The sequence below is a fragment of the Balaenoptera musculus genome, chromosome 8 (assembly GCF_009873245.2).
Source record: "Balaenoptera musculus isolate JJ_BM4_2016_0621 chromosome 8, mBalMus1.pri.v3, whole genome shotgun sequence".
Classification (NCBI taxonomy): domain Eukaryota; kingdom Metazoa; phylum Chordata; class Mammalia; order Artiodactyla; family Balaenopteridae; genus Balaenoptera; species Balaenoptera musculus.
The window spans coordinates 14,499,474-14,570,254 of NC_045792.1; the positions used below are offsets into that span (position 1 = coordinate 14,499,474).

General features: G+C 49.1%; 1 protein-coding gene across 9 annotated transcripts; it reads right to left on the bottom strand.

The window, feature by feature from the left end:
- Positions 1–727: 727 nt before the first annotated feature.
- TMPRSS4 (transmembrane serine protease 4) lies at positions 728–38,694 on the bottom strand. Of its 9 annotated transcripts, XM_036861025.1 has the most exons (13): positions 38,433–38,690; positions 22,220–22,253; positions 18,776–18,889; positions 13,673–13,822; positions 12,479–12,608; positions 9,707–9,808; positions 8,704–8,744; positions 6,339–6,498; positions 5,106–5,272; positions 4,201–4,299; positions 3,873–4,015; positions 1,720–1,869; positions 728–1,307 (listed from the first exon to the last, which is right to left on the bottom strand). In XM_036861025.1, exons 1-13 carry the CDS (start codon positions 38,433–38,435, stop codon positions 1,296–1,298), a joined length of 1,305 nt encoding a protein of 434 aa, XP_036716920.1. In that variant the 5' UTR covers positions 38,436–38,690; the 3' UTR covers positions 728–1,295. The 9 variants fall into 9 exon arrangements, 8 of the variants coding, with proteins under 8 accessions (XP_036716920.1, XP_036716923.1, XP_036716922.1 ...); XR_005020938.1 differs by lacking the exon at positions 728–1,307 and having other exon boundaries at positions 1,734–1,869; positions 3,772–4,015; positions 38,433–38,694; XM_036861026.1 differs by lacking the exon at positions 728–1,307 and having other exon boundaries at positions 1,780–1,894; positions 38,433–38,694.
- Positions 38,695–70,781: the final 32,087 nt, after the last annotated feature.

Consider the following 70,781-nt stretch of genomic DNA (forward strand, 5'->3'; position numbering starts at 1 on the left):
TTGTTTTATTTTATTTTGATTTTTTTGGCCTTTGAGGATTTCTATTATTTACTAAGAACGTAGGAAGCCATTAACAAGTATATTTTATGTAGGATTTGACCCAACTATAGCAAGAGGGTCCTCAGGATACCTGGGCCTCCATACAGCTGCCAGGGAAGTCCATGGGGCTTACTTCTTTGACCATTTTGAGTGCAGGAACTTATTCATGCTAATATCCTCAGAACCCAGCTTGGAGACCATCTCATTCCTGGCAGGTGATAAATGACTTTTTTAAAATGAATGATAAAAATGAAAAAATAAAATAAAATAAATAAAATGAATGATAAAAACCACACCCAGCGTTCTCCAGGTAGAAGTTAGGACTTAGAGGTACAATACCTCTTTCCAGCCACTTAGGGAGCCATGATTTAATGTCAGCCTTGAATGCCCAAATCCTCTCTCTCCCCAGTCCTAGGTTATCTCTGGCCTGTGGCTGCTATCAGGGCAGGAAGGAAGGGGAGGAAGACAATGGGACAAGGCCTGTGTGGAAAGCACACTCACTGACCCTGGCTTCCCCAGTTGGCTGTTCACTGTTGCCCTCACCCATCAGCTCTGGTCCCCATGTCTCCTCTTCTTCTACTTTGAGAATAATTGTCTCCCCTAGACCTTTTCCTACCCAGGCCAAAGAATAAAGATCATAGTTCAATAGTCCTAGCTCAGCTCTTTTCAACAGCCCAGTCAGCCTATGTCAAAGACTTCATGTACCAGTTTAATAAACAGTGGCCACAGAGGTAACAATAATAACAATAGTAAGGAACAGTGTTTGTGCCAACAGCAGGACAGCTCATTTTCCATTATAACTGATTTCTTGTTCAGATGGGCTTGGGGATGGGTGGGGAAGGAGAGGGTTTGCTCAGACCCTTTCGTGCCTCTCTCCAGCCCTTGGTGATCCGGGCTCTCAGAAGAGCATCTGTTTCCATTCATTAGAGTAGAAGGTTCCTTCTTGGCTTAGCAATGCCTTCTGAGACCTCAGCCTGGAAGCTGGCTTGTTCAGTGGGCTGTGTCTCTCCCACCTTGGGATGCTGGGAGCGTCAGAGGCAGCTGAGCTGGGGCTGCTGACTTCCTGGGTGCCTGTGGGCTATGGGGTCTCTTACAGGAATGGAGGTCCTTTGCTGCACCAAGATATGCTGAGGGTGTGGGCAGAGATGTGTGCCCAAGGGGGCTCTTGCTCTGTGCCTGACTTCTGGGGGATCCCCAGGTGGGCAGGGCGGGGGGGGGGGGGGAAGCAGTTGCCAGCACTGCAGGGGGCAGCAGCATCATGGATCAGACTAGAATAAAAGAGACCAACAAAGAAATCAGATGATTGGAAACTGGACAAAATGGTGGCATGCAAAATTAAATCTCCTTTTCTGAAGCTTTTTGCTCACCTCTCTACCCTCTAGATGCCTTTCCACCCACCTTCTTATCAGAATCAGTTCTCTGGAAAATGTCTGATAGTCTCATTCTGCCAGAGAACAGAGAATGGTAAAGCTGGGGGTGTTCCATACTCTTTGCATTTAATGGGAATCTCTGATCTAAGGAATTTCATAATGGTGGCATCCCAGGTTGTCACTTGCTGGGAAAGAAGATTGTTGGGGATGTAAGGGGGTATCTCAGAGGCATGAAGCCACTGAGGATGGTTTGGTACCCTCAGAGGAGAGGAAGGGAGGGAGGGCACAACAGGTAGAGCAAACACCTCACCTTCCGGACATTGTAGATCCAGCTGAGATAGGCTGTGGCCTTGGTGTACACTCCCGGGGTACTCGGCTCCCCACAGCCATCGCCCCAGCTCACGACGCCCACTACTTGCCACCGGTCAGAGAGATACATCAGAGGTCCACCGCTGTCACCCTGTGAGAGGCCAGAGCAGGGGCTGCTGGAGAGGGCAGGCAGGGCGGGGGTGGAGGGGTGGGCTTCTCCTTCCTCCCCTGTCTGCACTGGCCCATCTCTCTCCTGCTCTCCAGAGCGCTCTGCTGTTCCACCCCCACCCCTTGTGCTCATGTAGTTCTTGCAGCCTGCAATGCCCTTCCCTTTGGGGCAAAAGGGTTCTGGGGTCAAGTAAGTTGTGGGTGTGCTCTTAGCCCTCTCTCGGAGATCCACAACTTGGGCTCTAAGGGGTTCTGTGGTAAGGGAGCCTGATTATCTTTGTTGTTTTTTTTTAATTTATTTTTTAATTAATTAATTTATTTTTGGCTGCGTTGGGTCTTCGTTACTGCATGCGGGCTTTCTCTAGTTGCGGCGAGCGGGGGCTACGCTTCGTTGTGGTGCGTGGGCTTCTCATTGCAGTGGCTTCTCATTGTGGAGCACGGGCTCTAGATGCGTGGGCTTCAGTAGTTGTGGCACGTGGGCTCAGTAGTTGTGGCTCACGGGCTCCAGAGCGCAGGCTCAGTAGTTGTGGCGTATGGGCTTAGTTGCTCTGCGGCATGTGGGATCTTCCCGGACCAGGGCTCGAACCCGTGTCCCCTGCATTGGCAGGCAGATTCTTAACCACTGCGCCACCAGGGAAGCCCTGTGATTATCTTTGTTTAACCGAGTAGTTCCCAGATTTATTGAACCACTTCAGGACCTATTTCATGTCAGCCACTGTTCTAGACAATTGGGATTCAATCAATGAAAAGAAGATCCCTGCGCTAAGGGAACTTGGAATCACATGGAGAAACAGAGAGAGAGAGAGATAGAGAGGAGAGAGAAAGAGAGACAGAGAGAGACAGAGAGACAGAGAGAGAGAGGGTGAGGGGGAAACAAGCAAACAACAAAACAGACAAGGAAATGTCAGATAGTGAAAAGTGCACTTATTTGGGTGTCCTTCTTACCAGCTCTTATAGCCCCTGGGGCTTCTTGCCTCAGAACCCGATAACTCTATAGCTGAACTGCCTGTTTATTCACCACCACCCCCAACTGTGAGCTCCCTGAGGGAAGACGCTGTCCCCAAAATTCAGCATTTACCTGACATCAAGTCATCAAGAGACTAAGAGATGCCTCGCGAGTGAAGGAATTTAATGACTGAGAAGCGGGTGGGAGTAGGGTTTGGGGTTTTAATGAAAATGCTTCAGAAAATCCTCTGGGTGGGTATGTGAGAATATATTCAGGGATTGGCCAGTGGGATGGGCTGAGGGGACGGTGCACCAGGGCTCATCCAGCATGAGATGGGTTTTCTCTAATGTAGTTCAGCAGCTTGAGGACAGCTGTAGAGAAAACAGACCTGGGGTTCCTGCCCTCTAGGGGCTCATACTCTTTTAAATGATGGGAAGTAAGAGCGGGTGGGGAGGGCTTCCCTGGTGGCGCAGTGGTTAAGAATTCGCCTGCCCATTCAGGGGACACGGGTTCGAGCCCTGATTGTGGAAGATCCCTCATGCCGCAGAGCAACTAAGCCCGTGCACCACAACTACTGAGCCTGTGCTCTAGAGCCCGCGAGCCACAACTACTGAGCCCATGTGCCACAACTACTGAAGCCCGTGCGCCTAGAGCCCGTTCTCTGCAACAAGAGAAGCCACGACAATGAGAAGTCCGTGCACTGTCTCCGCAACTAGAGAAAGCCCGCGCACAGCAATGAAGACCCAACATAGCCAAAAAAAAAAAAAAAGAGCGGTTGGGGAGTGTAACATCATCTTTGCATGTGAAATATACATTTGAAATCTTTCTGCTTCTATCTATCTATCCATCCATCTATCCATCTGTCCTTATATCTTTATCTGACTATAGTCCTTCCCTCCCTCTCCTCCTTCCTCCCTTCATCACATACTGAGTGCCCACCATATGCAAGACTTCATGGGGGGCATTCATCCTCTGAGCTTTTTCTTCAGGGCAGATATCCCCTATCTCTATAATTCCCTCATGATCCTTGGAGGCCCCACCTGGCAGGTGTCCACACCGCCCTCCGGGATGCCTGCACACAGCATCTTCTCGGTGACCTCCCCCTGGTACGCATCCTCTGCATTGCACCGAGTGCTGTCAATGAGCTGGACAGATGCCTGCAGCAGTATGTCAGATATCTTCCCTGGAGGTTGAAAACACACTCACATACCCATTCTTGCCTTCAACCCCCAGCCCAGGATATTCTCTGGGTTGCCTGGTACCTTGGTGCTTGGACCTCCAGGATGGGTTTTTCTAAAGGATGGTCCTCCTTCCCATCACTTTCGGGAGGTGCTCACTTAGTCCTGTGGTTCTGAGCCTGGGACTTACCTCCGTTCTGTTCTGTAAAGCCCCATCCGCTGACCCAGAGTGGGGTGGCTGGAGCGAGTTCCTCGTCAGAGAAGGGCAGGCAGATGGGCCTGACTGTGCCTACCAGGAGCAAAGAGGAAGAGGGGACCCAAGGTTCAGGAGAGCCTGGCAGCTAAGCCCTCTGTAAGTGTTGACACCACGGTTTCTATAACATACATTTCATGGGATGTTAATAGAAGTGTCATGAAAAAAAGGTTCTGTGGTCAAATAAGTTTAGAAAATGTGATTAAACAAAATAAAACAAATTGCTTAAAAAATTAAAAAAACTTCTCATATCATTAATATACTAATGTGCTCCAGGAAGAGAGCTATAGTATAAAAATGTTTTCCAAACTTATATGAGAATGGAACCCTTTTTTACCCAAGGGACCAGTGTCCTGTGGAAGCTACCATTGGAAATGCTGATCTAAATACTACCCAATGTAAACATGAGTCATGGAACAGAGCTGTTCAAAGAATCTATGGGCTGACTTAACAGTAATGAGTCCCTGCCCCTGGAGGAGAGCAAATGGGCCCAATGACCCCTTGGCAGGGAGATTGTGCAGGCTCTTGCCATTGATCAGGGTGGAGGATGGATTAGGTCATCTTTTAGGTCCCTCACAACTCCAAGATTGGATGAATCTGTGATTCTCACTTGAGGTGCTCCACGGGGAGAAAACAGACCTCAGAAGAATCTGGCAGGGGTGGGGTCGGGTGTCAGCTGATAGCTCAAGGAGGCCTCATGGCTTCCATGATGTTAGGCCGATACATTTGCAAGAAACAATAGGCAAACTGAGGTCTTGAGAAGAGAAGTGATGTGCCCAAGGCCGCTTAGTGAATGAGCTAGTGGCGGGGTTGGACTTCTGTTCCCAGGTGGCAGCTCTCACCGGAGAATGTGAGCGGGAGCTGCAGCTTCACGAGGGCAATGTCCTGCTCTTTGGGGGACGTGATGTTGGGCTCAGTGATGAAGATCTTGGCCACAGGCAGGGAGGGGAAGTTGCCCATTTTGTCTGAGCCGGCCATCACCTTCCAGTTGGACACATCGAGACGCTTCCTGGGGACGGAGACAGTGCGGTTCAGGTCTGAGCCAAGCATGAGGAGGCTTTGCCAGAGGCTGGGTCCCCAGGGCCCTGGGGAGTGGGGTGTTGGATGCCGCTGCCTTGGGAGGTAATGATGGTGAGGGCAGGGGTGGTGGAGAAGGGGCAGTCTGAGGGATCGCATGTCAGATTCTAAAGGAGAATTTGATCCTTTTCCCTGGTGAAACCTGCCCAAAGAAACTTCTAACTGGAGGGCTGGGGAAGGGGCTGTTCCCAGTGCCTGAGCTCTGGGTCCTGACACTCTCTCCTCCAGCGCTTTTTACTGGCCGTGTTACTCATGTGGTACTTGCACTGTGGTCTGTTCCATTGTGTACTTGTCTTCCTCCCGACACCAGACACAGCTGAGTGTGCAGGAGTCATTTTCCAGGGAAAGGTTTATAGCTTTTGTCAGATTCTCCGAAAAGGTTAAAAATCACAGGCCTGCACCGTGTGCTCCTCCAAGGCAGTGATGGAGTCTGATGCATGAGGGTACATAGTACCTAGTAGGTACTCACAGGTGTTGAATGAATGAACGAATGAATGAATGAATGAAGGTGAAGAGGACCTGGAGCGGTCTTTCCCCAGAGGTATGGGCAGTCCTGTCTCTACTGGCCTGTAAGAGAATCTCTCCTGTTTTTTTTTAAGTTTCTGAATATAATGAGGGAGTGGCAGTGACTCTAGACCTGGAACCCCTTCCTGGAAGACTGGCAAAAAGGGAGAGAGTTCTCAGGACTCCAGGCAGATGAGAAGAGCTTTTGTGCAGTGAATGATATGGGGGTAGAGTGAGGACACTGGGAACCTGGTGGCTTCCCAGCTGGAAGGGAAGAGGTCAGCCTTGGTGACCAGCTCTGCTCAGACCCCCAAGGCCTAACAAAGGACATCATGTCCAGTGTCTCACAGTGGTGGCCACACCCTGGTGCATGGTCTTTAGGGGGAGGGGTGCGGTGGGGGAGGGCATCGGAAAACAAGTTGGGAGACAGGGGACCCAGGCACTCAGGCCCCTCTGTGGCTCTGACCCCCGAGGCGCCCTCGTGTGGGCCTTACCGGAAGCAGTGGGCTGCCGTGAGGATCCAGTGCGGGTCCAGGACGCTCCCTCCACAGATGTGTCGTTTGTCATACTGGATGCTGACCTGCCAAGGCCAAGAATCCACAGAGGCCATCTCCCCACCCACCACCCGAGGGACCTTCAGGCTCTCTCCGCAGGCTGGACTCAGTAGGAAGGAGGGAGAAAGCAGGAGTCAGACTCTTGCGAGTGGGGACTGCCTCCCCTTAGAGCCCCCAGTCTATCCTGAGCAGGGCCCTTAGGACTGGGACCGGGGGTTGGGTCAGGGTGGGAGGACCACGCCAATTTTGAATCATTCACAGGGAGATATTGAGTGTCCCAGACCACAGGCTTTCCCCCAGTCTCCCTCTCCTTTTTTTTTTTTTTCAGCTTTGTTTGAGTTTAGGAGTTGATATTGTGAACATGGGCGTGTCCATTGTGCTGGGCGTTCATGACCTTCAAACTAAACAGGGATGCAGAATTATGAAAGTCCTGCCCAAAGGGCTGTCCCCAGCTCCTCCCACTGAGTAACAGTAAACAGACGCCCACAGCCTGCTTTGGGATTAGAGAGTGGGAAGAAAGTTCCAGAAATGGATCTTCCCATCCTTAACTCACCTTTCTCCAAGTCCCTTCCCCCTGCTGAGAGAGTCTCCCAATTTGACATCCTGTTCCCTCTTTCACATCCCACTCTCCTGGCTCTCACATCTGACTCGCAAACTCTTAAAAAAATCTCCAGTTCCACCTCCCCGTCCTGTTCTCAGCCTCTCCAATCCTTCTGGCAGTTGCTGCCACAGTGGTGGTTCTAAGGGGGAAAGGCTACCACCCTTTCTGGGCCTATGCCTGGTAGGGGCTTTTCAAATACCATCTAATTCCAGACACTGTTTTCTACATGTCACCTCACTCCCCCACTCAAAGCCCCTCAGCACCCCCCTTTGTCTGTAGGGAAGAGTTTAAATTCCCCCTTCTGGCAGCCTTCTGCTATCCTTATATAAAGTTTCTGTCTAGCCAAATCGATCTGCTGCTAGCTCCCTAAAAAGTCTTTCTGTTTTTGCTCCAGGAAGGGCCTGTCCCTGAGATACTGTCTCCTCTCCTGTTTATCTAGATCACTGATCATTCAGCAAATTTGAATTGTGTGCCTACAGTGTCTCAAGGATGCTGGGAAGAGAGTGGTGGACAAGACAGAGAGATGGACATGGTCCCTCCCTTCCTGGAGCCTACAGTTCATTCTGTGATGTTTAGCCTGGGCACCTCCTCCAGGTCACGCAATCCCTGGGGATTTTCCTCTCTTGGCATTTCCACAGCCTGCCTGGTTGTTGGCCAGCTTTTCTTGTTGACGTGGTTCGGTTTTGTCTTCTCAATGAGACAGAAGGCTCCTCAAGGGAGGGTCTGTGGCTTAAGCCTCTTTGTGACTCCAGGGCTGTTCAGCTTAGCACATTGAATGATGTGAACATTCATTCATTCATTCATTGACCAGCCACCATGAGTCAGCCCTCACTCACCAGGTATCGTGGGGGTCACGTGATAATGACTAAGAGTCTTAGCATCCAACAAGGAAGCATGTACACTGCTAAACTGCAAAGGCAGCGAGGATGACCTTTCTCCTCTCAGGCGGCCCAGTTTCCGGCCATCCTGCCAGGCTCCGCTCGGTTCTCCCATGAGGCTGGTGGGATGAGCAGGGCCACAGTGCTTGTTTTGCCTTCTGATCTCCTCTCAGAGCTAGGGGGTCCCCCGGGATCCTCTTGGGTAGTCGGACTAAAGGGCTTCTTGGGAAGATGAACTTCAGAGAGGTCAGGTGAATTACTCAAGGTCACACTGGAAGCCAGCGGATCTGGTGCCCAGGTCTCCTGACCCTCCCCCCGCCCCACCCCAGGTGCAGCTCTCTCTGAAGCATGTCAGCTGGGACCACTGCTCAGCTTGGTACTTCCTGCACGTGGCCTTGCACCTCTCTCTTTGCTCAGCCATTAGCTCCTGAGGACAGAGGCCTGGCAGTGCTGATACATTCTAACCGTCGGACGAATCTTTGCTAAATGGGATGTGGGTAATCAGATCTTGGACAGATGAGCTGATTGTGACAAAGGAGGTTATGTGGGCCCTGGCCAGAGGTGGGAGGGGGTGGAGGCCCAGTCCTGCCCTTTCCGGCTTTCCTACTCTCTCTCGTGGGGCTGTGCGCGGACAGTAAGAGGGAGGGAGTTCTTACCGTCAACCACTTGAAGGAGCGTTACCTACAAGCCCAAGGCCAAGGGAGTAAGGTTGGGACAAAACAGAGTGACCCCTGGAGTCTGAGGGATTTAAGAATGAGGATGAAGTTCTTCTTCCCTGCTTCTTGCTGGCCCAGGACCCAAACCCTCAGAGATGGGGCGTACTCACCAATGCACTGCAGGGAAACCAGGGAGCCTGAGAGACAGGGGCTGGAAGGGAGACACAGGCGTCCTGTGGTTTCGGCTTGTCCCTTGGCTGGGAGGCAGGGACTCAGGTCTCCCAGCACTATTGACTCAAGTCCCCTCCCAGGACCCGGGAAATCTGGAACCTGTATGGTGGGGCTGTATAGACCCTGTACTTTCACTCAGTTCAGTGCGATTTAATGCAATTGGATTCTACAGCACTACTGATAAGCATCTACTGTGTGCTGGGCCCTGCCTGAGTCACAGCCCACCCCGGGCTCTTAGCAGCCTGAGATGGAAGAGAACAGAGGCTGGGGCAGTGTCTGCTGCACTGCGGGCTCTCCAAACAGAAGAGGAATGGGATTTCGATGAAATTCCAGGCAAATGATCATTCTGCTCCTATTCCTATCCTTTTCAAGATTTACTCTTTGACGAATAAGCAGCCCTCAGCAACATCCCTGAATGCTGAGAAGCCAGCATCCTCTCTGAGTCACTCTGCTGCAGGGTGACAGTTTTCCTGTCAGTGCCGGGCTCTGACTCGGGGTGGTAGGCACGGGAATGGTCCATTGACAGAGGCCGTGCAGCTTCTCCTCTGGAGAGTTGGAAATGTGGGGAGGGCTTACTCTGGCCTGGATGAGAGGCAGGAAGGACAAAGTGGCCTTTGGAATCTTGCCTCTTGGGCTTAATAGGGAACATAAGGCCATAGGAAACAAATTTGGTTTTTTATTTGACTGATGAAAGGCCACCAGCTTGTGGACAGCACACTTTGTCCAGCTGCCCCTTGTATTAAAACAAAGAGTCAATACAGAAAACCTCTCAGAAATGTGATGCTCTGGCTTTTGGTATCTGACAGCCTGCCTGGGCAGGAGTTCTTTTTGTTGTCTGGCTTAAGTTTCCCTTGCTAAGTCTGTTCAGGGCGGGCTGGCTGCAGCCCCGATGGCATCGGCCTCATGTGAGCCTTTGTGGGCCAGAGGTGTCCTCTCACTTACCCATTTGAGTTTTGCACCTGAAGCTCCTGCATGTTCTCTGTGATTTTGACAACATCCAGGTCTTGGGCTGGGCCAATCTCCACGGCTCTGAAGGTGGGTTTGCTGCTCATGTTGGGAGGGAAAGAGAGGGAGGGAGAGATGTGAGCTGGGGCAGGAGTTTAGACCAAGAGGGTAGGAGTAGTCCCCACTCCCAGGAGAGGGGGCAGCAGAGAATTCTGGGTACGGCGTGGCAGGGGAGTGGAGGTGGCTTGGTCAGTGAGGGTGGTGACTGCTTTGCTAGATGACAAGGGATGGTCCCTTGGCATCCCAGGATCCAGCCCTGGGCACAGTGCTGATGTGGACTTGTTTTCTCAGGCAGGGAAGCCTGCTCCTGAACCCAGAGCCCTGGAGAAATGTTATGGATGTCCTTTTATAACTCCCAGCTCTGTCTCTATTCCAAATGTCCCAGCAGTTTCTTCTGGTTCACAGCGAGGGGAACAAGGAGGCAAAAGAAGCAGGTTAGCTCTCCCCTCACCTTGGAGGGAACTGAATGTGGATATGTTGCTCTCCAAACAAGGCATCTGGTCTAAATTTGGTAGTGGGGTACATTTATGGTCCCTCTGGAGGTAGGACAGGCCGAGATCAGCCTTCACATGCATCCAGACAAACATTTCTCTCATTTGGACCACTCTCCCTCTTCCTCTCCTCTAATCCATGCTTGTCTTTATCAAACCTTGGGTGTCAGTCTTCCCTCCTCCAGGAAGGTTTCCCTGATTAATCCCATCTTTCTGATGGTACCTGTACTGAATCTGCCTCTTTCCCACCTCTCCTATCCTTCCCCATCCAGCCATGCTACACAGAGCTAGTATAAACTCTGTATGCAGGCTCGGGTCAACCTGAGGCACTGGCTGACTGGCACATTCTCACATTCCCAGCCAGGAATCTGGCACTTCCTGGATGACCCAGGCATGGCACCTGGAAGACTGAAGTCTAGCAACGTGGGGTTTTGTGCTGAGAGCCCTTAGGACTGAGGTTCTTGTCCTGGCCCTGACACTAGCTTGCTATGTACCCTTGGTAGGTCATATTCCCTCTCTGGGTCTCTCTAAGCCTCAGTTTTCCTCTCTATAAAATGATGGGTGGACCAGATGATCTCTAGAGTCCTTCCCACATTGAGCCATCTATAGGGTTTTGTGGTCCTGGGACAAAAAGGGCCACGTAGCCAGGGAAATCTGAGACCCAGAAGGAGAGATCATGGCGGAAATGGACATTCCCAGGAGAGTTAGCCTCTGTTCACCAGTTACATCCTGATGAATAATTCTGCCCAGCTTTGATCTTGTAGAGCTCAAGAGAGAGATGGCTTGGTGCCTTAAAGAGCTCCAGAAGGACAGAAATTGCAGGAGCCTTTTACCTTAAGAGCCCCTGGAGACACCCTGGTTTCATAATCAAGCTGCAGCCTGCTATGCTGGTACAGCTGACGCTGCAGTTGGCTGGACTGCAGTAGGGAGGAGGGGGGGCTGCAGCCAGAAGGCTGGGCTGGGGTGGCTGCTGGGGGAGGGGAAACAGCAGGGACAGGACGTGCCTTCCCAGCTCTCCTTGAAAGTGAAGGTGGTAGGGTATCCTCTTCAGTGGGTACTGGATGTTGCACCCCATGGAGGGGCAGAGAGCAGGAGAAGTCTGATAACCAGACAGCAGAAGGGGCAAATAGGTCTGATGGCTCAGTAATGGCTGCCTGCAGCACTTACTGAAAAAGGACCTTGAGGCTGCTCTAGGGATTGACGGAAGCGGGTTCTGTGATTGACTGATGGATGATGTCTGCTTAAGATTTATCATTTCTACCTAGTCTCTGCGTCCAGTTTCTCAGGATCCTGAAGTTGGGGGCTTGCCAGGAAGAGATTATCCCCTGTGCAACTGAATTCATGGGTTCTTTTCTATCCTCTCCAATTAGGCTCTGAGTGATCAACTGTCTCCCCTCCCCTCCCTTTATAAATGAAACCTCCAGAGAAGAGAGAATTACCCAACCGAGAAACAGAAATGCTTCTGATGCCCAGGAATTAGGGGGTCTTGGGCACAAATGCCAGCCCTCTCGCTCCCAGCTACTATCCAAGCAAGTTACTTACCTTCTTTGAACCTACTTCTAAAATAGATAGAATAATAACTACCTTTTTGGTTTTTGCCAAGATCAAATGAATATAAATATATAATGCTAATTACCCTTCTTATAATTATATCCTTTTTCATACAGTGAAGATTTAAAACTGCTTTTGAAATTTGCTGAGAAAGCTGAGATTGCTGATGAAGGCCCAGTGAAATCAGGTTCATTTAAACTAAATTTTAACCAATGGGACTTTGAATAAGTAAATAAGACGTTTGTATTCTGGGGCAGGGACAGCCACTTTGCCAAGCCAAGAAGGAGTGAGGATTGAGGAGTAAAGGAAAGGATTGCAAAGGAGCTTGAACTGTGTGTGTGTGTGGGGAGGGGGTGGCAGTGGGGGTGGGGGAGGGGGAGGGGTGGGGCAGATATCCTCTCTCTGGTGCCTCATAACCATCCTATGAGGTTGGTATTGCTTCCCCCAGTAACTCTTGAACATATTGAGGCTTAGAAGATTTAACTTCATGCTGCTCATAAGGGAAAGTGCTTCAAAAGCAGTTCTTTCTGACTCCAATACCTATATTTTTAAGGAAAGAGGGAGGAAGGAAGAAGGAAGGAGAGGAAAAGGGGAAAGAGGAAGGAAGAAAGAAAGGGAGAGAGGTCATGGGGTGAGGTGACAGCCTCCAGAGCCTTGGGCTGGGTACCTGTCATAGCCCATCTGCCCACAGGCTGTCTTGGCCAGAGCTTCTGTGAAGTTGTCGAAGCAGGCGGAGGCCCAGTTCTTTGTGGCCAGGTCCAGCACCTGCAGGGTGGATCGGTCCCTGGAGAGGCGGACTGGAAGGGGAGGAACCCGGGTCAGCTACGGGCAGGGACCCATTTGGCCTCTCTCCCACAGAATTCATCCTGTGACCAGCCCAAACCGGTAGCCCAAACCCTGCCAGGAACTGGGGAGCATCACAGAACACCAACCCTTTCAACCTCAAGGGAAGTTCCTCCATTTGGCTTTGCCAGATTGAGTCTCATTCTGACGGCAGCTAGGGTGACCAGATGTCCTGGGGACAATCTCCATTTTGACCTTTGCCCTGGCACAATTATTAATAGCTCTTTATACGTATAAGTTTTGATGATGTATTACATGGCTTCCCTACCCATAGTTCACACAGCTTGCCTAGCCTGGGAAAACTTCTCAAAGAGGAATGTTGCTCTTTTTCCATGTAAGGTCAGAGAGGGGAGTGCTATTGGCAGTAGGGTGGCAGGGCCCATAGGCATTTGACTTCTGATAAAAAAGAGCAAATACACAGGAAGTTACTCAGCCTTGCCCCACAAAAGCCCCCATCACCCGTATCCTGGGCTGTCTTTTCTTTTCAGAGCCCAAGTAATAGGTGGATCAAGTTGGGCTAGAACAGTCCAAGAAAGAACCTGGGTTTTTATGTTTGAAACATCTCAATATTCTTCAAAGGACCTAGCTCAGTCTTGTTCCATAATGTGTTACAACTTATTAGATAAGTGTGTAAACACTTATCTAATGAATAGAGGGATCAATAGCTGGCTAACGGCCTTAATGGTCTCTTTCTAGTCCCCTTGAAATAATAGGTTTCAGAGAAAGGAGGGAACTCCCCAAGGTCATTCCATTCAGCACCCAGGAGCAGCAGGAATGGGGCAGGATCACTTACAATTTCCTGTCCCCTCTGGCCCACATTTGTTCATCAAAATTTACTGAGTGTTTGCATGTTGAGTATTGGGGACCTAGTAGACAAGACATGATCCTGTTTTTAAGAACCTTACAACGGGGAAGGAAAGTGACTAGTCAGGTGGCAGATGCTGTGCAGTGGACCAAGGGGACCTGAGTCGACTTCCTGCCCTTCCCACTCCCCTGGCCCCACAGTCCCTGGACTCACCTGTCACTGGAGGCCCATCGGGGAATTTCTTGACGCAGTGCTGCTCATCCTCCCCTGAGGCACAGTCCTGCTGGCCATCACACACCTGCCCCCTCTGGATGAAATGGAGGGGCTGCCCGCAGAGGAAGTAATTGTCCAGAACCACCTTGACTAGAAAGCAAGGGCAGGGAGGGGCAGAGAGGGCTGATGGTCAAGCAGGCAACCCAGGGGCAGGAGAGATTGTTTCCCTGAAAACATGCTGGGCCTGGAGACAGGCAGAAGTGGGTTCCAGGCCCAGTTCTGTCACTTAGGAGCTGGTGTCCTTGGTCCTGAGCCTCAGTTTCCTCATCTGTAAAATGGAGATAATAACATCTTTCCCATCCCTAAAGATGGCTGAGGAGTCAATCAAGATCATGTGTGGGGAGCAATTTAGAAACAGTCCCCACTAGCTTCTCAACCCCAAGTGTTGGCACAGTGCCTCTGAGGATGGAGAAGACAGCGCTGGGCCTGGAGTCTGAAGACCTGAGTGCTGGCTCTGCCACCTACTGTGTGAATTTCGACCAATCGCTTCCCCTTTCTGGGCCTCACAAGGTTGCAGAGAACGTTTGATGAGCTGGTGGTTGTGAAAGTGTCTCATCACTATCAAGTGCAGTTCTAGGATTTGGTGTTTTTATCTGGGGTTGAAAGACCCATTAGGAGGTTGGTGTTTTGTTTGTTTTTGTCTTCTGCCTCCTGACTTCAAGATTCTATTGCTCCTTTGCTGTCTTAGATGATGGGAAGGAGTCTAGTGTTTTTAAGTCCTCAGAAAATGCAATATAGTTTTGGAAGTTTTAGCCACGGCAATCAGAGAAGAAAAAGAAATAAAAGGAATCCAAATCGGAAAAGAAGAAGTGAAACTGTCACTGTTTGCAGATGACATGATACTATACATAGAGAATCCTAAAGATGCTACCAAAACCTACTAGAGCTAATCAATGAATTTGGTAAAGTAGCAGGATACAAAATTAATGCACAGAAATCTCTTGCATTCCTATACACTAATGACGAAAAATCTGAAAGAGAAATTAAGGAAACACTCCCATTTACCACTGCAACAAAAAGAATAAAATATATAGGAATAAACTTACCTAAGGAGACAAAAGACCTGTATGCAGAAAACTAGAAGACACTGATAAAAGAAAGTAAAGATGATACCAACAGATGGAGAGATATACCACGTTCTTGGATTGGAAGAATCAACATTGTGAAAACGACTATACTACCCAAAGCAATCTACAGATTCAATGCAATCCCTATCAAACTGCCACTGGCTGTTTTCACAGAACTAGAACAAAAAATTTTACAATTTGTATGGAAACACAAAAGACCCCGAATAGCCAAAGCAATCTTGAGAAAGAACAATGGAGCTGGAGGAATCAGGCTCCCTGACTTCAGACTATACTACAAAGCTACAGTAATCAAGACAGTATGGTACTGGCACAGAAACAGAAATATAGATCAATGGAACAGGATAGAAAGCCCAGAGATAAACCCACGCACATATGGTTACCTTACCTTTGATAAAGGAGGCAAGAATATACAATGGAGAAGACAGCCTCTTCAATAAGCGGTGCTGGGAAAACTGGACAACTACATGTTAAAGAATGAAATTAGAACACTTCCTAACACCATACACAAAAATAAACTCAAAATGGATTAAAGACCTAAATGTAAGGCAAGACACTATCAAACTCTCAGAGGAAAACATAGGCAGAACACTCTATGACATAAATCACAGCAAGATCCTTTTTGACCCACCTCCTAGAGAAATGGAAATAAAAACAAAGATACACAAATGGGACCTAATGAAACTTAAAAGCTTTTGCACAGCAAAAGAAACCATAAACAAAACAAAAAGACAACCCTCAGAATGGGAGAAAATATTTGCAAATGAAGCAACTGACAAAGGATTAATCTCCAAAATTTACAAGCAGCTCATGCAGCTCAATAGCAAAAAAACAAACAACCCAATCCAAAAATGGGCAGAAGACCTAAATAGACATTTCTCCAAAGAGGATATACAGATTGCCAACAAACACATGAAAGGATGTTCAACATCACTCATCATTAGAGAAATGCAAATCAAAACCACAATGATGTATCACCTCACACAGGTCACAGTGGCCATCATCAAAAAATCTACAAAAAATAAATGCTGGAGAGGGTGTGGAGAAAAGGGAACCCTCTTGCACTGTTGGTGGGAATGTAAATTGATACAGCCACTATGGAGAACAGTATGGAGGTTCCTTAAAAAACTAAAAATAGAGCTACCATATGACTCAGCAATCCCACTACTGGACATATACCCTGAGAAAACCATAATTCAAAAAGAGACATGTACCACAATGTTCATTGCAGCGCTATTTACAATAGCCAGGACATGGAAGCACCCTAAGTGTCCATCGACAGAAGAATGGATAAAGAAGATGTGGCACATATATACAATGGAATATTACTCAGGCATAAAAAGAAACGAAATTGAGTTATTTGTAGTGAGGTGGATGGACCTAGAGTCTGTCATACAGAGTGAAGTAAGTCAGAAAGAGAAAAACAAATACCGTATGCTAACACATATATATGGAATCTAAAAAAAATGATTCTGATGAACCTAGAGGCAGGACAGGAATAAAGACGTAGACATAGAGAATGGATTTGAGGGCACGGGTGGGAAGGGTAAGCTGGGAGGAAGTGAGAGAGTAGCATTGACATATATACACTATCAAATGTAAAATAGGTAGCTAGTGGGAAGCAGCTGCATAGCACAGGGAGATCAGCTCGGTGCTTTGTGACCACCTAGAGGTGTGGGATAGGGAGGGTGGGAGGGAGGCACAAGAGGGAGGGGATATGGGGATATATGTATACATATAGATGATTCACTTTGTAATACAGCAGAAACTAACACACCATTGTAAAGCAATTATACTCCAATAAAGATGTTAAAAAAAAAAAGCCAAGAAAAAATTGTAAAAAAAAAAAAGTCCTCAGGGAACAGATATTTCCATACTTTCCAAACTGTCCTGGCTCCTCCTGCCTAACTGAACTCTCCCTTGGCCTGAAGCTCCCCTCTGCAGCCCAGCATCACCACCGGCTGACCCTAGGAGTGGTGGTAACAAGTCTGATGATGGCCCTGCTTATCACTGCTAAGAGCTTTCCTTGCATTGTCACCTGGAATCCTGACAACAACTTTAGGAGGCAGGTGCCATTATGAACTCCCGTTACCAATAAGGAAATGGATGTTTAGAGAGTTAGGGTTTATTTCTCAAGGCCACGTAGCAGTCAGGTGTTAGAGCCAGGATTTCGATCAGTGTCTGTCTAGTTCTAAAGCTCTTTGCTGCCTCTCCACACCTTCCCTGAAGGAGCTCAAAGTGTGATCTTATGGCCCCAATGCTCCTGGTTTGAGAAGCAAGGGAGAAAGAGCAGGTCAGTCAGATATTTCCTGGACTTTCAGAGTTTGGTTCATGGTCAGGAGCCTGGGTGAGGAGGGGTCCCTCCTGCCTCCTGGGGTGAAGCCAGGACACAGCGTCACCAGTTGAGCCCCCAGAAGCCAAAAGGTTGAGGGAGCCCAGCCCAGGATGGAAGTTCACGTTACCTCCTCTGGTTGCAGAACCTGGGGGTCCCGGGTTGGAAGCTGCACAGGGCCTTCTGGGACAGGGAGAGCCCGACTCTAAATTAAGTACTTGTACCTGCCTTGGATCACCCTGAACCTGGCCCTGTCTTCTCTCTCCGCTATGGCAGGGCACGTGCTCAGAGAAGGCAGGCTCGTCTTAATATTAGTCTGAGCCAAACTGGCCTACGACAGTAAATCCGCTGATGCCGCTGCACGCCCACCACTGCTTTGGGCCAGCCAAGGTCAAGAGGAATGATTTGGGGTTATCTTGCATCTCACGTCCTGATAGGGCGCTCAGGGATCTGGGTGGTGTTTGTGTTGTGTATCTGCATTTCCACCGCCACGAAGTAGAATTGGACCTGCCCAGTCAGGGCTTGGGGACCTGTCCTAGCCCTGTCCTCGACTGCCACACCCCCTCTCTGCCTCAGTGCCCAAGTGGAGAATGAGGCGTCGGACCGGATGATCTCTGAGCGTCCTCCAACGAGTTGAAGGCTGCTGCACCGCTGCAGCCTCCTGGAAGGCTGTCCTGGCCTGGTGAGCAAACACGTGGCCTCGGCCACATCTCTACACACTTCGTGATGACCTACACTTTTGCACAACTTAGTTTTTATCCAAGTACTTTACACACGTTACCTCATTGGGTCTCTGATATCCCTCTGAGGGAGGCAGGATGTTTTACAGCTCAGGAGACTGAGGTTAAGAGAGGTTGAGGGACTTACTCAAGGTCACATAGCAGCAAGAAGGGGCAGCGCCGGGATCCCCGACCCAGGTGTCCTGATTCCTAGTCTGGTCCCCTCAGCTCTACTTCCTGCGTGAAAGCTGCGGTCAGTAGCCTGCTGTGACTATGGGGGTGGGTGAAGATGGGGACCTAGTCACAGGATGTGCGGGCTGAAAGGGAGGGACTGTGGGAATCGGGGCTCGCTCAGTTTACTCTTCTTTGCCCCAGAGTGGCCTGCCTGGGATAACAGTGGGTCTCAGGCTCCTGCCGTGGTGAACCCAGAGCTCAAGGTGGGGAGAGGTGCTGTCTGCCTGGGCATCTTCCCTGATGCCTCCTCCCCGCCCCCCTCCTCATAAGCAGACATGCTTCCTGCTCCTCACAGCAGGGCTGCGGACCCACCCAGCTCTCTGTCTGCAGGCTTGGGGAGGAGCAGGCAGGGGGCGTGGCGGCTGTGCCGTTGCCTGAGTGGGTTTGTAACTGGTGCAAACGGTGCTTTCCCCGCAGAAGAAATCATCTGGGCTAGAATCCATCTGGGTAGATGGGGGCTGAGTTCATCTCCCGCTCACGCTGAGAGGAAGGCTCCCTTCAGAGCGGGGGTGGATGCAAAGCTCTATGCAGATCACCTGGCCTTGACCCTGCTGGGGTGGGGAGCGCTCTGATGTGAGGGCAGGGGAGGGGTGGGTGGGAGCTGCCACTTGCTGTAGGGGCGGAGGGGGGGCGGTAAGGAGGCATGGGGGCTGGGGTGAGGGCTGCCACTTACTGAGGACAGCCACGGCCGTGATGGTCAGCAGGCTCAGCAGTGCTGCGATGATGGGGATCCCCACCTTTCTGAAGGTCTCCAGGGAGGTGCGGGCTTTGCGCAGGGGGGTGACATCTGTGAGGGGGAGGGGAAGAGCCTGCAGTCAGTACTCGGAGGCCACCCCTGCCAAGGCCCACAGCTTCCCCACCCTCTGGCCCCTGGTGCGGAGCCCAGGAAAACTTTGGGGACCGTTTTGGTTGGTGCTGGGGTTACTCCTGCAGACTAGGCTTAGCTTCCTCAGCATAGGGGCCCCCCACCTCCTTTCATTTACCCAGGCTTGTCCATCTTTCACAGGTGCTCCTCTAGCCCATGGCACCTTCTCTTTGTCTTGACAACCTGTTCTAGGATGTTTCATCCCGTCCAGTCTGACCTGCATCTGTCCCAGGAGAGGCACGTACCCTTTCCCTTTACTATCATGTATCCTCTTTCCTGACTTATCTTTTGATTAAACTACAAGCTCCAGGAGGGCAGGGGCTGCCAGCACAGTATGTGCTTAGTGGAAGCTTAATAAATACTTGTGAATGAAGGTTGACCTAATGGCCTTCATCTCCAACTCAGTTCAACACACAGCCAGTCCCTAGAAAGGTCCTGTCTTTAAGGAGATTCCAATCTGGGGGAAGAGGCAAACAGGGACACAATTGCCAGTACCACCAGACACCATCAAGGCACTTAAATGGGCCTTTCTAGGTGGAGATGGGAGAGGGAGGAGTGGGTCCAGCTTGGTGAAGGCCTGGGCGTTGGGAGCTGTGAGCTGCTGGTGTGCCTGGGATGTAAGGTGGGTAAGAGCATGTTGTGGAAGCAGGGCTGTCAAAGTCAGCTTGTGGAGAGTCTTGACTATCACGCTAAGGGGTTTGGATTTTATCCTGAGGGCAGTGAGGGACCATGGAAGGCTTTTAAGCAGCAGAGAGATATGATCACACTAATATTTAGAACTATGACCCTTTCATCAGGGAGGAGATGGACTAGAACAAGAGTCTGGGGTTCGGGAGACCAGGAGGGACCTACTGATGTCTAAAACAGAGGCAATAATAACTATATTGTCCACGTCACGTGGCTATCCAAGGAGATGGAACATGGCAAGGCTTTAAAAGATTAACTTCTCACAAAGTATCAGGGATAGGCTCTTCGGTGTCCCCTCTCCTTGCAGGCAATAAGCTGGGGAGACTAGGGCAGGGGACTTCTCCAGGGAGAACTAGGGCAGGAATTATAGCAACCCTGAGAATCCCTGGAAAGCAACAGGCCAGCTCTCCTCCCCCTCATCTGCACATGGCTTTCTCCTTTACCTCCATCAAATTGTTCTTCAGATGTCACTTTCTTACTGAGGCCTTCCTTGACCTCCCTATTTAAAATTCAATCTTCCAATATTTCCTATCTTCCTTCCCTGTTTTATTTTTTCAAAGCATTTATCACCTCTAATGTACTGTATATTTTACATATTTTGTATATCATCTAGCCCCTCCCAACCCTGCCTGAAATGAAGTCTCCAGGAAGATGGGGATTTTTGTCTGTTTTGTTCACTGCTGAGTCCCTGGTGCCTAGAACAGTGCCTGGCCCCTAGTAGGAACTCAAAAAATATGTGTCAAACGAATAAACGATTTGCTCTTTGCTTGTCCTCTTCAGCACATCCCTTCTGCCTTTCTTACAGGTCTCATTTTATTCTGTCTGGAATGATGGCTAGTTATGTTTCTGTCTCTATCTCTTTCCTCAGCTGTTCAAAAGCAGAGAATGGCACCCTGCCAGAGACTGGTGCCCAATAAGTGCGGATATCATTGGATGTGTTGATAGGGAAAGCGTAGGAAACTCTATGTTTCCTCAATAGGGAGAGGTTAAACCTCAGACACAGAGCTCTGGCCCCAAGGATGTGGGTTGGTATTGCCTGTTATTATCAGGACCTGGCAACAGAGTAGGTTATTAATAATGTTGTCGGACATTGTTTTTAAAGTTCCAGCAGTGAGTGTTCAGCAGTGCCCTCTTTCCTGCGGCCATGGACATGGAGACATTCTGTTCATTCATTCATGCATGATTTCTTCATTGAGCACCTACCTCTGGGGATACAAGGTTGGCTTGTTTTCCCAGAAGTGAATGACTTATTGGGAGTCCTTTGATGAGTTCCCTTGTCCAGGGCCCAATGTCTCTGCTTCCCTGATGTTCTCACGGAGAACATCATCAGGAAGCGAAGGGTTTTCTTGGTTTATTGTCTCTAAAGTTTATGGTTTATAAAGTTAACCATCCCGCTGAGCTATGAATAGCCTCCTTGCCTTGTTCCTTCCTCCAGCCTGTCCTGCCCAATGCTGCCAGACAGACATATTGCTCTCATCCCATCACGTCTCTGCTCCAGAACCCTCAAGGGCTCCCTATGACTTCCGTATCTTGACCACCCTCTCCTCTGGGCTTTCAAAGGCAGTGTAATTCGGCTTGCCTCTCCCAGCCAAATGGACTTCCCACTGCTAGTCCTCGCCAGCCCCATTTCCACATGAGCGGTTTCACTCCCTGGTCCTTGCACAACCTGTAATCATTCTTAACCTCGGAATCTTCACTTGGCACTGATTTCTCCCACCCGAGCTCCCTTAATTGTTTTCTGGTTTGGCTGTTCCCAGGCTTACTCAGGTGGTGGAGCCCTTGTATGTCTAGTGTTCTTTGGGGACACCACGGAATATTGATAGATTAAATTCCAAAGTAGAAACTAGGCATTGTTTTACCTGCTGAATATTATATTGTTTGTGATCTTTATTAACTTGTGACCCTGAAATAAATAAGCTGTCAAAGTAAGTGGGATTGGTCATCTCCGTATGAAGCTGTCATATTAATTTGTCTTTGCTCACTCGTTTTGCTGATCCAGGTTATCAGGCATAGGTATCAATGGTTTAAAAAAATGGAACGGGAGGAAAAAAAACCCCTATATTTGGGAATACTTCATCTATTAACTTATTTTTCTCTGGTAAGTCAGGCAAACACTGCCATTTTCTATTCTACCAGTGAAAACACCTTTGTCCAGCTTGTTCCTCAGCAGCACCGTCAGACTGTAAACTCCATGAGGGCAGGGACTTTGGCTGTCGTATTTACTGCTATAGTCCTGTGTTCAGCCCAGGGCCTGGCCCGTGCAGGCACTCACAGTATTGTTGAAGGGATGAGAGAATAAGTAACTGAATGAATGAATTAGAAAATCACTGCTGTTGGCGTTTTAGGTTTGATGGTTCTATTTCCCCAGAGACCATGCCTCCTACTTCTAGAATGAATCCTGGAGATGACACTTGCTTGATACATGTTTGTTGAATGGTGGATGGTTGTCTCCTGTAGCATTTAGCACTTGGAGGTGGTGGTGAGGACCATGCAAGAGGGGTTTAGTATCTACTTGGTAACTGAGTGAAACTGAGCTAGACAAAGGAAAGCCAGACCTGAGCTTACCGAGGCTGTTCAGGGGTTGATTGCTGTCGGGATCCTGTAATTGAAGGAAAAACAGTCAGTGAGTTGAGTGAGGGAACCTCTCAGGCTGGGGCAAAGAGCCCAGGAAAGGGCTCTTATCTGCATTCCCTTCTCCCTGCTGAGTCTAAGGTGGGGGGCTCTATGATATCTAAATAATTGGTTTAAAATATAAAATTCAGTTATTCATCTAAATGACCTGGTACAACAGGTTTACTAATTGTAGCAACTAGTTAGCAATTGAAAAACAACTGGCTGATGGGCTGTTGTGTGTATTGCTGAGTTTCTTAAGATGATTCTGCTCTCCTGTCTGTTTTTGTCGATTATTTGCCTACTTTTATAGATATTGTAGTTCTGTAAAAACTTGAATGGACACTTCACCAAAGGGGATACTTCCATGGCCAGTTAAGTGCCAAAAGATGCTTGACGTCATCACTCGTCAGGCGAATGTAAATTCAAACCACAATGAGCTGTCTCTACAGAGACACCAGAATGGTTAAAATTTAAAAGCCTGACAATACTAAGTGCTGATGAGGATGTGGGGCAACTGGAAATCTCAGACACTGCTGCTAAGAGTATAAATTGGTACAAATATTTTGGAAAAAGGTTTGGCTGAATCTACTAAAGCTAAACATATGACTATCTTATGATTCTTTGTTTTTTGTTTTTTTGTTTTTTTTAATTTGGCTGCACCAGGTCTTAGTTGAGGCACGTGGGATCTTTGTTGCCACATGCAGGATCTGCGTTGCGGCATGTGGGATCCTTTAGTTGAGACATGTGGGATCTAGTTCTCTGACCAGGGATCGAACCTGGGCCCGCTGCATTGGGAGCTCGGAGTCTTAACCACTGGACCACCAGGGAAGTCCCACTATTCTATGATTCTATGACCAGGAATTAGGGCCAAGAGAAATGAGTACATTTGTCCAGCAAAATACCTGTACATGAATCTTCATACTAGCTTCATCCATAATAGCTAAAAATTGGAAAAACCCCAAAGTCAATCACTGACGGAATAAATTGTGGTGTATTCGTATAATGGAATATAATTCAACAATGGACAAGAATAAACTAGTGTTAAATGCAATGACACATGGACGAATCTCAGAGACATAATAATGAAAAAAAGAAACTAGACACAAAAGAGTATTATTTCATATATATGATTAAAAGTTAAAGTTACTCCATGGTGATAGAAGTCAGAATAGTGATTATACTGGGGGTTATTTGAAGGAGCACGATGGAGCCTTCTGGAATGTTGGAAAACTAGATCTTGATCTAGGTGTTGGTTACATGGGGGTATACGTGTGTAAAAATTCATTGAGAGGTATACTTTAGATTTGAGTACTTTACTGAACCTAGGTTATACCTAATAGAACAAACAGACAAAAACAAAAAACTACCAGGACACTAAGGTATTTCTCTGAGTGTAGTCTTAGGTCATCGTGAATACACATACACAAATGCACACAAGGCTCTGTTCTTCCACTCATTTGCACCACTACACGTGCACTGAGCACACACACAGCCACATAGGGGCCCACACAGGAGCCCGCACACAAAGGCTCTCATGCAAAGTACTTGCACCCTTTCCTGCAAGGCAAAGCTTAGGGAAGGGTGCTGCCTAAGTTCATGCTCTCCTGCCTCCCATGAACTCTCTTTCTTTCCTTTCCTCGCCTGGCGTAGGACCTGGAGTCCCTGGGCTGGGCGAGGCCTAGGTCTCTACCCAGGGACATGCCTGCCCGCTGGCTGAGGTCACGGCCGCTCCAGTGGAGGCGGAGGAGCTGCAAGCCCTTGGACATTTCCAGGTGGGAATTTTCGCAGTCCCATCTGGGAGTGAGAGGGCCTCTTCTAACCCCTGGGTGGGTGTCCGAGATTAGAAATCGTGGGGTCCCTGGGTGCTGCCTGCTCCCATGGTTGAGTGTTGCGGACATAGTCGTTGGGAGGAGGAGCTTCTTCCTTTCTTCCCAAACTGCTGGAGGGATGTGCCTGGTTTTGCCCTATGGGGGTACTAGGCCATGGGCAGCTGGGGGATGCAGCAGAGATAGCCAGGCTCTGCAGGGGCTGAGTTGGAATTCGAGCTCTGCCTCCTATTAACTGGGAGCCTTTGGGCAAGATACTTAACCTCTCTGAGCTTCAGGTTTCCCCTCCCCTCGGTAGAGTGGAGAAAATGACACCTACTTCAAAGTGCTCCTGTGAGGATGAGATGCGATATCTGGTGGAAAGTGCGTGGTTCACAGAGAGAACTCTCTTCCTGGCCCTTCCATCCTGTGCCCCCGGGCATTTGGCACAGAACTCTATTCTAGCACTCTCCCGTTGGGTGGTCTCTATTTCTTATTGCCTTTGTGCCCTCAGTGCTTTGCATCCGGCTTGTACCTAGTAAAGGCCCAGTAAATGACTGCTACACTGAACTGAACTCTGGGCTCTGCACTGTAGTTCCTTCCGGGCTGTCTCTCCTCCACCATCACCAGGGCCTGGATAGGGAACTACTTCCAGGATGAAGATGAGAACGATTCTGGCGAGTCTGTTGTGGTAGCTACAGAGCCAGGTGATAATCTTACCAACAGTAAACTGTACACAATTGGCGCATAGCAGTTTACAAAGCCCTTTGGTCTAACTCAGTCAAATACAAAGGTGAAAAGAATTGACGCTCGTCTGATAACCAGAGTGGGTAGTATTCAATAGTTAAGTATCAAACGACTATTTTTGAGTGTCTGTGTTGTACCAGGCACTGCTCTGGGAGCTGTGGATTCAAAGACAAATGAGAAATAATGACAGCAAGGATGGGAGAAGTGCCCAAACAAGACAGGTGAGGCCCTGCCCTCAAGATGCTGTATCCTGGGGTGGGGGAGTCAGGGGGAGAGTAGGAGAGGCCAGGTCGTCAACAGATAAACCCAGAGAGTGATGGGTGCTATGCAGAGAGTAACATGGGTGATAGGAGACAGCGCCTGGCTGGATACTTAAAATGGGAGGTCTAGGGAAGGGGTCAGGTTAGGGAGGGCCTCTGGCTGGAGACTTGAATGACAGGAAGTAGCCAAGCAGGCAGGAACAAGCTTGGTGTTGGAGGAACAGAATGGAGATCGGTGTGGCTATAGCAAGGGGGGATAAATAGACGGGCGGTGGGAAGATTCAGCTGTGCTTCGAAGATAAAGGCAATAGGCCTCGCCAATAGATTGGATGCTTTTGGGTTTTTAGTGAACAGGCAAGAGGGTATTTGCTGAGATGTGGAAGGCTACAGGAGGGGCAGGTTGGAGGGGTATCAAGGACGTCCAGTTAGTGGCCAGTCCCCTGTCAATTCATTCTTTCTCACGGAATCTGCCTGCACATACATGTCTGCACTGGTTGAAGTAGGTAGGGTAAGTCTCTTTGTTTATTTTTCAGCAAATACTGACTGTTTGCCTTTGATGGGTCCGGAACTGTGCTAGAAGCTGAGAGACAGAGGGAACAAAAGAGGCTTTTGGTCTGTATTTTCTGGGGCCTTGGATTCCTCATCTCTGAACTGAAGTGACCCTAGTACCCCTGGCTAATATGTTTTCAATCGCTATCAATTGAGTAGTGGTTATTAAACAGAAAAAACAATCCATACCTTTTTGAAAACAAAAGAGAATGAGGAAAAAACCCTGCAAGATAGAATGATAGAGGCTGCGATTATCTTGGTCATTACTGCACCCCTGGTGTCTCCTACAGTACCTGGCACATAGTGGGTATTTAATAAATCTTTGTTGAATGAAAAAATTAAGGAAAATATTGCAGTTTCAGGGTTCAGTCCCAGGCCAGCCTTGAAGACACTGACTGAGGTAATTCACACAATGGAATATTATGCTGCAGTCAAAACACATGAACTGTGGTGCCACAAAGTAATATGAACGGCGTGAGCAATTTCATATTAAAGGAAAAATTAAGTCCCAGAAGATTTCATCTAACACAGTATCTTTTTTATTACAAAAAAGCAAAGAAATGGTGAACATGGAATTCAGGATGATTCTAGCACCATCTCTGGCCTATTGAAGATGTACAATCAAGATTTGTTGAATTGATAAACAAAAGGGACTCGCCCACCTACCTCAGCAAGGGGATCTCCTGGTTAGATGTAGGTTATTGTTGAAGTCTAGCTTTTGTTTTGGGTGGTGGGTTTATGGAGGCTTATTACGTTGCTGAAACTGTGTAACTAGGTGGTGAGTTACAGGGAGCCCCGCATGGACCAATAGTGAAAAATGCCATGAATCAATGATTATGATTTATCCAGGGCCGTGCACCTGAGGGTCAAAGTGAAAATAAAAGAGCGGCCGCCTGGTTCTGCTGAGGGATTTGAGGCTCAAACTCCCATCCTCCTGCTGCTCTGCTCTGCCTCTTATGCTGCCTGGCTTCTTCCATTTAGTGGCCCACTCTTTGGCTTTTCTTGAAGCCTCTCTGGCAAACATCTCCAGCACAGAGATCAGAGATGAAGAGCTGCTAAAATTCTGGGAAGGGGGAGCTGCTGAAAGTCAAGGGCATCGGGGATAATGCGTAGGGAGTTGGGTGCGTTTTAGGCCTACGAGTGGCAGCTGAGCAACATCAATGCCAGTGACTTTCCTGAGCAGGATAAAGATGGGGATCCCAGCAGCTGTGTCGCCTTTCAGTCCAGAATCAATCCTGAGCTGGGGGAAGGAGGGAGGGAGGCTGAGAGATGTGGCGACCAGGTAAGGCTCTGCGATCTGACCCAGCCCCCAACACTGTGGTGGGTCCCTTCCTGATCACGGTGTGCAAGGCTGAAAGGGTCTCTGGAGTAGAGAGAAAACCAGCCAGACAGGGGAAATGTTTTGCCCTGTAGCTGATGGAGGGAAGAGGGCTGAGAGGCCACCAAAGACCGGCTGTGCCTCCTCTGCTATGCTGGAGGCGTCTCTGTTTACCCCCAACTTGAACTCAGCCCCTGGCCACAACTGCCACAGCCTAGGCCGCCCCCAGCGCACGCAGAGGCGTTCGCCTTCTCCTTTTGGTCGGGGCCACTGGCTGGGTCAGGCCCGTCTGCTCTGTTGATTCAGTTTGCGTCAGAGCCCTGACTCATGGGGCCAGCCCCACCGGGGTCCGACCCAGGGCTCATCCAGGAATGAGGCACTTTCTGTCTGTAGTCAAATGGAAGGGCAAGAATACCTGGGGCTCTGGGGCCTGAGCTGGAGGAGGTGGGAGGTGGGGTGGGTGGGTGGAAGTTAGTTGAAAAACACCCACCCATTTTCTGATTCACCCAGAGAATCTTCTTTCCCTGTTTCTCAGTTGGTCACTGGTGGCAGAAAGACATTAATCCAAGATCCAAATGTGGAGGCAGAAAAATTAATTCTGCAGTTGGCTATTGTTATATGTCTTTCGTAAATGCTGTGAGGATTAAATACTTTCACAACAACCCTGAGAAATTACCCCACTTTACACAAGAGAAAACCAAGACTCCTATAGATTGAGTGGTCTCCATGGCCCCAGAGCAAGTAAGTAACAGATCCAGCCCTTGGGGCCAGCCTTTTGGACTTGGTGGACAGTTGTTTTCATTTCCCCACTGTTTCAGGAACCTATCTGGTCGGCATCAGCTGGTACTGGGTCCTTCTGATTCTCCGCTCCCCTGCAATGAAGTCTAGTTGCATGTAATTAGCATGCAGTCAACATGCAGAAATTACCCCCGGCATCTTCCCAGCCCTTCCTCAGTCTGAAGGCAAACCCACCTCTGCCTGGTTCCTGAATCTGCTAAATCGTCCATAAACAAGGGTAAGAAGACCTTCCTCCCAGACTGTATTGAGGTAAGGGCCTACTGCAGTGCTTGGCACCTAGTAGGGACTTTATTGATATTAGTACCCCTTCTTCCCTCTCTTCCATTTGCTTTGTACCTTTCTCACCTGCTTCTCCTTCCTTTCTCTTTCCTCAGCCCCTGCTGTTTTATTATTTATTCATTTATAAATTTATTTTATTTTATTTATTTATTTTTGGCGGCTTTGAGTCTTCATTGCTCGAGCTGGGTTTCCCTAGTTGCGGCGAGCGGGGGCTACTCTTTGTTGCGGTGCGCGGGCTTCTCATTGCGGTGGCTTCTCTTGCTGTGGAGCACGGGCTCTAGGCGCGTGGGCTTCAGTAGTTGTGGCATGCGGGCTCAGTAGTTGTGGCTTGCGGGCTCTAGGGCGCAGACTCAGTAGTTGTGGCGCACGGGCTTAGTTGCTCTGCGGCATGTGGGATCTTCCCGGACCAGGGCTCGAACCCACGTCCCCTGCGTTGGCAGGTGGATTCTTAACCACTGCGCCACCAGGGAAGCCCAGCCCCTGCTGTTTTAGATCCCAAGAAACTCCTGGTTGGGTTTAGCTCAGCTGCAAATCACAGAAGAATATCTCAACTGTTTCCCTTCCAGCTCAGAGATGGTGAATCAAACGGAAGGCAGCTCTTGTTTTTAAATGGGGGTGAGGATTAAGTGTACTGCCGAGAAGACAAAGACCCAGCTGGGGGAGTATGAGCCCTCATCTTGCCCTGTCTTCTTACTTGCTGGGTGGCCTTGGGCATGCTCCTCAACCTCTCTGAACCTCAAGTTCCCTTTGGGTAATTGGGAACTCTCAGAGATGATGAAGCAGATAAGAGGTTACTAACCACACAATGAAATGGGTACCACCAGGCTAATAATGAGGCAATGAAGAGGCAAATGCTCACAGAGGCCAAAGGAACAGAAAGCCTGGCCAGCTTCGTTGTCTGCTTTCTTTGCCAAGCACCCTGCCCCTGGGGCCTTAGTTCTCTCTTCTTCTCCACAATGCTGACTCTGCATTCCTTATTCCGGAACGAAGTTGGTAGGGGCAGAGCTGGGATGATTGGGGTGTAGAAGAAGGGAGAAAAGCAGGGGCCCGCAGAAAGGGGCTTTCTGGTCCTGATCTGGCCTGTGGCAGCTTCAGGCTCCCATGGGGTCTAAAGCCCTGGCTTCCCATGGTCTCTCTGGGAAAACCTAGAGCAGGGATGCTGCTGTTGCTAGGTGATGGGATATGCAGGACCTCTGTGGCTCTGGCAGGTGGCAGCTAGGTTGCTAAGGCTGGTGACATAGCAGGGAGGAAAACCCCGGGGAGGGGGTGGGGAAAGATCTCTGGGTGAGCCAGGGGACCCAGAGGCTGCTTCCAGTCAGCTTGCAGAGTGGGGCTCAGCTATCGGCTGCCTCAGGTGCTCAGGGGCTGCTCTGAGGGACCTCACACTGTTCTGACCCGTGTACCTGCATCCCACCCCCAACCTGACGGCAAGCAGCTATGTCCTCTCCATCTGCAGGCTGATGCCTTTGCCAGGTTGGAGCAAGTACCCTCTCTCTTGGGTGCCTCAGCTATGACAGGTAAGGTGATGAGAGGGGACATGAAGTGAGGGCTGGGAGATCATGAGTCAAGAGAGGAGGGTGTGAGTTTCCTGAGACAAGCCTGGCTGTGATGCAGTAGCCCTGAGTGCATGGAAGGTTCTCAGAGATGACAAATCATGCTGGCTTTCAACGGTCTTCTGAATTGTTAGCCTGTCTCCAGGCAGATCCCCCCAGTCCGGGCCACGCACAGGTGGGTATCCAAGCCCTGGCACGAAGGGGCCTCTGGAAACATCCTCACTCAATCTGCCTTGTGCTGAGGTGTCCTATCGGCAGCACATTTTCCTTTGGACCAACCTCAGCCTCGGATGCTGAATTAGAAACCATTTTGCCTTGTTCTAAGCCAAAACAAGGCAAAATGGTTTTGCCTTGTTCTAAGCCAGATAGGTGCTGACCTGTTGGCAATTTGAGCTGAGTACCTTGGCCCTCTCCCAGCATATAATGGCTCTGGGGCAGGGCCTGGGGTGGAAGGGAGGTGTCAAGCAGCCTGCCGTTATCCTGCTGCCAGCCTGCTGTTCAGCTGCTGTCATTTAAGAGTCTGCCTTTGTATTCAGGCACAGCTCTCAACTCCAGGTAGGGCCAGGGGAGAGGGCGAGGATGTAACAATTCCTGTTCTACAAATGGGGAAACTGAGACACAGAGGCGTTGTGCTCGCTCTCCCCAGGTCACGTGGCAAGATGTTGTGAAGGGCAGGAGTGAGGTATTAGTACATGCCTGTTGGGTTGAGTCAAACTGAAGGAAGCCCTGGTTCCCCAGTGCAGAGCCCTTGCCTCGAAGTGATGCTGCTGTTACCTGCCACTCCTACAAATCCCACCTGAGGGCCATCCTTTGGTCTCAGGAGAAGCAGTCACCTGAGGGCCATCCTTTGGTCTCAGGAGAAGCAGTCACCTGAGGGCCATCCTTTGGTCTCTGCAGCCTCTCTGAGTTCTCTCAACAATTCTACTTTATTCAGTTTTCTTTCTGCCCCAGGACAGTGGGTCCATCCAGCCCACCTTCCCTTCCCCGCAGGATCTGATGGGAAGGAAGGTGCCCCCACTTCTGCACACCTGAATGCAATGACTGCACAATGGCTGAAGGGGACAGGAGAGCCAGCAGGAGTCAGGACACCTAGACTGACAGGGACCCTTAGGGGGTTTGCCTTTGGGAAGAGTGGATGGATCTTAAAGCTTGGCAGGGTTCTCTAAACCTTGCAATTTACCTGAACTAGGGAACGGCCATCTGTGATGCAGGCTGAGGCTTGTCAAAGAACCCCACAAAGTTTTCATTGCCTTTGAAAAGTCATACTCCCCTTTGCTTGTCCTGAATTGTCCTTTAAACTTTAACCGGGAGAGAAATGGTGGGGAGGAAAGAAGGACTTGGTATTATAAAGTCTGACTCTTCTGTTTATCTGTGGAGCTATTTTTTTTTTTAGCCATTATTTACCTTAGGTAAATCATTTAACATTTCCTGGACCCAGTTTCCTCCTTTGGGACTCAGGTGTGATAAAACTATGATAAAACCAGACAGCGAGAAAGGTTCTGTCAGGTGCTTTACCTGCTAGTTACGATGCACCTTTTCAAGCCCACAGGAAACCCATCTGGTCCTCTCATGATTGTACAGACTTGCTTATGGTCCCCCTCGGTTGGTGTTTGTGGTCTGAGGGGTCTCAGATCCTCTGGTCAGAGGGGGGTGTCCCTGCTTCTGTACCCCCTGACCGCTGAGTCAGGAGCACTGGCCTGAATCCAGCTCTTCCCCTTACCAGCCATGTGGTCCTGGGCATGTTACTTAATTTTTTTGAGTCTCAGTTTCCTCATCTGTAAGATGGGGAGAATATGATCTGTTTCACAGGGTTGTTGGTGAGGGTTAACTGGGATGATGCATGTGGTTCGGTGCTTTGACATGCAGAGGAGTTTAGCACATGAAAGTTCATCCCCTCCCATACCCCAGAGGCTTGGGGAGCAGGATTCCCCACAGCGCTGGAGGAGGCTCTGCAGGTGGGTCTGCACAGGGCGGGACCAGAGCATTCTCTTTTGTTCTGGTTGCTGCCAGAGAACCAGCCGCTAGTGGGCTGGTTTGGCTGCTGCAGCAAAGAGCTGCCATCTCCTGGCCAAAATCTGTAGTGATTTCCGGATCTCTGCCCATGAACTCCGAACTCGTGATCCTGTAAATAGTGCCTCAGTGCTGCTTCCGTGACTGCTCTGCATCTATTACTTTGTAGTTGTATAACCCGAAGCTCCTTTGCCACTTTCCTGCCCACTCACATAACTCTGGGAACACTTGGTGAAGTTTTTCCGTGCTGGGCTGCAAACTGCTGGGGGAGGCTGTGCTTTATACTGGATGGTGCACGAGCCTCAGGCAAGTTATTTAACCCCTGGGAGCCTCAATTCTGTGTGTGTGTGTGTGTGTGAGAGAGAGAGAGACAGAGACAGAGAGACAGAATTTCAATGTCTTCCTCTTAATGAGACCAAACTATGTACCGCCTGTAGCACATTGCCTGTTACATAGTAGGAATGCAATAAATATTAATAATAACAACAACAACAATAATCATACTTTGTCCATTCAGTAAGGCACTGTTCTGGGACTGGATATACAGCAGTGAACCAGTAGGCAAAGTCCTCGTGTCCATGGAGTACATATGGTATTATTTTTATTAATAATTAATAACAGTATCAATACAGAACCTAGCAAGTGCTTGACATAATAGATACTAAAAGATCATTAATTATTAATGAGAAAGAGCCTAGTAGAGGGCCTAGCATATGTGTAGTAGGAACCAAGCAAATGGTAGCTATTTTATGGTTTCATTAGGTCAAGGGCTCTGACTTCAGGAAAGGAATTGAAGGACTAGGGTGCCCTGGGGGAGAGTGACCAGAGCAGTTAGGGGACCCAAAGTGATGTCATGTGACAAATGTGATCTCTCCATGAACAAAGGGTAGAGGATGCAGGCCAGAGAAGTGAAGATTCAGGGTAGCACAAGTGTGGTCCTTTGAAATGTGTAGGGCCACCTCAAGGTGAAGGCAAAGAGGATGCTGAGGATGAATGGGGAAATTACAGCAAGATGGCTTTCTCTTGGCAAGGGGAGGATTGTTTTAAGCCACAGAAGGACCTTGAGTAGAAGCTGGATCGTGAAGGAAATTTCCACAGTAGACAAAGGCAAGGCCAGATAAGGGCTCTACGGCATCCTGGGGGGATTTGGTGGAGCCCCCAGAGGTTGCCGCAGTGTTGGGAGGGAGAGAGGGCAGGAGTGGCTGGGGGTCACAGTCCTTTCAAACACAGCAGCCCTGGTTTTCTCTGTTTTCCACATGGGGTTCTACATTAGATTTCAGAGGGCAAAGGGCTCTGAGGCTGAACCAAATTTTGGGGAACCACTTATCTGGACGATCTCCTTTCTTTAGGGCCTGTGATTCTGAAGAGCTTGCTGTTAACCACGGGTGAGACTAGTCCTAGGCCTGATTTACTCGTAACATTCTCTCTTTAAATCAATTTTCTATCCTTAGTGATCTCATGGTAACTTGAGTCTTTTTTTCTCCTAAGCAGCATCAGGCATGAAACTTTTTCTTGGTCTTCTTGAAAGTCTAAGTTAATTATGTCCACTGGTTTCCTGTGTCCATGTGTTTTTTTCCTCCTTAGTGACCTTTAGTAGATTAGCGAGAGATGCAGTCTCCTTGCAGAAATGACATTGTCTTTCTGCCACTTGATTGCACCAGCTGATGCAGTCTTCCCTAAATGCATACTTCATCATAAAATCTATCAGCTTCTAGATAGGAACGTGGGGTCCCCTGGTCCTTTCTAGTTTAAGTTCTCGTTCTAGTTCAAGTCCAGGTCTTATGGGTCCACATCTTAGAGGAGACAGAGGGCATGAAGGAAAAGCCGGGCACTCAATCCCCAAATCCCAGAGCCTAGAGTCCAACCCTGATTCCTGGTGGCTGAGTGACCCTTCTCAAGTCACTTGAGCTCTTTGAGTCTCAGTCCCCTCATCTGTACAAGGAGGATCACTGTATCTCAGAGAGTTGTGGGTAAGATCCAGGGAGATTCTGGATGTGACTGTGCTTCTCAAACCACAGAACGCTGTGCTTGCTGTGTTTGGGTGGAGGTGAGATATGGCTGCTGTCGTTATTATTCTCTCTAGCGCATCAGTGATCCCTCCGCACCAGGGTAGGTCCTCCCGACAGCCTGGCAGAACCCACCTCTCTGAGGATCAGAGATGTGATCATGAGTGAAGTCCCAGAGTCAGGGTGGGAATGGGATGACGGTGAAGTGGGGTGACCTCAGCTCCGTTGCCCCCTTTCTGTTTCACATCCATGGGTGAACGAGTGCCCTGCTCTGCCTGAGGTGAGGGGAAGTAGTTTCCCCTGCCTCTGTTTCGTCCATGGAGCATAGGGAACTGATGGCTTCGATTTTGGGTATTTTTCTCTGACTCTCCCAGTGTGTCTAGCCAGCGCATAGCATATGCTCAGGAAACACACGCTGAATGAATGCATGCGTATTACAAAGGAAGAAATTAAGACTGCAGGAAATGCCTAAAGCATCAGCCACGTCAGCAGGCAGAGCCCAGCCAGAGTGATATGCAGAACATTTTGTGACGGAAGGCACTGCTGCCATCCCTGGACGGGTGCCCATCCCCGAACGGGTGCCAACTCAGTCTCTCGCCCTCTTCCGCAAGTATTTCTTTCACCTGCTACCCTGTGAGAGTTTCTGGTTGCATGCGGATTATGCCAGGAAGCTGGAAGCTGCTCTGGGAGGGAGGGGTGGGGGAGAGGTGTTGCGGTTCTGAGTCTTGTTTACGAATTTCTCTGCTGCAATCCTGACAGTCAGAGCTGCAGGCTGCGAGGTGGAGTTGAGCACGGCACAGGGGGATTGCCGCCTTGGTTCTGCTCAGACTCTCTCTCTTTCCCATCACTGGGGTTTCCAGGTGGGCTCAGGCCTCACGCCAGCCCTGTCTGGGATGCAAGCAGCTTGGTAACAGCTCCAGCAGCGTCTGGTATCTTTTTCAATCTGACTTGGCTAATCTTGTTTTCAGTGTCAGATAAATCAGACCGCTCATTATAGGGGTTCCAGTCTTTGGTCATTTATTTGTCCTTCATTCACAAATGTTTATTCCCGCAGGAATATTCCGTGCCAGGCCCTGTGTTAGGTTTGGGGCTAAAAAGATGGAAAAGACACAGACCCTCCTCTAGAAGCTCATAGTCTGGTGGCAACAGGTTTATAAGAGAATGTGGCAGGTGAATGCATTTCAGGTTTGGGGGAATCACTGTCTGGGGGAATCATTGCTTGGGCATTTGAGGTGCTTTATAGAGGTAGATGTTTTCATCTGAACAAGAAGGAAGGCTGAGGGGAGGAGAGCTGCCTGGGAAATCTGAGAGGCCCGCCAAGATTTTCAGGCCTGAGAGCATTTGTCTCCTGCTGTCCTGGGTTAGTTCTGGAGCTTCGGAAAGTTTGTGCAGAGTTCCTGAGCCCTGTTTTTGGTTGCTTCCATTTTTCTTCTCTGCCCTGGACTAGTCTCTCCTCACTTCCCACATTCAGCTCCTCAGATTTTCTTAGTCTTCGTCAAGGGCACAGGCTGGGAGTGAAGGGCGTTTGCTGCAGATGACCACTGGGGTCTCAACTGCACAGAGGGGAGGTGGAGAGCGTGAGGGAGAGGCCCGGGGGCATGGACCGGGCCTGACTTCTAAACCGCTTCTCCGTGTCAGTAGCCAGGCACAGAACTCCACCCGAAGTGCAGGAGTGAAGAGCCCTGGGGGACGGAAGAGGGCCTGGGGATGTACGTCCACATTCTCAGGAGCTGGTCCCTCTGCCTGACACGGCCCATCTCCTCCCATCCCAGCTACTATGCAGCCCTCGGCCTCTGCTGACCTCCAGCAAGGCCCACGCCCTGGTCTGGCTCTGACAGCTCCCCTTGTGTTTCATCACAGCCTGTAAGTCAGTGGTTAGTGAAACAGGAGTTGGTGTGTTTGTTTGATAACCATCTACCCCTCCCCACCCTCCACTCCCTCTAGACGCTGAGTGGGCGCAGGGCCCACGTCTGCTTTCTCTCACCAGCAGGTCTAGTGTGAGCACAGAGGAGGCATGCTGCCCATTTCTTGGGATGAATGAGTGGAGCTGGACGCCTGCTGCCCTGCCTGGGAGGGGTCAAGGGTGGGCTGTGCCAGATTCTGGGGGTGGCTCAGCCCAAGGCATGAGCCCCTGGCAGCTGCTGGGACTCCACGCTGGCCCAGCCCCCCTGAGCTGCAGGGCACAGGGGGGACCCTCAACCTGAGCTCCGTGCAGAGCCTTGCGCGACCACCCCGCGGGGCCCAGACCTCAGCTGTGCCCCCTGCGCCCGTTGCTCCAGCCACAGCACCCTCCCCCTCGTCCCCCACGGCCACGCTTTCTTGCTGTTCCCATGCGCTTCCCTCTGCCTGGAGTACCCTTTCCACCTTCTCTGCCTGGAGAGAGCCTGCTCGTCCTTCAAGGTCTAGTGCAAGTACTTTCTCTTCTGGGACAACTCCCTGACAACCCCGAGAGAGAATTTACTGCCTCGTCTGCTCCAGGGGTACCTTGCACCACCTCTGTCATTGGATTTGTCAAACTCCCTTAGGATCCTTTGCTTAAGGAGCTGTCCTTCCTCTGGATTTCGAGCACCTCCAGGGCAGAACCTAGGCATTGTACCCTCTTGCCCTCCTTCCAGCCGTCTGGAGGCTGGCCAATAGCGGGGGCTGATTAAATGGTGGTTGGAAGGATGGAGCTACTTTGGGGGTCACATCAGGTAGGGAGGGGGCCTGAGAACAGGAGGGGGCCTAGCCCTTCTTTGCCTGTCTTGCCCTCTTGGGTCTTGCCCAGCTCTTCTGTCTACGAGCCAGGAAGGTGCCACCAGGGCTGAGTGGGCTCCTGGACTCGGCCTCTCTTGGAGGTGGACCCCACCCATGCTCCTGGACCCCAGCTGACCTGCCACATTCCTGAGCCCCAGCCAAGCTCAGCAACCCCCTGGGTCTGTACCAGCTGGCAAGTCAAGGAGGAGAGGGTGGGGAGGACCTGCTTCTTCCAGGGCGGCCCAAGGTTTGGGCTGACCTCAGGTGCTGAACACTCTACTCTGGTGGTTCACGGTGTGTTGGGGCCTCCGGGGCAGGAGTGAGTTAAGATCAGGATGGCTAGTCCCAGCGTCCCAGGCTTCCCTCCAGAGCTCAGCTGCGGGTATCAGATATCAAGGGACACATTCCCCTTGAGGGGAGATGGGGCTCAGACCTCTGCCCAGGGCCCTCCCCAGCTCCTGTCTCACTGGTGTACCTGGTTGAATAGGTTTGAAGGAGAACCATCATGAAGACACAGCCACCAGTGCAGGACTCTGTCTAGGGAGCGGCCCGAGGGTGTGGGAGGAAGCAGGGAGGGGAAGGAGGAGGGAGGGCTGGGAGCTACAGTTGTCTGGGCCTCATTACAGGGAAATAACAGGATTATCAGGTACGGGTGGTTTAATGGTTAGCTCAGGGCCCAGAAGCTCCCTGGGTCCCATCCTGGATCGTGGGTAAATCTGCTGCCTTGCCTCTGGGGCCCCGGGCCTGGTCCTTCCTCCCCAGCTTGCCCACTTGCCCCCATGCACTCATACAGTAGCACCCGGCTCCTTTTCTGGGCAGTGGAGGGTCAGTGCTGGCCATGCCGCCCACCTGCCATTCCCTGGAGCGGATTTTTCTTTAGTCGTAAATGCTGACATCTGTACAGGGCTCCCTGGTTTACAGAGGCTATTCACATATATCACTAGCCCATTTAATCTTTCCACTAACCCTGTGTATGTGCCTAGGGGGTCATGTGGATAATGTTTCTGTTTTACAGAGGGAGATGGTGAGTCTCAGAGTAAAGTCTGAAGACTAACAAGCTCATAAGGGAGCTGGCCATGTGACCTTTTGACTCTACGGTTAGTGCCCCAGCCATCTGCCCCCCAAATTGCCCCCTTCCATGTTGCTCCAAGTGCCACCAAGAAGCCGCTGACATTCAGGCGGGCTGGCACCGCTTCCTCTTCCCTCCTGAGAGCCCCAGCGGGATGGAGCTTCTCTGCAAACAGGCTGGGCTTCTAGGGACGGGACATAGAAGGCTGGTGCTTCAATCCTGGGGAACTGCAGAGTAAAGCAGGCGAACCCCTTCCCCTTTCTGGCCCCAGCTCCCCCAGCCCTGGGGCTAGAGCGTTGCCAGACTGTTCAGGGGAGTGTCACGGAAAGTGCTCAGGAGTCAGGAGACTGTCACCTGAGGGGCCCAGCAGGTCACCCCCTTCTCTCCTGGACCTAATGCTCCCCCTTCCCTTCCCTACCTTCCCTCCCCTTTCATCTTCACGTTGCTTGTTGGCAACTGCAGCATCTTGGCCAGCAATCAGAGAAGGAAGTTTCCTGGTTTCCACCTCCTCCCCTCCCTGTCCTCAGCCGTCCTCCCTGAAAGGTGGGATTGATTCTCTTTGCCCCCAAGACAGTGGAGAAGCTCTCGCTGTTCAGAGGAGGAGGAGAGAAAGCAGAGCCAAAAGGAGGGGCAAGTAGATCGCCATGGCACCCCAGATTGTTCTGAGGCAGTGCTCCACTGTTTTTCTTTAAAAAGAAAAGGAGTCAGTTTCCCCAGAGAGGTAGCAGAGGGCCACCATTGTGTCAAAGCAGCCCCTTGCCTTGGAAAAGTGGCTCCAGTCTCCAGCCAACAGACCAGGAGACCCTGGGCAAGAGAGTAGGCAGGATGGCCCTGGCTTGGTGCTGGTGCAACGGCTGTTGGTGAGGAGGGCAGGTGGGGACCGACACCTATAATCGCCCCTATAGTGTGGGGCGATTCAGGTGTGACTTCTTTTTTTAACCTGGAAGGTGTTGCAAAATTCTCAGCTGCCCGAAGGGCCTTTTATGGGGATACCCTCCCTCCACCAGTTTTCGGAGCAGAGGCCTTCACACTCACCATGTTGGCTCTGCGACCTTCCCGAATTCTCTACGGCCTGGAGCTGAGCGACGTCGGCAAGTCAGGAGGAGGGCCTCCTGGGATCGGGCCCTGGCTGGCCAGCAGGTCAGTGATCCCTGGCAGCATTGGCTGGAGGAGGCCTAAGTGCAGGGCAGGCTTCGGTCCCTAGCGTCCAGCATCTCTCTCCCCCTTGCGGAGCTGGCTGCGTCCCTCCCACCGCTGTCTTCCAGGAGTGATTTGGAGACTATGGGGCAGGTCAATTAAAGCAACCCTACAGTTGAAGTTGCCAAACTGGAATGATTATGCGTCTTATAATCCGACACTCGTCTTAGGGGCTGGAACAACACCTGGAGTCATGCTTGGGCCTTCGGCCTCAGAACAGGTGACACACCTAGATGTTATAAAAGCCTTCCCACCTGAATGGCTTCCACCCAACCGGGTGTTGGCTGTCCATGATGTCAGAAGGCCCTCTTTCTCTCTCTCTCTTTCTCATCTCTTCCAGTTGCAGGTGTTTTGTTTGGGGTTCTCACTGTGTGGGTGTTTTGTTTGGGGTTGTGGGGAGGTGGAGGAGTTTGGGGAGTGGGCTGACAGAATCTAGTGCTCAGTGGAACTGGATTGTTGCCATGAGTGGGGCAACAGGATTGGGAAGTCCGTGGAGAACAGGTTTCCCTACCTTTCCCTGGACCTTGGAGTGAAGCTGTCCTGCGTAGGTTCATATACGGAGTACCAGCCAACATCCCTTTTGAGCATTTCTTGCCCCTGCCTCACCAGTTATTACTATTTTGAATATCACCCAGCAGGGTCACTGCGGATTCACATCCTGCTGTATCCTGAGGTCTGGAGCCGCCCCTTGGCCAGGGGATGTGCAAGGCGACACCTTGGAACCACAGAACCACAGAACTGGAAGGGATTTGGACAACTGTCTTCTCCCATCCCTTTTGTAGGTCAGGAAGCTAAATTCCCACACAAGGGATGTCCAAGATCACACGGTAAATTAGTGTCGGTTTCTGAACAAGTCTAGATTTTCGTCCATTTCTCAGCCTTGACCCTCCCCAGAGACCAGCCCAGGTTAGACTTCTGTATTGGCCCATCCATTGATAACATGCTTGTATGTATCATCTCTTTAATTCTCACCATAACCCCATGAGGAATATTTTGCTCCCATTTGACAGTTGAGGAAATCATAGCTCGTGGAGATGAAGTGACTGGCCCCCAAATCACACTGGGTTTTTGGCAGAGCTGGGGCTTGAGCCCGGTTCAGGGCTGAATGTAACGCATGTGTCTGAAAGCCCTGGGTGATGGTCTGGGGAGATATGCCACATGCAAGAGCCCGGTGACGTCTGAACTGAAGGAGGACTATTGGCGAGATTTAACCGGTTACTGGCCTGATCTTGGCTGTTCCATCAGGTGTGGCCTTGGACTCATCTCTGAGCAGCAGAGATCTGAGCTGGTCTAGAGGGTCTCTTGGGCCCACCATCCTTCCCCACTCTAGGGTGATGGCCTTCAGAATCGGAAGTTTTGGGCCAAGTCAAGTGCCCGTGATCTCTCAGAACAGGTGACTTCAAGGGTCAGGCTGCGAAGACCGTGGCAGGCATGTCCCTCTTAAGGAGGACCCAGCAGTCGGGCAGTGGGAGGCCAGGGGGCCACCCTGAACCAGGCTTTTCCTGACCTTGCTTCCTCTATGTACCAGGCTAAACATCAGGCCCCAGGCTTGCATCTCCTTGTTGGGTGCTCAGGTGATGAACCAGGAAAGAGGTAGAGCTGCCTGGGCAAGAATGCTGCTGGGCGAGGCTTGCTGGAGGGATGATTACTCAGCCCTCCTGTCTCCAGCTCAAGTGGGTCTGGGAGCCTGAAGAGAGGCCTGGGAAGGAGACAGGTGGGCAGGACGAGGCAGAGTTGTTGTGGGGAGGAGGCTGCACGGTGTACAGGTGGAGGCACAGAGGCCTGGAGAGAGCGGAGGGCCCCTCCTCCCGGGTGCTGGGGGGACCAGCTGGCTGGACGCTCCCAGCCCCCTGCCCCCATTCAGCCAGAGGCAGCTTTAACTCCCCCTCAGCTCCTTTGTGTCCCGTCTCTGATGGCTCTTTCTCTTTTCCAACCATCTCTTTGAGTCCCCTCCTTTTTTCTCCCTCCTTTCTTTCCTCTTGCTCCTGTTTTATCTCTTTCTTTCTCCTACATTTTTTCCTCTCCCTTCTTCCTGTTGCTCTCATTTCCAGCACGTGGGTCAAGATCAGAGGCATTTTTGCCACGAAGCTAATGTAGTCTAAGCTGCAGAGCCCCTCCCTGCACGGCACCTCCAAGGCTGGGAATGGTCCCGGTGATGTGTTCACATGGTCATACTATTTTGTAAATTTTGCAGCAGATTTTTGCGGGTATGCTTTTTCTCAAAGAGGGTCCCTCAAAATGTATCCGCTTCAGGCCTCACACAACCTGGCTCTCCCTTGGTGAAGAGCATGGGCTCTGGTCGCCTGGGTCCTAATCCCAATCACTGATTGTGTGACTGTGGGCATCTTACTTAATCCTCCCAAGTTTCACATTCATCATCTGTAAAGTGGTGATAATAGGACTGACCTTATAAGGCTGTTACAGGATTAAATGAGATATCCATGTCTGGTACCTAAAGGGGATTTCCTGAATGGAGCTATTATCCCTATTCATTTCACAAAATGTGTATATTATGGAGCTCTTGCTAGAGTCAGGCACTGGGGATTAGGAGATAAAAGACACAGCCCTGCATGCACAAACCTCATAGTCTACAGGAGGGGATATGACACATCCATAAATCATTCTACGTTAATAAGATGTTCCAGTAGAGTTAAAAAGAAAACTCTTTGGGAGTTTAGAGAGTTTTTCATCTTTCACTGCCCTCTTCCCCTCCCTCCCTTCCTTCCCCCTTCCCTCATTTCACCTCCAGGACATTTTTACCTAGATATGTAATTATAGGACAGTCTATCAATTGCCAGTTTTCTCTGATTGTACATTTGATCTTCACATCAGCATCCGTCCATCTACATCTGCCTGCCCATCCATCCATCCATCCATCCATCCATCCATCCATCCATCTGCCCATCCATCTATCCATCTGCCCATCCATCCATCCATCCATCCATCCATCTGCCCATCCATCTATCTGCCCATCCATCCATCCATCCAACAAATATTTTCTACGGTGTTAAAGGCACTGTGACGTTAGACCCTGTGGTTGGAGAAGATAAAAAGTGCTCGCCCTGGAGAGCTCGGCCTGCCCACGGACTGCGCTCCCCCTATTACAGCAGGACCTTCTGAGGGCAGCAAGTCCTCTAGATCGACCTACTGAGTCAGAATCTGCATTACAAGATCCCTGGGTGATTCAAATGCACCTTTAAGTTTGTGAAGTGCTGGTCTAGATCTCTTTCTATGCTGGGGAGCGGGTAGAGGCTGTTATTTCTGGAGTGAGCTGAATTCAGAGACTGGGGCTTGACATCTATGAATCCTTTGGGTTCCTTCCAGGCAGCAGAGTCTATGATTCTTTCCTCTGAGCCCAAATAATTTGAGATAAGTTTCAGCGACAGACCCTTTTGTTCTAGCCTCTCCCAGGAAATTAAGTGAGAAAGGGTGCAGCCCGTGGGCATGTGCTGGCAACAGCTCTCGTCACCCAAGCCAAACAGCTCTGAAATGCAGCAGGTAGGGAATGCAGTGCCTGTGCTATGGGGACAGCAAGGGGCACCTCGGCTCTCTGTGAAGGATCCAAGTGTGGCTCTCTGTTGAGTCTCTTTCCGGAGAGGATTTTCACTGCTTGGCAACCCTTCTCCCAAGACATGGGTTAGGTCCCGAGGCTGTAGAACTGAGTCTTAAATATCTGCACCAAAGAAGAACTGGGGAACCTGAGAATCCCCAACCCCGGCTGGTTTCTGCTGGGTGGGGGCTGACCTTTCTCTTGCCAGGATGAACTTCCACGAGTGGGGAAACTGAGGCTGGGGGTGGGGGTGGGGCACACAGTGTGTCTGACAGAATGACAAGACACTTTTGCTTCCATAAACCACAAGAGGGAAAAATAACCAGCATGTAAATTGTGTTCCCACATGCCAGGCTTTTACACCTGTGCAAAGAAAGGACATCACCTCATTTAGTCCTTGCGGCCACCCTAGGATGTGGGTGCTACTCTTGCCTCCATTTCACAAAGGAGGAGACAGAGGCTCAGACGGGGTGGGATCCAGGTCTGCGTAACTTGGGATGCCCAGGCCTTTTCCACCGCATCATGCGTGGGTAAGCCCTGCATGGATCATGGAGAGAAACTGCAATGGCCTCTGCTGTCCTCCAGGGACCTCTGGAAAGCCACTCGGACCCCTGTAGCACCAGAGCACAGCGTGGGCCTGCCTGGACCCCAGGGGGAAGTTTCTACATTGCCAGTATAATTTGAAATCAGTCTCAGAGAAAATATTTTCATTCAGTCCTCTCCCCCGCAAATTAGGCAAACAATGAATTTCAGATTATTTCAGAGGCAGCCTCTTTCTTTTCGTCTGTCTCTAGAGGCTGCTCATAGCTTCACCCTGGAGGAGCCCAGTGGTTTAAAGGAAAAGGGAGGGCAGTGGGGCTGGGAGATGCTGCTTTTCCTCTTAACTGTGCTGTAGATTTGAGACCATGAACATATAATACTTTGATGATTTTTTTAAAGAAAGAATCTGGCTAGAAATTAAATAGTATAGATGAAAACTTTATTACATTTATTTCCTCAGGATCAGAGAATCAGTTTAAAATCCAGTCTATTATACATGGAATAAACTCCATGCACAGCTTTAAATCTTAACTATAACAGCTCTGTCACCCACCAGCTGGGTTACCTTGGGCATGTTATTTAACCTCTCTGTGTCTCACTTTCCTCATCTGTAAAATGGGTGACAGTAATATCTACCTTTAAGGGCTGTTGAGAGGATTAGGTGACTTAATATTTGTAAAGTGCTTACAATGGTGCCATAAAAATATTGTCAGTGAAGAGAAAACGATTATTATTTCAGCCACAGGTTAAATAAATCATCACCTTCAGAATGTATGTTTTGCCATGTAGTCTACATGTCACTGATTTTTTACTGCTTCATCAACAGTGCATGTTTTTTATTCAGGTTTCAACCCCATCTTTTGCCAGTTGTGTGGGTGAGGGCTGGACCCTCACTTCTTGGCCTCAGTTACCTGCGGCGTTAAAATAGCTGCCCAGTCTGGTCCACGATGTGGTTGTGAAGGTGGGAGGGGAGAACGGTCGTGTGAGGGCTTCACCAGCCGTGCAGAGCACTGTCAGTGTAAGGGACCTGTGTCCTACAGATGCGGGACTTGTGAGAATTTTGAAGGCCCTGATGTAGTCCATGCATCTGCTCCGGGAAGGGCTGGACCATCCTGCAGGTGCAGTCCCACCCGAGTTGTGCTTTGTCATTTGCTTGGCTCATTCTGCATCTCCCTACCTGGCAGGGGAGGTCCAGTGCCCACTTTTCTCCTGCTGGTACTGAGCTTTTGCAACTCTTCAGGGATGGAATTGCAAACAGATCCCTGAAGAGGTGCAAAAGCTCAGTGCCGGGTGCAAGGAGGAGCCTGGACCAGAGGAGAGGGCAAGCCGGTTAAGGGCTTAACAGGACAACACACTGATTCCCTCTGGCAGCTACTAAAGGATGCCTTTCAGAAGTCCTGAATCATAAAATGATCCAGCTTGGACTTTATACAAGAGGTACCCTGGCAAATGCTTGCTGATGAGATCAGGGCAGCGCCCAATTTATTCAGGAAGCCAATGTGCGTGGATTGGTGAAGAAACATCACACATGTCTGTGCACAGGGCTTTATAGCAACAAAGCATCTTTTCTCATTTGACCTTCAAAACAATCCTGTGCTGTTGACCAGAGAACTGAGGCTCAGAGAAGTTGAGCAGCTTGTCCAGGGTTACACAGCTGCTAAGATGTCCACCTGGAACTGACCCGTCTTAAACCCCTTCATATGGTCCTTTCTTCTAACTTTTATTGGCAACTTGGCAGTATATCCTCCTGCTGGATTGTCGATGCCTGTACTGGGTTGAATAGTGTCTCCCTGAGACAAGACTGGGACCCTTTGCTGCAGTGCTTGCACCTGGACAAACTTCTCCTTGAGCAACAGAATACAAAGAAACTATAAGGGACTAAAAATAACTGCACACGTACACAGTTGGGGCCAAAGTAGAAACAATAAGATACAAAAAGGCCACAAACCAACTGCCATTTATCAGGTACGGGGACCAAAAGCAGGGTAATACCCATCATCCCTGTACACGGCACCACCAAGGGGGTGGGCAGACCGTCTAAGGCACCCCTCTAGCCCGACCACCATGCTGATCTGCCCCTACCCTCCCCCATTTAAGAAACCACCTGCCCTCCTTGGAGAGAGGAGAGCCGAGAGCGAGGAAAGGGCAAGTGCACACTTTTACTTGTTCTTGCTTCCTCTGCTGCAGCACAGATCCCAGTAAAGCCTTGCCTGAATTCCTTGTCTGGCCTCTTATCAATTTCTACTGATTAAAGAGTCCAAGGACCCCGGTTGGTAACACCCCAGGAATTCATGTCCACCCAGATCCTCAGAATGTGACCTTATTTGGAAAGAGGGTCATTGTAGATATAATTAGTTAAGATTGGGTCATGCTGGAGTAGGATGGGCCCTTCATCCAATAGGACTGGTGAGAAGAGACCCAAAAACAAACACACACTGAGGGAAGATGATGTGTAGACACAGAGGGAAGACGGTCGTGTGAAGACAGAGGCAGAGATTTGAGTGATGCTGCCATAGGCCAAGGGTCACCTGGGGCCACCAGAAGGGGGAAGAGGCAAGGAAGGATCCTCCCCTAGAGGCTTCAGAGGAAGAATGGCCCTGCCAATACCCTGATTTCAGACCTCTGGCCTCCAGAAACATGAGACAGTAGTTTCCGTTGTTTTTGCCGCAAAGTTTATGGTACTGTTGCTGTGATACAGTGCCAAGGGCAGGGGTTGTGTCTTATTCTTCTTTGTGTTTCTGTTTCTTCTAGTCTTGCTGTGTCCTTCCCCATCCTGGATGGTTATACACACAGAGAAGCTAAGTCCTGGCGGCTCATGCCCTCTATAGACAAGGGTTTTGATCCTTGATCTGGATTATATTTATCACAGCAAATTCACCTGCTTAATCCTATTTGGCTCTGGCTTTTTTCAATGTAACTTCTACCATCTCAGCTACTCTGAGAGTGTGCCTGTCTGCATTTGTGGGTGTGATGGTGTCTGGGAGGGGAGGTAGGAGGTGATGTGGTCATCACACCTTGGGAACAGACTTTTGTCTGGCAGGCACTCACAGAATCCCTTGATCCATCTGTCTGGGGCTGAAGGTTTCAAGCCGGGTCCGAGGGCTCATGCTGGATCTTGCTCTGGGTTTTCAGGTGCAGGCTGGGCCAACACTGCCCGAGGATCTGATCTTGCTCAGGCTGCCACGAAAAGGGAAACATTGAGAAGGGAGGTGATCACCCAACCCCCTCCCCAAAAAGAGGCGTTTCCTCCACCAGAGTCATTGAGCCAGATCCTTGCAGATAGTTGAGTCATAATCTTTGCCTGTTTACTCTTTCTGTCACCGTGTCTGGACAGTCTCTTTATGCTGGGACTTCCTGCTACTTGTCCTTGTGCTGAAGTTATGTGGGGAGGGGGGGAGGGGGCGGAAGGAAGGCAGGTGAGGGGTGACTTAGAAAGAGCATGGGTTCAGTTTGAGTCCCCACGTGGTGACCTTCTAGATAAAAAAAATCATACGTATTTATTATGGGAGAGAGGCACGGAAGCTCTCTCTCCCTGGGAGAGAACTCATTTATTTTTTTATTTTTATGTTTAATTTTTTAAAAAGTTTATTTATTTATTTTTGGCTGTGTTGGGTCTGCGTTCCTGCGCACGGGCTTTCTCTGGTTTTGGCGAGCGGGGGCTACTCTTCGTTGCGGTGCGCGGGCTTCTCATTGCGGTGGCTGCTCTTGCTGTGGAGCACAGGCTCTAGGTGTGTGGGCTTCTTCAGTAGTTATGGCATGCGGGCTCAGTAGCTGTGGCTCGTGGACTCTAGAGCGCAGGCTCAGTAGTTGTGGCACATGGGCTTAGTTGCTCCACAGCATGTGAGATCTTCCTGGACCAGGGATCGAACCTGTGTCCCCTGCACTGGCAGGCGGATTCTTAGCCACTGTGCCACTGGGGAAGCCCCAAGCCCATTTATTTTTATATCTGCAGCACCAGCACAGTGCCAGGCACACAATGTGCTCAAATGTTGCTTAAGTAAATTTAGTTTAAAACATAACTGTTGCCACAGAGAAAGATACTTCTGGCAGCTGTGTGGAGGAGGGGGAGGGAGACCAGGTAAGAGGCCATTGCAATAGTTCAGGTAAAGATGGAGAAGGCCTGCATTAAGGCCTGGTCCACAGGAATGGAGAGGATGAAGGAAAGGAAGGGATATTCTTTATTAATATTCTCCTCTGTGCTGTGCCCTATGCTATGTGCTGTATGTTAGTTAAGTAATTTTGTCCTAATAACCTTGCAAACTCAGTCTCATAAATGTTCCCATTTTATGGCTGAGGGAACTGAAGTAACTGACCCAATACCACTCAACTCGTACTTGGTGGGTGGACCCAGAGTGCAAGATTGGCACAGACACTGACCTGCCAGGATTTAGAGACATTTCTGACACTCCAAAGGACTGTCTGTGGGAGGAATTGGGGATGACTCTGAGGTTTCTCTGTGGGTGATGGAGTTATGGTGGGCCATTGACAGTTGGGTTCATTGGGTTGACCCTATTGCAAGTGGGGCTGCTTTTAGATTGTTTGCGTCCAGGCTTTGCCAAATCCCGCAGACGAGCATTTATTGACAATGCTGGTGCCTCTGGCTTGACTGAGTGCTTCTGGCCACAGAGTGATGCTTAAGGAGAGGCTGCTTGGCTCCTGGAAGCCACTCTGCCTCAGTGGGGTTGCCCGATGTGGACAGTGCTGCCAGGTGGCGGAAGCTCACTTCCTCACCCCAGGGTCCCTACTTCTTCTCCTTTGAGTAGATTCATCTCCCACCTGAAAGGCCGTCAGTGAGCAGCCCTTCTGTCAACATGCACACAGTCCTGGATGCCCCTCACATCATCGCCTTCATCTTCTCCCTGCCCATTACCCAGAACCAAAGTTCTTGAACCTGGAATTCTCCGGCCCAGACTGTCCCTAGACCTCATCCCAGGCTCTGTGGGAGTCTCTCATTCATTAGCCATTTACTGAGCACCTGTAGTCTGAGGACACACGGGTGAATCAGGCACCTTACCTGCCCCCCATAGCTCTCCGACATGGTGGGGAGGGCACCGTGATCTGCCAGGGAGGCCGTGCAGAGAGTGCAAACTGAGCTGGAGGCCGGCAGCCTCCCCAGAGGAGGTAGCATTTGAGCTGAGCTTATGAGGATGAGCAGGACGTGGTCAGGTAGAAGAGTAAGGGCCACAGGGGAGGAGAGCATTCACAGCACAGAGGAGGCTGTGTGTTTGGGGAGTGGGCTATTAATTCCACAAATATTTACTGAGCACCTTGTCTATGCCAGCCTTGGGCTGGGGCTGGGAAGATACATGATACGTGACCCTGATGAAACTCACAAGACATCTTCTTTTGCAGGACCTGTGCACAAAATGAGGAATTTGGACGCAGGTCCATGTACTAGTCTTAGAAGTTCCCAAACTAGGGTTCTTAAACCCAGGGATTATGCAAGAGGATCCACTGGGATAGGAGAAAAAAATATTGAAACTTCAATATTGAAAATTATTGAAATATTTATGTGTATTTTTAAATTAAAAACAAAGAAACTTTGAGCTTTTCTAATATTTGCTGTGTGAGTTGATCCAGGTCCCCACACTTAGCCCCTATGTCACGCATGTTGTGTGTCCGAGGGAAGGGGGGATGGGGAGTTCCATGACAACGGGCAGAGGGGTCCTTCCATCTTCATTCCCTTTTGCGACACACACATGCTCATGAAGTGGATTTATGGGTGATCTCATCTAGTTTTAACTAAACTGACCCTCACACAATGGACAAGGTGCTTAGCTATTTCCTGAAAAGACACTGGAGGTTGGAGAGAAGGCCGTGGTCCAAGTACATGCAGAAGGCAAGGGATTGGCATGACTGTTGCTCCCAAACTTTTTTTTTTTTTTATGTATGATTTTTCTTATATATTTTTATTTATATATTTTTAATTAAAAAATTTTTTTAAACATCTTTATTGGAGTATAATTGCTTTACAGTGGTGTGGTAGTTTCTGCTGTATAACAAAGTGAATCAACTATACGTATACATATATCCCCATATCCCCTCCCTCTTGCATCTCCCTCCCACCCTCCCTATTCCACCTTTGTGATCTAGGTGGTCACAAAGCATGGAGCTGATCTCCCTGTGCTATGCAGCTGCTTCCCATTAGCTACCTATTTTACATTTGGTAGTGTATATATGTCCATGCCACTTTCTCCCAGCTTACCCTTCCCCCTCCCCGTGTCCTCAAGTCCATTCTCTACATCTGCGTCTTTATTCCTGTCCTGCCCCTAGGTTCTTCAGAACAATTTTTTTTTTTAGATTCCATATATATGTGTTAGTGTACGGTATTTGTTTTTCTCTTTCTGACTTACTTCACTCTGTATGACAGACTCTAGGTCTATCCACCTCACTACAAATAACTCAGTTTCGTTTCTTTTTATGCCTGAGTAATATTCCATTGTATATGTGCCACATCTTTATCCATTCATCTGTCGATGGACACTTAGGTTGCTTCCATGACCTGGCTATTGTAAGTAGTGCTGCAATGAACATTGGGGTGCATGTGTCTTTTTGAATTATGGTTTTCTCAGGGTATATGCCCAGTAGTGGGATTGCTGGGTCGTATGGTAGTTCTATTTTTAGTTTTTTAAGGAACCTCCATACTGTTCTCCATAGTAGCTGTATCAATTTACATTCCCACCAACAGTGCAAGAGGGTTCCCTTTTCTCCACACCCTCTCCAGCATTTATTGTTTGTAGATTTTTTGATGATGGCCATTGTGACCAGTGTGAGGTGATACCTCATAGTGGTTTTGATTTGCATTTCTCTAATGATTAGTGATGTTGAGCATCCTTTCATGTGTTTGTTGGCCATCTGTATATCCTCTTTGGAGAAATGTCTATTTAGGTCTTCTGCCCATTTTTGGATTGGCTTGTTTGTTTTTTTGCTATTGAGCTGCATGAGCTGCTTGTATATTTTGGAGATTAATCCTTTGTCAGTTGCTTCATTTGCAAATATTTTCTACATTCTGAGGGTTGTCTTTTTGTCTTGTTTATGGTTTCCTTTGCTGTGCAAAAGCTTTGAAGTTTCATTAGGTCCCATTTGTTTATTTTTGTTTTTATTTCCATTTCTCTAGGAGGTGGGTCAAAAAGGATCTTGCTGTGATTTATGTCATAGAGTGTTCTGCCTATGTTTTTCTCTGAGACTTCTATAGTGCCTGGCCTTACATTTAGGTCTTTAATCCATTTTGAGTTTATTTTTGTGTATGGTGTTAGGAAGTGTTCTAATTTCATTCTTTTACATGTAGTTGTCCAGTTTTCCCAGCACCACTTATTGAAGAGGCTGTCTTTTCTCCATTGTATATTCTTGCCTCCTTTATCAAAGATAAGGTGACCATATGTACATGTGTTTATCTCTCCCTCATTTTTTGGATAGGCTACTCATTACCTTCCTGTCTTGAGTTAAAAACTGTAACAATCTAATCAATATCAATGGAAGCTGATTAGAAGTATTCAAAATTACCAAGTTAATTTGAAATATAGATTCAAATTTTCTGATGTTAGTAATACTCTTTCTTTAAAGGTTGGTTGTCCTTCAGGTATTGGCTAATGATGGTAGAACATGGAAACATAATTTATACATAAATAAATATACATATGTTAGAGGTGGGTGCCAAAATTATTTTGTTATCGACAAACATCAAAGAGGCTTGGAGACCACAGCTCTAGGCACTAAGGAACCAGTAGAAGTTGTTCAAGTAGGGATGACTTTTTGCTCTTTGTTTTATTAATTTTGGAAAACTCCCCCTGGCAGCAGTGTGGAGAGATGAGGGTAGAGACACTTGTAGGGGGCTGTTGGCAGAAGTCCAGGTGGGAGGAAGTAACCAGGAGAGCAGAGAGAAATTTTACACATGGTTGGATTTGATGACTAATTAGATTTGGAGAACAAGGCAGGGGGAGGATGCAGGGAGAGTCTCAGTTCTCTGAGCGACTGGGCAAATAGTGGTACCATTTACCAAGGGGGTGAACAATTGGGAGGGGTAGGTTTGGGGAGAAAGATAAAGAGTCTGAATCTGAACAGGTTGAGTCAGACATGCCAATGAGAACCCTGGCTGGAGCTGTCCCACTTGGTCATGCTTCTGGAGGTCTGGGAGCTGCAGACACCCCTTCCCCAGGCACGGCCCTGAGTGAGTGATGGTGAGGGTAGTGGCTGAAGGACATGAAATGGGTCAATCAGGCAGTAATGGTGACTTCTGTCCAGTCTTCCTGATTTTAGCCTGGCCCCTTGGCTCCATGTCCCAGGGATCAGACCCAGACCACTCCCATATTTCACTTCTGGGAACCACTCAAAGTGTAGGTACCCTTGTCTTCTTCCTCCTCCAAGCCATCTTGGATGGTGACCAGGCTCCTAGCCACGGTACTCCAGGCCAAAGTCATTGGGAAAGGCTGGTTAGGCCGGGTGTGTCCTTGCTGTCATCTTCTGGTGCTAAGATAAGCAAAGTAAAATGCAGGGAAGGAGCTGGGTGGGGTGGGATGGAGTGTGGGTACCCTGCAGCTGCCAAGGTAGGACAGGTGTGGGACCACTGAGAAGGGCTCCACTGGGGGTCATGCTTTAGAACAGATGTATTTCATTCTCTCCTGGTCTGGTCAATTGGGATATCTGGGCTTTCCCAGTTCAGCATACTTGACAAAGATTCCGCCTAGGGCTCAACGTGGAGAAGGTTACCAGTTTTATCAGTGATGACTCTGGGGATGAGCCCCTGGAACCACCAGTCTGAACCTCTGGCAGGACCTTGGGGTCTGTGTATATGGGGGTGGGGTGGGTGTGTGGTCAGTGGAAAGTTGGTGCCTATCTTATCTCCCACTTCGGTATTTTTCTTTGGAAGGGAAAAGAAGAGAGCTATAGATAGGCAGAAAGACTGAGTAATTAAGAATAGAGTAGATTTAGAAATAAAAACAGAAAGATGGAGATGAGAGAGAGACAGGAGAGACAGAAATCAGGAAGGAGAGCAGAAAGATATATAGAAAAATACCGACTAGAAGAACAGAAAGAAGAGTGGAATTAAGACAGAGGGAAGACAGAAAGTGAGGGAGATGGGCAGGGAAACAGATGGAGGCTGAAGAAGTGGCAGAAACTCAGAGACACGGAGGAGAGAGAGGGCATGTGGAGGGAGGGATGGAGAGAGGCCTGCTTGGATGAAGCCCTTGCCCTCCTCCTTCCTTTCTTCCCTCCCCATCTGCCTGGTTCTCAATCACAAAATCAAAAGAGTCAGAGCCCCAGTGAACGGCCTGTTTCCATTCCTGACACCCAGCTGGGCTGCGGGAAGAGGTCAGAGGCTGCTGTCACCTTTGCTTCTGCTGGGAAGGGGCCCTCCAGCAGTGTCTGGAGAGGAGCCAGGCTGACCTGGGATCCTGGCCCCTGTGAACTGAAGAAGATGCCTGCTTTGATGTCTTAGCTCTGGGTGGTTCCCCAGACTTCTGCTTTTCTTTGTGATGGAACAGAATTAGAAGTCTGTGTGGTGGAATTGTTCAGAGGGGGAGACTGAGTTGTAATGAACTTGGACCCAGGTGGTGCGTGGGGTGGGAGCGCTTGGTGACAGTCACACCCCATGCGAGGTGACCGGCATTGTTACTTGTACACCAACAGCCAGGCTGTGGGCTGTGAAGGCGGGAAGCCCCTGAACGGTGAGGGCTGCTATTGTGAAGTCAACTCATAATGGGAAGAGAAACGCCATCTTGGAGGCCCAGGGAACAGAGGTGACTCTGGCTTAGTCAGTGACACTCACACGTCTAAAGAAAGAAAGTATCCACAAAAGGGGGATCCCGGGGTACAGAGGATCCAAACCAGCCCAGATCAGAGGATGGGGCCTGGGAGTGGTGGGCACTAGCAGGTTCTGCTTACCTCTTAGCCTCTGTGGAAGCTACTGGTGTTTGCGGGCCCTCCCCAGAGTGCAGTGAAATTCCCCACACCCTCCCACTTCCCTTGATCTGATTATGTGTTCATCTGATAGTTACTGATTCAGCATCCCTGGGACATTGATTCCAGGAAGAAGATAACCCAAGGTGTGGGGTCTCACCACGCTAGTCCCTGGAATAATTTGCTAATTAAAAAAAAAATCATTCATTGGCATAATAGTAGCAAGAAATGCCACTTAGTGAGTGAGCACTTATCAGGCTCTGCTGAATGCTTTATGTGGCTGTGTCATCCTATGCTGACAATAATCGTGTGAGGTGGGCATTATCTCCAACATTTTACAGGTGGGAAATCAGGCCCAGATCTGAGGTTTGCAGCCGGCTCCCAGAGACCAAAGTCTGGTCTCTTGACCTCTCCCTTCTTGGAGGAGCTGGGGATGAGGGTGATGCGGACTCAGAACCCAGGCCCTCTTCAGCCCCTTAGTCATCCGCACTGAATGGGGGCAGGGTGAGTCTGTCACGGAGATGGTGATGCAAGCAGTCCCATCTCTGGACAAGCAGATATTAGAACAAGTGACTCAGCAGAAGTGGTGCCTCTGGGAGGCTCTGCTGGCCCTGGGGGCTCCCCACCGGAGTCCCCCAAACCTTCATCCAGAACCACTGTGATGGGAGGACACAGAGCTGGAGGAGTAGCATGGAAGTGCTTCCTCTGTCGCTTCCTCTTGGATCAATAAGGGGAAATTAAAGGGTGGCCAGCGTGGATGTCTGCCTGGGAGCTGGTGTGTCTGTCCTCAGGGCTGAAAAGAGATCTGCAAGCCAGTTTGGAGCCAGATTCCAGGGGGCCTGGAGCTGGCAGGTAACCAGAGGGAGAGACGGGGGAAAGGGATCGCTAAGGGCAAAGAAAAGAGGAATCCCTCTAGACTCCAGTTCTGTAGAGGGGGCTCCAGCCAACCAGTGGCAGCTGCTTTCTCCCCACCTGGGACCCAAAGGGTGCATAGGATCCTATGCTTGGAAGGGAAAGGAGGCCAAGGACAGTCTCTCAGGGGAGCAAGGCAGCCACCTCTGGGTTTCCACCACGAATGCTTCCCAGGACTGCCTGCGCCCCCCGTCTACCCTCCTCTGCCAGCCAAGGACAGCAGATTGGTTATAGCATTGGCTGCAGCAAAACAGAGCTGCAGCAAAAGGCTGACTCATGCCTTCCAGAGCCAGAAGATCTTATCTGAGTATTTCCCAGCTCCTTCGTCAGCACTAGGAATTCATCGCAAGAGGGCTGTTGCGGCTGGAGGTGGTGAGCCAGGGTGTTTACACTCAGGAATGGCAAAGGCTGGAACTCCCACTGGTGAAGGAGGCCCTCAGCGTCCCTGCGCATCCCTGATGACCAGGGCGGAAGTGAGATGAGTTGTCTGGGCTCTGGGTGGAGGCTCCAGGCAGGCTTCCCGGGGAGGAGGCGTGAGTGTGGGTGAGATTTGGGAGAGCCCCTGGAGCGTGGGAACTGGGTCAGTGGCTGGGGGCCCTGGCTGCCTCCCAGCCGGCCCCTCCTTCTTGTCCCGCACAGGTGGGTGCAGGTTTGTCTGCCAGGGCGGTGCGGCCTCCGCCTCTCCCGACAGGCTCCAGAGCTCAGGGTGAGGAGATAAAATGCTAAGCAAATTCTTCTCGACCCACTGCCTGCAGGTTCTCAGCTTGGTTTGGCTCAGCAAGTATTCTGCTGCCATCTTCCCTGTCACAGGAGGGCTGGGAGGTCGCGATCCCCAGCAGGGCCCCGCTGCTCTGGGTGGGACCGCAGTTCTATTTGAGCTTACCCACAAGGGGTTGAGAACCTCGCCCTGTGCCCCAGATCTGGGCACTCCTAACGATGCTCCAAGGCTTCTTCTGGGCCCAGAGTGAGGCAGAGTCGGGGTTGGGGGTGGGGAGCCCAGAATGTTTTCCCAGGGGAAGCAGCAAAGGAATGGAGACGGAGTCACATCAAGAGGGCCCACCGAGGCCAGGGGATCCTGAGGGCCCCAGTGCACTCCAAAGCCTCAGGGAGGCTTCTTGGCAATGGAGCTCCCATGACATATTTTTGTATTTTTAACAACGGAGGCAAACTTCCTTTCACACGTTTTCTCATTTACACCTTAAGGCACCCAGGAGGTGGGCCTTATAAGGCTGCTCATTGTTTCAAACCGGGAAGGTGACCCCTTAGTAAGTGGCTGAGCCTAGACCCCAACGGGTCTGAGTATTCCACGCTGGGGGTGTTTCCCTTCCTCCAGCACATTTGATAGAAAACAGCACTCCCCTCCCCAGACCGAGGCCCACCGTGCACGTGTCCCAGGCTTCTTCACAGGTGACAGGGCTTCACATTCGTGTCCTCACCTCCTCAGTCCTCACATCATCTCTGGGTGACGGGACGACATTTACTTTGAAAGAGTCCCAGGGCCCTCTCAGGTTCTCACACCTTTACAGGATGGCTGGGGTCTCCCAGAGGTTTCAGTGCCCCACCCCGTGAACTGGGCAGAGGCTGAGCCCAGAACCACCAACCTGGGATGGACATCGCCGTGGAAGAGCTGCGAGGGCCCCGCCCCTCTAGATAAGGTTCCTGCCCTGTGAGAGGAGCAGGTGGAGGCCTGGGCCAGGAGAGAGGCCTCACCCCAGCTATGCCAGGGGCTCTGATGACATTTCTGCTCAACTTGTGACTTGCCCTATTTGTCCTATCTTGACATCTCTCCTGGTTCCCTTTAGTTACCAGCAAAACCTCAGAAGCACAGTGCTCTATTTTAGGGACAGGAAAGTGGGGGAGATGCTCTGAACCTGCTACCGCCTCCTTGGCAGGACCCCTCCCCCCATTTCCTCCCCAGGTCCTCAAAGTTGAGGTCATGGTCTAATAATTCCAGAGAAGTCTGGCCTGGAGGCAGGACACACTCAGCAACCCAGGCTTCGAGTGATGGGTGGACCCAGTCGGGGGCTCCACCAGCTCTCGACTCCCCTACTTGTTTCTGAATTTTCTCGTGTTCTTACAAGTGGGTTTCTGGTTTGGTCCCTATTCCAAGCCCTTGTTCCAGGATTCTGCCCTCAGGCTGCCCTGATTCCTGGCACTTGCCTCTCACCCACCTGTTGGGCATGCCATCCTGAGGTCCATCATCCCTCCTTGTACCCAGGCCATGGCTGCCTGCTGGACTCCTGCCCACAGCTGCTCCACCTGCCCAGGACCCCCTCCTTGGGTCCATTTCCAGCTCCGGTCCCTTCCCCACAAGCCTGGCCCTGGGGTGAATACTGAACCTGAGACTGGGCGGGGAGGAGAGAAACCTCAAAGGAAGGAGGGGTGGACCCAGGAAGGGGGGACAGCGGACCACCCAAGGGCTGCAGGGGGACTTAGCAGCCAAAGCGAGCCCAGGAGGGGGCCCCTCTGCTTCAGGGACACTGCCCTCCTGGCCTCCAACATAACAGCCCTTGTAACAGGGTGGCTGGCCTAGGGAGTGGGTGCCTGAGATATTTTTTTAAAACAATTATGAAACGTGTTTTAATTCGGGAGGACTAACTCCCAGCTAGGTCACAGGGTCAATAGAGTTTAATCCCCTGCCTGTGGTTACCCTACTCTTGTGGCCAGGTATCAAATTATAGGCTTAGATCAACTGAAGATGGAAATGTAATGATTTATTTTTAAGCCGTTCAGGTTTAATTCCACAAAAATTGTACCACAAAGCAGGTATTATTGGGATTACTCGAGAAAAGGAAAATAGGGGTGAGTTTGGATCTGATAAATATTTGACTCACGTTCCACAGGTGGACCCCTTCCATTGGGCCATTGGTTACCATGCATACGGCTTCCACCCTGACCTACTGTAGGCCTTGCCTTTGAGATGCGGATGATGCAGGACTCTGTGCATGGGGGCAAGTACAAGTCAGGTGTGAGCCTTTGGCCATGCTGAATGCTCATTACCTTTTCCTGTGTTGTTACTAATCATCTTAGTGATAGCATCTCCTCAGACTGCTGGGAGGGAAGGAGGTGGGGAGAGGCTGGTGCCAATCGGATCTAGTACAGTGTGTGTGTGCGCGTGCACCACACCTGGCCAGCAAAACACCAACCCTGGAGTGAGCCAACAACCACCTGCATCCTTCCTGCACCTGGGATGCTGAAAAAAGCTCCTTCAGGCTCCCGGATGTGACCACAGCAACGGCATTGGCTCCAACTCCCAGCTGAGCTCTCCCCACCCCGTGGCCACCTCTCTGTGCGTCCATGGTCAGCTCTCTCCCCGCGGTGGCTCTCCTCAAGTTCCCCATCGTGCTGCCCTCCAATACTCTCAACAAACATCCTGACTTCCTATAGCACAGAGAAGTAGAGAGCCTCAGACAGGAACCCTTCAGCTTCCTGCCTCTCCTTACTCCTTCCACAACCACAAACGCATCTCTATCCAAACCCTCCCTGCTTTCCCTTCAGCTGCAATGGAAGAATGTTCTTCATGTCCTCACAGCCTTCTGAACTCCTCTCTCTCCTCCTGAAGAAAGTGAGCATCAGTTAGCAGCTCCTTCTGTGTCTTCGCCGTCTCCCTTTCGACAGCGCGCACCTCTGTCCAAGTCTTCCTTCTTGCAAACGCATCTCCCCTGACTCGACATCCTGCTCTATGGCTCCGCTGCCAGGTCGCTTTCCCTCCCCCCACCGCTCAGCTTGGGGAGAATGGCCAACTCCTGTCACCTTCACCTCTCATGGACGTGCGGCCTTTCTCTTCTGCCCCCTTCTCCACCTGCATTTCACTCCACTGCCCACGGTGGCCTGGCCCCTGCCCGCCTCGTTCCACCAGAACTGCTTTTGCCGAGGTCCCCAATGACCTGTGTGTTGTGACCTCTGGCGATGGTGTGCGATGATCTGCACAGTCTCCTCCCTCGACTGCCCTCCTGCTGGCTGGACCTTCCCTGTCTCCTCGGCCTTGTGTGTCAGCATCCCTCAGGGCTCCCTCTGTGACCCACTCTTTTTCTTGCTTATATTCTCTCCCTGGGGATTTCATCCACTTCCAAGGTTGCTCCTATCACCTGGGTGCTGATAGCTCCCAAATTAAGCTTTCTAGTCCAGAGAACTCTCTTAAGCAATAAATCTCTATCTCCATTGCCCAGTGGGCATCTGCTCTGGAGGGTCTGAGAGTACCTGGAACCCAACCGGGCCAAACAGAATTGCCTTCTCCTATGTCCTCATTTTGCTCAGTGGTCACTGCCATCCACCCTGTTGCCTACAGCAACATCCTAAGAGTCGTCAGGCTGCCCCCTCTTCCTAGTTCACTGCACCCAGTTGATCACCAAATGCTGCTGACCCTCCCTCCCCAGTATCACCTCCCCGTCTCCCCACTGCCCCTGCCCTCGACCAGGCTCTGTTGTCTCTCTCTGGGGTGACACGGCTGCCTAAAGGGCTCCTTGGAGAATACCTCCCCACACGGTGGCTGCGGTGACCCTTCTAAGGAGCCAGCATCATCATGCCTCTCCTTGATGGAGCAGCAAGGCCCCCACGACCTGCGCTCGGCCACCACTTGACACTCAAAGCCTCTGACTGGCTACACTGAACCCTGAGTGCCCCACGGTCCCTTCTGCCTCTCAGCCCTCAGCTTAGAGCAGCTTCTTCCTTCATCACGTCCCCTGCTTGGCCCCTGACTACTAGGTCTTTCTTTACAACTCAGTGCAGATGGCACCTCGTCCAGGAACGTGTCTTGGACACCACCCAAAATCAGGGCTCTGTGCTGGGCCCCGGTGCTCTCAGAGCCTCCATGCTCACGTCCCAAAGCACTTACTCCCAGGAATAACAGCTAGTAATACTTCAACTCCTCTGTCTTCCCCACCAGAGGTCTAGGGCTGTATCTCTTATTCCCATATGCTCAGACTGTTTGTCAAAACAATGGTACATGATTACTGAATAAATAATCAAAGAGGGCTTCCTGGAAGAGGCAATTATTAAGTAGTATTTTGTAGGCAGACAGGAAATGGTGTGAAAAGGAGGCTGTGAATGAACTGTATAGAGCAGGAGTGTCTAACTCAGATCCTTCAGGAGCTAAGAGACACTGGGAGGAATGACGACAGATGATCCCCGACTTACAATGGTTCGACTTACGATGTTCCAACTTTACGGTCGTGCAAAAACGATACTCATTCAATAGAAACTTCGAATTGTGAATTTTGATCTTTTCCCGGCTAGCGATGGGCTGTACGACTATACTCTCTCGTGATGCTGGGCAGCAGTAGCTCCCACTCAGCCACGTGATCCTGAGGGTAAACAACCGGTACGCTCACAACCTTTCTGTACCCAGACAACCGGTGTGTTTTTCACATTCAGTACAGTATTCGATATATTACATGAGCTATTCAACACTTTATTTTCAACTAGGCTTTGTGTTAGATGATTCTACCCAACTGTAGGCTAATGAAAGTGTTCTGAGCACGTTTAAAGTAGGCTAGGCTAAGCTATGGTGTTTGGTAGGTTAGGTGTAGTAAATGCATTTTTTTAAGTAAATGCATTTTTGTCTTATGATATTTTCGATTTACGATGGGTTTAGTCAGGACGTAACTCCATTGTAAGTCAAGGAAGAACTGTACATATATTTAACAGAGGGCGGGGAGACACCAGCAGAAGGCATGCTCCATCAAAAGGCATCACGTTCAAGTATGAATGCAACGCTGCACAGGCTGAACAAAGCACAGTGGTTTGCTGTCCTTGATTCCAGGTGGCCGGGCTGGGGGTGGTGGCAGGACTGTGTGGTCCAGAGTGAGGAAGGCTGTTGGAATAGAGTAGCTGGTGAGCTCCTTCAGAAGGCAGGAAGTAGGGCCTGACTTTGCTATGCCGAGTCCTGCTGTGGGACTGGGTCTCACAGCTCATCCTGGCTCTGGCACACATCCCAGGTGTCTTGGAGGCCCTTGGAAGCCACAGGCAAGAGTGTCAGCCCAGAGACACAGGAAGCAGGATGGCCTCCCCTTTTCTTCTCTGAGACCTCCTGGACAGATGTGGAGATCACCATCACTCAGGGGAACTGGGTCCAGGGTGGGGTCTCTGGAACCACGGGTGAGATGAGTCCTCATAGCCCGTTACAGGCCAGGGAATTACAGAAAGTGTACGACTTGAGCCTCCACGTGAATAAGACCCTGGTGAACACATTGCTCTTGGGGGTGGGGGGTGTCAAGCATCTGTGCAGGTCGTCCAAGGATTGGGCCCCGTCTGCCGCCTCTAGTTCTTGGGGAAGGTGCTGGTGGCCATTCAGCCACGAGGGGGCGCGCAGGCTCCAGGAATGCTTTCTCAGGGCTCAGCTTCCTGGAGGAGCGGAATAAGGTATCAGGAGGGGTGGCCAGAGGGTGAGATCAATGACTGCAGCTGGGATCTAGGACTGAACTTGACCTTTGAACATCACTCTGTCACTTTCATTGGTTCATTTATTCAAGAAACATTTGCCCAACACCTGGGAGGGGCCAGCTCTGAGCTGGTGGGCTCTGGGGACCCAAATCAGAGAAGCTCGCCTGGACCCTGGAGGAGCACACAGTCTGGGCAGGGAGGCGGACTCTCAAAGCTGACGTTTCCCCGGGACGGATTTGTGCTGAGACAGAGGGGCGTGCTGAGTGCAGTAGGGGCACCCAGGAGGGAGGGTTGATTTTGCTTGGGACTTGGCAGAAGGCTTCCTACCGTTGGTAGTATTTGCTGTGGGTCTGAGCAGTAGTGCAACAGGCTGAAAAGTTAGGGAAAATGCACTCCTGGCTGGGGGATGTCCTGAGCCAAGACGTGGAGGCCTGTCCAAGTTGGCTAGACAGGTGGACATCCAGGGGGAGGAGGCTGGCTCGTGGAGGGCATTGGCTATCAAGCGGGAGTGATGGGAGCTTATCTCTGAGGAGAGAAGAGTCCTATTTGGGATCCAGAGCAGCCCCAGGTTTTGTGGGGGCCTGAAGTTTAAACAGTTTTGGAGGCTTTGTTAAAACAAGAATATAGGAATAAGTACCAAATTAGATAGAGGGGCTTGGAAGGGTCTGTGCAGGTAAGGGGGCTGGCACCTAAGCTTATTAGCTTCGTGGAGAAACCTGGCGGCAAACTGCTTCTACTCTCTCCCTCCTTTCTCCCTTCTGGGGAGCCCTGGACTCATGAGCAGCTAGTCAAGGCTGGATTCAGGAAACCAGAGTCTGGGGTCTCCTCTGGAGGAAGAGAGGCAGAACTGCTTTGCTGGGGGGAGGCGAGGTGAGTGGATGACTTTTCACATTGAGTCTATGCACATAGTGCCCTGAAATTTTTCCAAGGGATGCCTTGAATCTGACTACGACTCCTGTTAATGCTTCAAGTAATACACAGGTGTGGAGGCTTTGCCCGTTGGCCAAATGCTTTCACCTGTGTCATTCTCACCCCATCCCGGTGAGGCAGGTAAACTGTTCCCTCCACTGAGGCTCAGGATTGTGCCGAAGGACACCTGGCATGGCTGAACCACCGGCAAGTGGGACTTCATACCCTGCTTCCCGCCGGTGCCCCTCGTTCACTAATATTTAAACCCAAGGTTGCACTATTGGGCCCCTGTACAGGGAACTGATTCACTGTAGAAGTGAAACCACAGATGACTTGGCTGGCTTTGGTAGTTTCCCCCACTTCCTGCATGGGCTCAGATGGTAAGGGCAGGCACACGTAGGGTGGAGCTGACAGTTTTTTTTTTTTCACCCCGTCTATCTGCGCTGTGGTGAGAGAGGCTTCTCACTTTTACCCCCTTTCTGGGCTGTTGGGAGAGCTCACACCTGGGTAAAACCTCCATCTCAGGCTGTCACCCAGGCAATGGATCTCTGAGACTCAGCACTGATTTGCATGATCTTCTGAGGGATCTGAAGCCTGTGTTTAAGTCTCAGCCAGCACAGGGGGAGGAGAGAGGTGCCTCCTAATTCCAGCAACTTTAATCAAGCAGTACTGAGCATCTGCTTGTTAGACGCGGTGCTAGCCCCAGCAGGATAGAGCTGAATCAGCCATGCCCCTGTCCCCACGGCTCACTTCAGCATCTACCTGTGCCAGGTATTGACCTGGGTGGGGAGACGCGGAGATAGATGAGCAACTGTGCACCTGGGCAGGGGGAGCTCACAGTCTGATTCAGGGTCTCAGCAGAGAATGGTGAAAGGTATAACATAGTCTGTTCAAAACTGGGAAGGATACGTTCTCTACTTTTGTGCCCCAAGCTGGAGTGGGAGGCAGAACCTTGACGTCCACTGACTTTTCTTGGCACAGATGCGCCTGCTTCTACTTCCCTCATGTATCCCCACCAAAGTGGGTAGCAGAACCCACTCTCCTGCTTCCACAAATGGCAAGAATCAGAAATGGGAGAATGGAACGAGTCAAAGTATATTCCTGCTCCTGGAGAAGCCCTTTTGCAGGGATTTATAGGAAGTAGACGGGATGAGAATGGATTGGGGGAGGTCAGCAGAGCAATTTCCTCCAAACGGTGCACAAAGGATTGGGAGGCTCTGGTCTTGGGGTTGGCACACATTGGGGTGACAAGAGGAAGAGAGAGATGGGAATCATCCAAGTATTCAGATATTTCTAGATGCTTCAAGGCCAGATCCAGAAAACCGCAAAGCCTTTGAACTTGTAACCGTACGAAGCAGCCCTGGTTTATCCTATTTTCTGCAACCTGCATGAATCAGCCTGTGCTTATGACCAGGAAACAAGAGTGGGGAGGGCTGGAGGATTGGGTGAAAAGGAGGCGGTGAGGTAGAAGGCCCCCGGGGGTCCTTGGGATGAGTGCTCACACTGTGTGCATGTCAGCTGTCTCCTCTCCTCCCCCTCCTGCCCTCAAAGGTCTGGCAGAGATCAGCAAGAAGAGTCAAAATGTAAAAGCCAACTTGCCCTTGAACTTTCCCAGAAGCTACAGGAGCCTGGAGACAGCAAGAGTGGCTGATGGTGGGTGTGGCCGGCTAGGTGCCAGTGCCCCAGCTCACCTGGGCCGGGCATGACTTCTGGCCCATCTGAGCAGAGACCTGGCTTTGTCCGGACAGGGGCCTCAGCATGGGTTCCCCTGGCTGGCCCTGCAGCACCCCTTTCTTGCAGGCTTTGGAGCTTGGGAGCCTCTGGGGCCACCCCGTGCCTGAGACACTACTTGGGAGAAGGAAGATGCTCTGTGATTCCCCAAAGCCCTTTTCCTCTTACCTCACGTGAGCCTTGCAAAGATGCTATGAGGTGTATACCACTCATTAGCACTTCATTTCACAGAAGACAGACTGGAAGTTCAGAGTGGTCACCCACGATTGCACAGCTGGTGTGTGCTAGGGCTGGGGCTCCAGTGTAAGGTCTCTCTGAAGGCAAACCCTGTGCTCCTTCCAGGACTCTTGACTTTATAAACCTCCCCATGCCTTCTCCTCCCAAGGAGCCTGGGCCCCTTGGAATCCTCCAGGCCCCGGAGACCCCACTATAGCATGAGGTGGTTTGAACTCAGTGGCACAGGTCACCCCCCAACAAACTCCCCAGCCCTCCCCCCTCAGCATCTAGTTGGGGAGGTGCAGTTTACGTAGAGAAAGTGCTGACAGCAATTCAGGCAGGCATAGTTAGTGAGTAATGTAGATGTATATAGTAGCCACGTTTTTTGATCCTGCCTCCTGGCCACGAACAATTTTGAGTGTTCACGCTGCTATTTATGTATTTATAAATTGTATTTGTACTTATACGCTAGTGTATACGAACATTATAAAACACGCAGAAAAAAATATAAATTAAAAATAAGAAAGGGAAAACACACACAAGGGAAGTTGAGTGAAATAACACTTTTTTGAGTTAAAAAATGTATTTTTGGTTACAAAAGTGGTGTATTATGATTATTGACCGAACTGTTATGGTTTTTACTTGTTCTTTTTTGCAGCTCTTCAGCCTGAGCTGTAGGCATGAGGTTGTGGGTAAGAAGGAAATATGAGGGGCAAGTTCCCCCTCCCCTGTTCTGGCCCAGGGCCTGTGACATTTTATTCCTTTAGGACATGTTCTTTCCCAGAAGGTGTCTCTTTCTCTTCTGAGATGGCCTGGTGTTTGGCTGTTACTCATATGTTTCATCCTGAGCAGTGTTTCCCCAACAACTTTATGACCTTTGCCTCATCCCCAAACACCTGTACCATTATTAATATTTTTCTTAAACCTGTGTCACCTTTTAAAATTAAATGCCTCCTTTGACCTTGTCCTAAGCAATAAAGTTCACAAAATCCAGATTTGATGTGCTAATTCTCCTTCTGAAACACAGTAAAATAAATGCATAACTACTTAATTAAAAACGGCCCCAGGAACTACTATAATCATCTCCTGTATTACCAGCGGATGCACCCACACTCTGGGGAGCACTGATGTGGAGGGAGGGAGAGAGAGTCCTAGGCTACGTTCCATCTGACCCTGAAAGGTCACCTCCTAAGGGACCATTGACAGGCCTTGAAACACTCCGGGATGCTTTCTCTGTTCCACCCTTCCCAAGACACAGACCCTATCCAGTGAACTTTAGGCACTCAATCTGGTGCCCTGGGGTGAGGGTGGAGGGCCGCAGTGATTCCCAGCTCACAGTAGTCATTTGCTTAACCTGATGTAAAGGGATCTTTGCCTGGACTCCCCCGGGGTGAGTGACCACAGCTTATACTCCAGACTGGGAGAGGCTGAAATGTTTTATTTGCTTCTCCTGTTCATGGGTCCAGGCTCTTCAAGCAGAGGCCCACCTCTCCCAACCCTTGGTCTCTGGGTAGGAAAGTCTAAGGTCTGGGGTCCCCTGGCTGCAGATGTGCTACAAATGCCACCCCCTAGATGGCTTCTTGGCTTTACTGGGACACCACTGAGACTCCATTCAGGAAGAGCCAGGGGATGAGAGTTGAGTTTCTGGGTGTCATGTCAGGAAGGCCCTAGAATGCCAACCTCAGCAGCCCAATTCACGGCCGGGGCTCAGTCTTTGTGTGTTCTCTCTGCCTCGGTCTCTTTCTCTCTGTTGTCAGACACCTATTGGATCATTTTTCCCCAGATCATCACGTTAGGAGTGGGGTTTGACTCTCAGCAGTCAATTTACTCCCAAGGCTCACTTATTAGAAACAAGGCTGACTTCTAGTTTTCTCATTGACTTTATCTTGTTCAGGGAAGTACTAAAACTAAGTATTCTTGGGACTGGTATCTACCAAGAAATCTAAAGTGTTTATTTATCTTAAACTCTTACTCAAAACAAAACATTTCCAAACCTAAACATCTTTGTGTCTAACCTTAAGTATATTCGATGTGACTTTCACCTTCTTCCTCTTTAATGTGAGATAACCGGAACTATTTTCTTTGGGAAACTCCCTATACTGACTCTCCTATGATAGACCTTTACAGACCCACCCCTCTGATCTTTTTTGTTTTTTGAATTTTATTTTATTTATTTTTTGTACAGCAGGTTCTTATTAGTTATCTATTTTATACATATCAGTGTATATATGTCAATCCCAATCTCCCAATTCATCCCACACCCCCACCCCCACCACTTTCCCCTCTTGGTGTCCATACGTTTGTTCTCTACATCTGTGTCTCTATTTCTGCCCTGCAAACCGGTTCATCTGTACCATTTTTCTAGGGTCCACGTATACGTATTAATATACGATATTTGTTTTTCTCTTTCTGACTTACTTCACTCTGTATGAGAGTCTCTAGATCCAAGTACATCTCTACAAATGGCCCAATTTCATTCCTTTTTATGGCTGAGTAATATTCCATTGTATATATGTACCACATCTTCTTTATCCATTCATCTGTCAATGGGCATTTAGGTTGCTTCCATGACCTGGCTATTGGAAATAGTGCTGCAATGAACATTGGGGTGCATGTGTCTTTTTGAATTATGGATTTCTCAGGGTATATGCCCAGTAGTGGGATTGCTGTGTCATATAGTAATTCTAATTTTAGTTTTTTAAGGAACCTCCATACTGTTCTCCCTAGTGGCTGTATCAATTTACATTCCCACCAACAGTGCAAGAGGGTTCCCTTTTCTCCACACCCTCTCCAGCATTTGTTGTTTGTAGATTTTCTGATGATGCCCATTCTAACTGGTGTGAGGTGATACCTCATTGGAGTTTTGATTTGCATTTCTCTAATAATTGGTGATGTTGAGCAGCTTTTCATGTGCTTCTTGGCCATCTGTATGTCTTCTTTGGAGAAATGTCTAGGTCTTCTGCCCATATTTTGATTGCACCCCTTTGATCTTTAAACCCAAATGGTGGCAGCCTGTCTGCAAGAGAATCCCCTGGGGGAGCTTATTGAAAATTACAGATTCCCTAAAATATGGCACAAATAAACCTATCTACAAAACAGAAACAGACTCATAGACACAGAGAACAGACTTGTGGTTGCCAAGGGGGCTGGGGGAAGGAGGGGGATGGGGGAAGGAGAGGGATGGACTGGGAGTTTAGGGTTGGTAGATGCAAACTGTTACATTTAGAATGGATAAACAACAATCTCCTAACGTATAGCACAGGGAACTGTAATGAATATCCTGTGATAAACCATAATGGAAAAGAATATAAGAAAAGAATGTCTGTATGTGTATAACTGAGTCACTTTGCTGTACAGCAGAGATTGGCACAGCATTGTAAATCAACTACACTTCAATTAAAAAAAATTTAGAAAAAGATCAAACTCAAAAAAAAGAAAATTACAGATTCCTGGGCTCCCTGTCTGCAGAGTTGGATTGGACAGGTCTGGAGTAGCTCCATTCTTTGAAAGATCCTTAGGGGACTCTGAAGCATTTGGGAACACCTGCTCTACACCTGCCCTGACTTGTCTAAATCATGGGAGGAACTTGGCTCCGTCTCAGGCTGAGGTCCAGGATACACAGGGATGTGTTGAGGTCCAGGGCTGCATAGGCAGAGAACCACCTGACATTAGATTGCATTTCTGCATAGGCATGAACCAGCACTTAGAATTTCCTGAGGCCTCCCCCTGGTTCTTCATAAACCTACCATTGGTATCAAAGGTGATGCTTATCTTCCTGTGTGCTTGAAGGGAGACCACATATCTATCTAATCTAAAAGCGGTATCTGATCATGTGACATCACTTAAAGAGAAAGGGGCCCAACACTCAGCCCCATTTTATGTCATGGGAGATTGTGATCTCTCAGGAGACCATTTCTGCCCACCCTCATTCTTGCGTTAGCATTCAAAAGTAGACTTTTGAGCAATTTCAGTAGGTGGAGATCTGTGTGGGGTCACGTGGCTTGGTGCCTAGCTGATTTCTGTCCTGATGGTCAGAGACAGTAGTTAGACCGATGCAAAGCTGCCAACACTCTAATGCTGTTCTAAAAATTTTCATCTTCAGAGAATGAAAGTAATTTATGGAATGTCTGCTATGTGTCAGGAACCATACCACACCCCTCTTTGCACACACATCTCACTTTTTCTTCACAATAACTGTGCAAAGTTAATATTTTTATCTCCATTTTGACAAAGGTGAGGATTAAAACTTGATCTTGCCCAAAGTAACAATATTTCACCCTCCAGATGGCTCGACTTCAAGTCTCATTCCATGATCTCATACCACTGAAGCCAGTTTTCTGGTGTCCAAGAGTTAGGAAGATCTGCCTGAAATCCTCTATCAGCTCATTCATGAAATTGGATTGAGAGAAAGGGAAAAGTGAGGTTAAAATTTGGGTGGGGGAGAACAGTAAGCAAACCAATATGTCTAGTTTTTTTTTTTTAATTGAGAATTTACTTTTTAGAGAGGTTTTACGTTCACAGCAAAGTTGAAGGGAAGGTACAGAAATTTCCCATATATCCCCTGACCCCACACATGCAAAGCCTTTCTCATTTTATCAACATCACTCACCAGAGGGGGACATTTATTATAACTGATGAACTTATGTTGACACATCAATATCACCCAAGGTCCATAGTGTACATTAGGGCTCACTTTGGGTGGTGTACATTCTATGGTTTTCGACAGATGTATAATGACATGTATCCAATAGTATGATATCATACAGCATATTTTCACTGCCCTAAAAATGCTCTGTGTTCCACCTATTCATTCCTTCCCAACTCCTGTGTCTGGTTTTAAAAAAAGAGGTACTTGTTCTTTTATTGTTACTATGGGATTGGTTAGTTTTCTTCAGTAATATTTTTATTACACAAATATTCCTGTTGCAAAAAGTTAAAATGGTATGAAATTTATGATATCTGTTCTTGACTTACAAAAATGGCAGTTTTATATGGTTCAATCTAATACTAAGGTAAAACTGGAAAGTCTTTTTTTACTCCTATCACTACCTCACTTACAATTTGGGACACACAGTCGATTTTAGAACATTTTCATCACCTCCCCCCAGAAAAACCCTTTAGCTGTAAACCCCCTTCCCTTCTACCTCCTACCCCAAAGCAAACAATAAACTACTTTCTGTTTCTATAGATTTTCCTATTCAAGACTTTCATATGAATGGAATCAAATAATATGAGGACTTTTGTGACTGGCTTCTTTCACTTAGCATAATGTTTTCGTGGTTCATCCAAGTTGTAGCATGTATCGTACTTTATTCTTTTTTATGGCCAAATAACATTCCATTGTATGGATATACCACATTTTGTTTATCCATTTGTCTGTTGATTGATGTTTGGGTTTTTCTACTTTTCAGCTAGTATGAGTGACGCTGCTAGAAACATTCATGTATGAGTTTTTGTGTGGGTTAATGTTTTCATTTCTTTTGGGTGTATATCTAGGAGTGGAATTGCTGGATCATGTGGTAACACAATGTTTGAGGAACTGCCAGATATTTTCCAAAGCAGCTGCACCATTTTACATTCCCACCAGCAGTATATGAGGGTTCTGATTTCTCTATATTCTCATCAACACTTAATATCTGACTTTTGGAATCCAGCCATCCTAGTGGATTTGAAGTGGTATCTCATTGTGGTTTTGGTTTGCATTTCCCTAATGACTAATGATGTTGAGAGTATCTTTTCATGTGCTTATTGGCCATGTATATATCTTCCTTATAGAAGTATCTATTCAAAAGACGCAGACGTAGAGAATGGACTTGAGGACGTGGGGAGGGGGAAGGGTAAGCTGGGATGAAGTGAGAGAGTGGCATGGACATATATACACTACCAAATGTAAAATAGATAGCTGGTGGGAAGCAGCCGCATAGCACAGGGAGATCAGCTCCGTGCTTTGTGACGACCTAGAGGAGTGGGATAGGGAGGGTGGGAGGGAGACGCAAGAGGAAAGGGATATGGGGATATACGTATACGTATAGCTGATTCACTTTGTTATACAGCAGAAACTAACACACCATTGTAAAGCAATTATACTCCAATAAAGATGTTTAAAAAAAAAGAAATATCTATTCAGATCCTATTGTCTATTCCTTTGCTCATTTAAAAAAATTTTTATTATTAAGTTATAAGAGTTATTATCAGATACATAATCTGCAAATATTTTCTCCCATTCTGTGTGGGGTATCTTTCACTTTACTGATGGTGTCTTTTGAAGCACCAAAATTTTAAATTTTAATGAAGTTCAATTTATCTATTTTTCTTTCATTACTTATGCTTTTGGTGTCTTATCTGAGAATTATTTGCCAAATCCAAGGTAGTAAAGATTTACCTCTATATTTTGTTCTAAGAGTTTTATAGTTTTAGCTCTTATGTTTAGGTCTTTGACTCATTTGAGTTAACTTTTGTATATGGTGTTAGGTAAGGGTCCAGCTTCATTCTTTTGCATGTGACTATCCAGTCGTCTCAGCACCATTTGTTGAAAAGACCATTCTTTCTCCATTGAATAGTTTTGACATTTTTGTAAAAAAATTCAACTGATTATAGATGGATGGGTTTACTCCTGGATTCTCAATTCTATTCCACTGATCTATGTGTTTATCCTTGTGTAGGACCACACTGTCTTGATTACCATTGGTTTGTAGTAAGTTTTAAAATTGGAAGGTGTGAGTCCTACTTTTCTTTTATTTTTCAGGAGTGTTTTAACTACTCCAAGTCCTTGGCAATTCTTTGTGAATTTTAGAATCAGCTTGTCAATATCTATAAGGAGGTCTCTGGGATTCTGACTGGGATGCATTGAATCTGAAGATCAATTTGGGGAATACTGCCATTTTAACAATGTTAAGTCTTCTGATCCATAAACAAGGAGTGTCTTCCCATCTATTTAGATCTTCTTTATTTTTTTCCAACAGTGAGTTGTAATATTCAGAGTGTAAGTTTTACATTTATTTTGTTAAATTAATTTCTAAGCATTTTATTCTTTTTGATGCTATTGTGAATTAATATTTTCTTAATTTCATTTTTGGATTGTTCATTTCAAGTGTATGAAAAGACAACAGTCTTGTATATTGAGCTTCTATCCTGCAATCTTGCTGAACTTGTTTATTAGTTCTAATAAACAAGTGGATTTCTTAGGTTTTTTTTTAATGTATCAGATATAATCTGTGAATAGAATAGTTTCATTTCTTCCCTTCCAATGTGGATGCCATTTATTTCTTTTTATTGCCTTAACTTCCTTGGCTAGAACCTCCAGTACAATGTTGAATAGAAGTGGCAAGAATGGACATCTTTTTCTTGTTGCTGATCTTAGGAGGAAATCATCCAGTCTTTTTATCATTAAGTCTGATATTAGCTGTGGGTTTCTCATAAAGGCCTTTTATGAAGTTTGAGGAAGTTCCCTTTTATTCCTAGTTTGTTCAGTGTTTTTATCATGAAAGGGTGTTGGATTTTGTCAAGTGCCTTTTCTGCATCTATTGAGGTGATCATGTGATTTTTATTTTTTATTCTTTTGATATGATGTCTTATATTAATTGATTTTCAGATGTTGAAACAACTTTGGATTTCTGGGATGAATCCCATATGGACATGAAGTATACTTTTTTTAATATGTTGCTGGAGTAGGTTTGCTAGTATTTTATAGAGGATTTTTGTGTTCGTTTTCATAAGAGACATTTGCTTATAATTTTCTTTTCTTGTGATGTTTTTGTCTGCTTTTGGTATTAGGGTAATACTGGCCCGATAAAATGAGTTGGGAAGTATTCCCTTCTCTTTCATTTTTTGGGAGAGTTTATGGAGAATTGGTATTAATTCTTTTTTAAATGTTTGGTAGAATTCAGTAGTCAAGGTGTCTGGGCTTGGGCTTTTCTTTGTGGGTAGATTTTTGATTACTAATTAAATCTCTTTACTTGTTGCACTTACTCAGATAGTCTATTTCTTCTTGAGTCAGTTTTAGAAGTTTGTGTCTTTCTAGGAATTTGTCCATTTTATCTAAGTTATACAGT

Bases quoted from the DNA above. Each gene is read 5' to 3' on its own strand.
- TMPRSS4 (XM_036861025.1), bottom strand. The intron at 8,745-9,706 runs GTAAGTGAGAGG...TCTCCCTTCCAG, and splicing joins CAGGTGCAAAACTCAAATGG to CCCCTGTCTCTCAGGCTCCC. The intron at 5,273-6,338 runs GTAAGGCCCACA...CTCCGTCCCCAG, and splicing joins ACGGCAGCCCACTGCTTCCG to GAAGCGTCTCGATGTGTCCA.